Raw genomic sequence first — 60948 nt, forward strand, 5'->3', positions numbered from 1 at the left:
TGACACATGAAATAGGACATTGCAACACAACTTCTCTAACTACATTTTTAAGTAATATTTTTGGTTGAATGTTTTCGCTTTAATAATGAAATTGCTTTTCCTTTAAATTGACTCGATTCTCTGTTTATTAGTTTTAATGAACAGACTTTTTTCTTCTTTTGTGCAGATGTATGTATCTGCCACTTGGTGGCAACCGTCATGTTCTTGAACCTTGGTTTATCTGGTGGAAGGGGCTGGGAGAGGGAAAGGATAGGGAAGAGAAGGTACAGGAGTTTTGGTAGGTGAATGTGATGGAACCATGTTTTTTTTTTTTTTTTTTTTTTTCCTGATGACCTGGTAGAGAAGTACAAGAGTGATAGAGCTTCTCTAAGAATAGACTCACTGATTGTTAAGCAGGAATTTCATCACCTTTGATGTTGATGCTTCTCAGATTTTAAGTGTAATCACCTGCTTCCTTCTATTCTTGAAACTAGTCATTTCTGACTTTTTCCTCATCATCAAAAATGTAGCTTTTGTGTTTAGCTTTTCAAAGCTTCTGAAGCTACAAATCGACCAGTTAGGAAAAAACAAAAAACAAAAAACAAATGTAATGTTCTGGCGGGAGAGGGGTTGGTTGGTTGGTTGTTACCAGGTGTGTTTTATCCCCCATATCTCTGGATTTATCACCTCTCCTTTTGTCAAAGGAGAGGAGGGTTTTGTCACTGTCTCTTCAAAAAGCATTGGAAAAAGAGCTCATTTTGACTTCAGTTTGGTCTGTGCCGATTCATAGTAAAAGTCTCCACGTCACAGGAAATTAGCACTTCCTACAATGTCTGTACTTCTCAAAACCACTAGATTTTTGGTATGATAAACAGTGCATGTTGGTTAGAGCTGCAGCCCTTTGTAGACAACTTGAGTGCACTGAAACTTTTTGGGAATCTGACACACCTTGACTAATAATGGGTCTAATTATCATAATTTGGGACAACTGTTAAACTAAGAGAATTACCACCACCATTATGAGCCCATTCACTCTCTCTCTCTCTCTCACACACACACACACACACACACACACACACACACCCCTCTTTATTTAAGAAACATTAACTGGATTTGAAGCATTTAAATGTAAGGCACACAATTTTTTTCCACAGTCTTCCTCTACTAAAAACTAATTAAGAAAATTACTGGAGAATTGTAAACAATGTTTGTCCCTGTGAAATCCAGAGTGATGTTACTGCTGCTTATATAAGAATGCAGTATTGTGTAGTTTGATAACCTAGATTTTGTGTTTAGATGATGCCAAGTTCAGATTTCAACTCTATCACTGTGCAACATTGGGAAAGCTGCATAATGTTTCTGAATCTCAACTCTTGCACCTAAGAGTGGTGTTATGGTTTTTCATAAGATTGTTTTAACCCAGTTTAGCTGGGTTACTGAATGTGGCTAGAAGGTAGCACTGGGCTGTGAGACCTTTTATACAGTATTTCTCTAGCAGCCATGTGATGCCCAAGCTGATCTCAGGGTTCCGGGAGTAGATTCTAGGAGAAATATTTACATGAATCATTTTTATTTTTTATTTTTTTTCATTTTTAAATGAATTTTATTGAGGCAATAATAGAGTCACACGCAGTTGTAAAAAAGTAATTTAGAGAAAGCCTTAAATGTGTCACCCAGTTCCCCTACTAGTCATTTTGTAAAACTAGTATAATACCACATCCAGGATATTGACATTGATACAATTTTTCAAAAAATTTTTTTGACATTGATACAATTGATCTTACTTAGGTTTCTCCAGCTTTCCTTACACTGGTGTGTGTGTGTGTGTGTGTGTGTGTGTGTGTGTTGGGAGGGACTTAGTTGTATATACTTTTATCACCATTGTAGGTTTGTATATCCAGTGCCACAGTCATGATACTGAACATGCCATTCTCTCAAGTATCCCTCATATTGCCTTGTATAACTATGCTCACCTCCGTCCAGTGGCGCCAATACCTTTGCCCCCTCACTAACACTAGAAGCCAGGAATCAGACTTCCATTTCTAAAACTTTGTTATTTGGAAAGTGTTGTGTAAAGGAAATCATGCAGTATGTGACCTTTGGGGTTTGTTTGTTTTTACTCAATGTAATTCCCTGGAAATCCATCAAAGGCACATGCATCCATAGCTTGTACTTTTTAGTGCTGAGTAGTATTACAGGTTGTGCATGTACCACACAGTTTGCTCTTAACTACACATATATTGAAGGACATCTGAGTTATTTTCAGTTTTTGGCTGTTATGAATAAAGCTGCTATGATTTTTGAGATGCTGTGGTAGTTGCATGTTTTGTTTTATGAGAACCTGCCAAATTTTTCCAGGGTGTCTATATCATTTTACATGTGTTATAAATGTATCAAGGATATATTTTCTGTGGCTCTTTTCCAACATTTCATGTGGTAACCATTTTGATGTTTTCGTTCTGATAGATATATAGTAATAATCTCATGGTAGTTTTAATTTGCATTTCCCAATGGCTAATGATGTTGAACATCTGTATTTTCTTTTTTTTTTTTTAAGATTTTATTTATTTATTCATGAGAGAGAAGGAGAGAGAGAGAGAGAAAGGCAGAGACACAGGCAGAGGGAGAAGCAGGCTCCATTCAGGGAGCCCCACGTGGGACTCGATCCTGGGTCTCCAGGATCAGGCCCTGGGCCAAAGGCAGTGCTAAACCGCTGAGCCACCTGGGCTGCCCCACATCTGTCTTTTCATAAACTTACTTGCCATCTGTATATCTTCTTCAATGAAATATCTGTTCATGTCTTATCATTTTCTAATTGTATTTTTTTTTTTTACTGTTGAGTTTTGAGACTATATATTCTGTGGTTCTTTGTTGAATACGTGGTTTGCAAATACTTTCTCCCAGTCTGTACCTTTTCATCCTCTTATTTCTGCTTGCCCTAGGGCTTATTTTGCCCCCTTTCCATCTAATTTCTTATCAGATATAGGATTTGTAAATATTTTCTCCCATTCGGTAGGTTGTCTTTTCATTTTTTTGATGGTTTCCTTTGCTACGAAGAAGCTTTGTAGTTTGATACAGTCCCACTTGTTTCTTTTTGTTTGTTTGTTTTTGCTTTTTATTTCGGTGTCAAATCCAAAAAAAATCAACACCAAGATCAATGTCAAAGAGTTTACCACTAATGTTTTCTTCTAGGAGTTTTACAGTTTCAGGTCTTATATTCAGGTCATTAATCTAACTTCATTTAGTTTTTGTGTTTGGTATAAGATAGTGGTCCAGTTTTATTCTTTTTCATGTAACTGGCCAGTTTTTCCAGCATCATTTATTGCAGAAACTTTCCATTGCTTATTCTTGGTTTCTTTGTCTTGAATTAATTGACCTTATTTGTGTGAATTTATTTCTGGGCTCTATATTCTGTTCCATTGAACTATGTGTCTCTTTTATGCCAGTACCATACTGTTTTAGTAAGTGATTTTTTAAATTCTTGAATACAGGGGCACCTGGGTAGCTCACTGATTGAGGATCTGCCTTTGCCTCAAATCTTGATCCGGGGATTCTGGGATCAAGTTTTGCATCAGCCTTCCCACAGGAAGCCTGCTTCTCCCCCTGCTTATGTCTCTGCCTCCCTATGACTCTCATGAATAAATAAAATCTTTAAAAACAAATAAAAAAATAAATTGTCGAATACAGTGTAAATTAAATGAATCTATGGATACCCAAAATAATGGTGAAATGTTATAATAAATGTAATATGCAGAATATATATACAATTCACATGCTATTATGTTCAAATCCTAACTGTAATTTAATTCAAATATTTGAAAATCTGATCTTTTTTGATCAATTCAACATATTTTACTGATTTTATTATTTTATTTTTTAATTAAAAATATTTTATTTAAATTCAATTTGCCGACATATAGTATAACACCCAATGCTCATCTCATCAAGTGCCCTCCTTAGTGCCCATCAACCATTTACCCCATCCCCCCACCCACCGCCCCTTCTGTAACCCTTTGTTTGTTTCCCTGAGTTAGGAGTCTCTCATGGTTTGTCTTCCTCTCTAATTTTTCCCTACTCAGTTTCCCTCCTTTCCATTATAATCCCCTTCACTCTTTCTTATATTCCACAAGTGAGTGAAACCATATCATAATTGTCTTTCTCTGAGTGACTTATTTCATTCAGCATAATACCCTCCAGTTCCATCCACGTTGAAGCAAATGGTGGGTATCCCTCCTTTCTAATGGCTGAGTAATATTCCATTGTATATATACACCACATCTTCTTTATCCATTCATCTGTCGAAGGACATTGTGGCTCCTTCCACAGTTTGGCTATTGTCAACATTGCTGCTATAAACATTGGGGTGCAGATGTCCCTCGTTTCACTACGTCTGTATCTTTGAGGTAAATCCCAGGAGTGCAATTGCTGGGTCAGAGGGTAGTTCTATTTTTAACTTCTTGAGAAACCTCCACACTGTTTTCTAGAGTGGCTGTACCAGCTTGCATTCCCACCAACAGTGCAAGAGGGTTCCCCTTTCGCCACATCCTTGCCAACATTTGTTGTTTCCTGTCTTGTTAATTTTAACCATTCTCACTGGTGTAAGGTGGTATCTCCTTATGGTTTTAATTTGTATCCTGATGGCAAGTGATGTGGAACATTTTTTATGTGCTTCTGGGCCATGTGTATGTCTTCTTTGGAGAAATATCTGTTCATGTCTTCTGCCCATTTCATGACTGGGTTTTTTTGTTTCTTGGGTGTTGAGTTTGATAAGTTCTTTATAGATCTTGGATACCAGCCCTTTATCTGATATGTAATTTGCAAATATCTTCTCCCATTCTGTAGGTTGTCTGTTAGTTTTGTTGACTGTTTCCTTTGTTGTGTAGAAGCTTTAATCTTGATGAAGTCCCAATAGTTCATTTTTGCTTTTGTTTCCCTTGCCTTCGTAGATGCGTCTTGCAAGAAGTTGCTTTGGCCAAATTCAAAAAGGGTGTTGCCTGTGTTCTCCTCTAGGATTTTGATGGAATCTGGTCTCACATTTAGATCTTTCAACCATTTTCAGTTTATCTTTGTATATGTTGTAAGAGAATGTTCCAGTTTAATTCTTCTGGATGTGGCTGTCCAATTTTCCCAGCACCATTCATTAAGGAGACAGTCTTATTTCCAGTGTCCTTCTTTCCTGCTTTGTTGAAGATGAATTGACCATAGAGTTGAGGGTCCATTTCTGGGTTCTCTATTCTGTTCCATTGATCTTTGGGTTTGTTTTTGTGCCAGTACCTTACTATCTTGATGATCACAGCTTTTTTTTTTTTTTTAAATGTATGTATGTATGTATGTATGTATTTATTTATTTATTTATGATAGTCACAGAGAGAGAGAGAGAGAGAGAGAGAGAGAGAGAGAGAGACAGGCAGAGGGAGAAGCAGGCTCCATGCACCGGCAGCCCGGTGTGGGATTCGATCCCGGGTCTCCAGGATCATGCCCTGGGCCAAAGGCAGGTGCTAAACCGCTGCGCCACCCAGGGATCCCTGATCACAGCTTTGTAATACAGCTTGAAATCGGGCATTGTGATGCCCCTAGCTTTGTTTTTATTTTTTAACATTTCTCTGGGTATTTGGGGTCTTTTCTGGTTCCATACAAATCCTAAGATTATTTGTTCCAACTCTTTGAAGATAGTCCTGGTATTTTGATAGGGATTGCATTGAATGTGTAAATTGCTCTGGGTAGCATGGATATTTTCACAATATTTATTCTTCTAATCCATAAGCATGAAATGTTTTTCCATCTCGTTGTGTCTTCCTTAATTTCTTTCATAAGTGTTCTGTAGTTTTTAGTGTATAGATCCTTTACCTCTTTGGTTAGGTTTATTCCTAGGTATCTTATGGTTTTGTGTGCAATTGTAAATGGGATTGATTCTTTAATTTCTCTTTCTTCAGTCTCATTGTTAGTAGATAGAAATGCAACTGATTTCTTTGCATTGCTTTTATATCCTGCCACATTGCCAAATTGCTGATATGAGTTCTAGCAATCTTGGGGTGGAGTCTTTTGGGTTTTCTGTGTACAGTAGTATCATGTCATCTGTGAAGACGGAGAGATTGACTACTTCTTTGTCAATTGGAATGCCTTTTATCTCTTTTTGTTGTCTGATTGCTGCGGCCAGGACTTCTAGTACTATGTTGAATAGCAGTGGTGAGTGTGGGCATCTCTGTTGTGTTCTGATCTTATAGATATATTATTCCTTCTCAAGCTATCATTTACTTCCTGAAGCCTTTCCTTGTGAGTTCTTTTTACCTCAGCTTCATTCCTTTCCATCAACTTGTCTTCTGTGTCACTCATTCTTTCTTCACTTCATTAACTGTAGCAATCAGAGTGTCCAGTTTAGACTGCATCTCAATTAAAGTATTTTTAATTTTGGCCTGGTTAGATCTCAGTTCTATAGTTAAGAGAATATCTAGAGTTCTGTATACTTTTTTCAAGAGCTACCAGTAATTTTATAATTGTAACCCTGAATTGTATCTCTGACATGCTACTTAAATCCATATCCACTACATCTGTGGCAGAGAATATTACTTCTGGTTCTTTCTTTTGTCGTGAATTCTTCCTTCTAGTCATTTTGTCTAGGGCAAAATGGTTGTATGAGCAAGCAGAGACAAATATATTAACCACAATCTAAGTAAAATGCACCCTAGACAATTCTGAAGAGGTCAGAGAGCAGAAAAGAAAAGAAAAAGGAAAGAAAAAAAGACCATGAAAGTGAAAAACAAATTAAAAAAATAGTAAAAATGTTAAAAAATGGTGGAGAGGAAGAGGTGGGGGAGAGAGAATATAGTCTCACAGAGTGGACCAAGAGGGTGATCTTCTTGGTTCTGAGTATATTTTGTTCTATATGTTAGAAGGTGCTAAATTCCAAATTTATATGAACCAGAAAAAACTTATATAAACAACAGCAAACACAGAAACAGAAACAAGAGAAAAGAGGAGGGCAGAATGGGAAGGAAGAGAGAATATAATCTCACATAGTGGACCAACACAGTGCTCCACTTGGTTCTGAATGTATTTTGGTCTGTATGTTAGAAGCTACTAAATTCCAAAATTGTAAAACAAAACAAGGCAAAACAAACTAACAAACCCATAACTTATATATCAACAGAAATTAAATTGAATATGTTGAAAGGAATCCAAAAATGAGGAATTATATCTATGATATGTAATTATGAAAGTCAAAAAGGAAAAAACTTAAAAACAAAGAGTTGATAAAATACTGTAGTTAAGGCAGGACAAAAGAAAAAAATATTGGAAAATTTTTGACCTGAAAGATAAATGAATCATACAGAAAAACCCTTGAATTCTGTATGCTATTTTCCCTCAGTCCTGGCGGTTTCCAGTGCTGCTTATTCAGTAAACTTGCTCTTCCCCTGTTCTTCCAGGAGAGGGGCCTGCTGCACTGATTCTCAGGTGTCTATGCCTAGGTGGAGTTGCCCTGCCCCTTGCCAGGTGCCTAGGCTCCCTGTAAAGCTGTTTGTCCTTGAGGCCTTTGCTCCCTAGAGGCTAAGCCTCTCCCAGGTAAAAGAAGAAAAAAAAATGGCAACGACCAGATCCCTGGTTCTGCTCTCCTGGAGGGAATGGAGGATAGCCTGCTTCTCTTTGCTGCCATGTCCTGGGATAGAGAGTGCTCAGCTGCTGGACTACACACCCACTCACCTCTCTCAGATGCCCCGGGGGAGGTGTCACTGGGTTCCAGTCCTTTACCACCATCCCACAGCAGTTTCGGTTTATGGCACCAGTTGAGTTTTCTCCCAGGCATCCCTATTCTTACTGTGTCTCTGGGAATATTGAGACTTCACTAATCCTCCCGTGATTCTGTCCTGTTTCCCCACTGAGTACTTTTTGGTCAGGGAAGACTCTCAGGAGCAGATTTCTAAAGTTCCCAAATGTATGCTGTGCCACTTTCCTGGAGTGGCTTTCCAGGCCCTCCCCTCCATTTATCTCCCATTATATCCCCTCCCTTCCTCTTCTCCACCCTCCTATCTTGTAAGAAGCAATCACTTTTTTCTCTGTAACATTCCAGCTACATCTCTTTACACCTCAGGTTGAATTCATAGGTGTTCAAAATTGTTTGAAAGTTATCTAGGTAAGTTTAGGGCACCAGATGTAACAAGGAAAGAGCCCCTATTCTACCATCTTGCCTCCCTTCCCTCAATAATCTGATCTTAAAATAATTTTTATAGTGATTTAACTTGTGATTGGTAGCTCACAACTAAAAGGATGTCATCAATGGACATGGAAATTAAAAAAAATAGATTGTTTTAAGTTAACATTATTATATTTCTAAGACTAACAACAATATTGTAAAGTCACTAATTTGCACAAACTATTTTTTAAAATACTTTTAACTATTTGTAAACTCACTAGAGGAAAATGTACATGTATAGTCATGTATATTATTGGAACTTGCAATGGAAGTTTTATTTTGTATGGCCACATTGTAGTGAGGAACATGGGAAATTTTGTAACTTGTACAATATCCAGTAGGTAAAATGTGACAGAAGTGGTATTCATACCTTCATTTGCTACATTTCAAAGCTTATGTTTTCCCATTATAGACCAAATGACAAAGATTTAGCTTGCTCCAGTGTATAAAGTGATACTGCCCTCTGGTCAGGACTGGCTTCATGGGCCTGGGAACTATGCAATAATAAAAGGTCTCATGCAGGGTTTAATATGCCGCTATTGCCATGTTGAAATTTTACTGGTATTTGAGTAAGTGACTCTGCATTTTTAGTTTGTAGATCATGTAGCTGGTTCTGCTCCTGGGAGATATTTCAGCTTTTAACACTCTTCATGCTTAAAGATACAATAAAACCTGCCCTAATCAATAAGCAAGATCTCTTTGGACAATTTTGAGACTGATTCATTTCCTCTCATCACCTCTCAGACATCTGTTTTCTCTTTCCTATGAGAATGATACTCATTTACCCTGAATGTGCTGTGTGCACTTGTTGCTGAAGTGCTCTTCACCAATGGTGATGCTTCTGGAGCACTCCAAAGGAAGATATCCTACTGGGAATGAATGCCCTTCATTTGACTTGAGCAAACTTCTTAGCGAACCATAGTACTTGGAACAAGTGACTTCCTCTGGTTTACTGAAGGGATACTTTGACACCTTTTAAAATTAATCTTCAAAATACTAAATCTGTGGATGGGGGCAATAGGGGAGAGAGCAAGAGATAGACAATAATTGTCGATAGACTTTGCCACCTAGAGAGAATGTATTGCTCTCTCCTTGTGTTCCTTTTTTTAAAAAAATTTTTTTAAAAGATTTATTTATTTATTTATTTATTTATTTATTTTTGGTTGGGGGGTGGAGAGGGAGAATCTTGAGCAGACTCCCCACTGAGCTTGGACCTGAACCAAAATCAAGAGTTGGATGCTTAATCAACTGAGCCACCCAGGTGCTCCTCAGGTCCCAAATCTTAAACTCTAAATTATCCTGCCTGCCAACACTCCTATCCTCCAGAATCCTTTGTGAACTTGCCAGCTAACCTGTCTCTCTTCTGGGTTCTTGTGCTACCCCATGCTTTCTCTTACCATGGCCCTCATCACAGTAGATTGATACCTCCAATCTTCACTGTATTGTAAGCTTGTGCAAGAAGAGAGGGCTGTGTGTGTGTTTTAACCTCAGGTACAGAGAGAGTTGAATTAAACATTCCCTTCAATACATAGCTCACTATTATCATACACAGAAGTTTCAACCCTAGTTTTTTTTTTAATTTTTATTGGAGTTCAATTTGCCAATATTTAGCATAACACCCAGTGCTCATCCCGCCAAGTGTCCCCTTCAGTGCCATCACCCAGTTATCCCAATCCCCCACCCACATCCCCTTCCACTACCCCTTGTTCGTTTCCCAGAGTTAGGTGTCTCTCATGTTTTGTCACCCTCACTGATATTTTCACTCATCCTCTCTCCTTTCCCTTTATTTCCTTTCACTAATTTTTATATTCCCCAAATGAATGAGACCATATAATGTTTGGCCTTTTCCAATTGACTTATTTCACTCAGCATAACACCCTCCAGTTCCATCTGCATCGAAGCAAATGGTGGGTATTTGTCGTTTCTAATGGCTGAGGAATATTCCATTGTATATACATAGGCGACATCTTCTTTATCTATGCACCTTTTGATGGACACCGAGGCTCCTTCCACAGTTTGGATATTGTGGACATTGCTGCTATAAACATTGGGGTGCAGGCGTCCTGGTGTTTCACTGCATCTGTGTCTTTGGGGTAAATCCCCAGCAGTGCAATTGCTGGGTCGTAGGGCAGGTCTATTTTTAACTCTTGGAGGAACCTCCACACAGTTTTCCAGAGTGGCTGCACCAGTTCACATTCCCACCAACAGGGCAAGAGGGTTCCCCTTTCTCCGCATCCTCTCCAACATTTGTTGTTTCCTGTCTTGTTAATTTTCCCCATTCTCACTGGTGTGAGGTGGTATCTCATTGTGGTTTTGATTTTGATTTCCCTGATGGCAAGTGATGCGGAGCATTTTCTCATGTGTGTGTTGGCCATGTCTATGTCTTCCTCTGTGAGATTTCTCTTCATGTCTTTTGCCCATTTCATGATTGGATTGTTTGTTTCTTTGCTGGTGAGTTTAATAAGTTCTTTATAGATCTTGGATAGTAGCCCTTTATCTGATAGGTCATTTGCAAATATCTTCTCCCATTCTGTAGGTTGTCTTTTAGTTTTATTGACTGTTTCTTTTGCTGTGCAGAAGCTTTTTATTTTGATGAAGTCCCAATAATTCATTTTTGCTTTTGTTTCTCTTGCCTTCATGTATGTATCTTGCAAGAAGTTGCTGGGGCCAAATTCAAAAAGGGTGTTGCCTGTGTTCTCCTCTGGGATTTTGATGGATTCTTGTCTCACATTTAGATCTTTCATCCATTTTGAGTTTATCTTTGTGTATGGTGCAAGAGAGTGGTCTAGTTTCATTCTTCTGCATGTGGATGTCCAATTTTCCCAGCACCATTTATTGAAGAGACTGTCTTTCTTCCAGTGGATTGTCTTTCCTCCTTTGTCGAATATTAGCTGACCATAAAGTTCAGGGTCCACTTCTGGGTTCTCTATTCTGTTCCATCGATCTATGTGTCTGTTTTTGTGCCAGTACCACACTGTCTTGATGACCACAGCTTTATAGTACAACCTGAAATCTGGCATTGTGATGCCCCCAGCTCTGGTTTTCTTTTTTAATATTCCCCTGGCTATTCGGGGTCTCTTCTGATTCCACACAAATCTTAAGATGATTTGTTCCAACTCTCTGATAGGGATTGCATTAAATGTGTAAATTGCCCTGGGTAACATTGACATTTTACAATATTAATTCTTCCAATCCATGAGCATGGAATGTTTTTCCATCTCTTTGTGTCTACCTCAATTTCTTTCATAAGTGTTCTGTAGTTTTTAGGGTATAGATACTTTATCTCTTTGGTTAGGCTTATTCCTAGGTATCTTATGCTTTTGGATGCAATTATAAATGGGATTGACTCCTTAATTTCTCTTTCTTCAGTCTCATTGTCAGTGTATAGAAATGCCATTGATTTCTGGGCATTTATTTTGTATCCTGCCACACTGTCAAATTGCTGGATGAGTTCTAGGAATCTTGGGGTTGAGTCTTTTGGGTTTTCTGTGTACAGTGTCATGTCATCTGCAAAGAGGGAGAGTTTGACTTCTTGGCCAGTTTGAATACCTTTTATTTCTTTTTGTTGCCTGATTGCTGAGGCTAGGACTTCTAATACTATGTTGAATAGCAGTGGTGAGAGTGGACATCCCTGTCTTGTTCCTGACCTTAGGGGAAAGGCTTCCAGTGTTTCCCCATTGAGAATGATATTTGCTGTGGGCTTTTCATAGATGGCTTTTAAGATGCTGAGGAATGTTCCCTCTATCTCTATCCTCTGAAGAGTTTTGATCAGGAATGGATGCTGTACTTTGTCAAATGCTTTCTCTGCATCTCTTGAGAGGATCATATGGTTCTTGTTTTTTTCTCTTGTTGATATGATCAATCACATTGATTGCTTTACGAGTATTGAACCAGCCTTGCATCCCGGGGATAAATCCCACTTGGTCATGGTGAATAATCTTCTTAATGTATTGTTGGATCCTATTGGCTAGTATCTTGTTGAGAATTTTTGCAACTGTGTTCATCAGGGATATTGGTCTATAATTCTCCTTTTTAGTGGGGTCTTTGTCTGGTTTTGGAATTAAGGTGATGCTGGCCTCATAGAATGAGTTTGGAAGTATTCCATCTCTTTCTGGTTTCCGAACAGCTTTAGTAGAATGGGTATGGTTTCTTCTTTAAACATTTGATAGAATTCCCCTGGGAAGCCATCTGGCCCTGGACTTTTGTGTCTTGGGAGGTTTTTGATGACTGCTTCAATTTCCTCCCTGGTTATCAGCCTGTTCAGGTTTTCTATTTCTTCCTGCTCCAGTTTTGGTAGTTTGTGGTTTTCCAGAAATGCGTCCATTTCTTCTAGATTGCCCAATTTATTGGCATAGAGCTGCTCATAATATGTTTTTAAAATCGTTTGTATTTCCTTGGTATTGGTGGTGATCTCTCCTTTCTCATTCATGATTTTATTAATTTGAGTCTTTTTTCTCTTCTTTTTAATAAGGCTGGCTAATGATTTATCTATCTTATTAATTTTTTCAAAGAACCAACTCCTGGTTTTGTTGATCTGTTCCACAGTCCTTCTGGTCTCTATTTCATTGAGTTCTGCTTGAATCTTTTTTAACTATCTTCTTCTGCTGGGTGAGGGTTTCATTTGCTGTTTCTTCTCCAGCTCCTTTAGGTGCAAGGTTAGCTTTTGTATTTGAGATCTTTCCAGTTTTTGGATGGATGCTTGTATTGCGATGTATTTTCCCCTCAGGACTGCTTCTGCTGTATCCCAAAGATTTTGAACAGTTGTATCTTCATTATCATTAGTTTCTATGATCTTTTTAATTCTTCTCTAATTTCCTGGTTGACCCTTTCATCTTTTAACAGGATGGTCCTTAACCTCCATATGTTTGAAATCCTTCCAAACTTCTTGTGGTTTAGTTCTAGTTTCAAAGCATTATGGTCTGAAAATATGCAGGGGACGATCCCAATCTTTTGTTATCGGTTAAGACCTGATTGGTGACCCAGTATATGGTCTATTCTGGAGAAAGTTCCATGTGCACTTGAGAAGAATGTGTATTCACTTGCGTTTGGATGTAAAGTTCTGTAAATATCTGTGAAATCCATCTGGTCCAGTGTATCATTTAAAGCTCTTGTTTCTTTGGAGATGTTGTGCTTAGAAGATCTATCGATTATAGAAAGCGCTGTGTTCAAATCTCCAAGTAAGTGTATTATTATCTAAGTATGTCTTAACTTTGGTTATTAATTGATTGATACACTTGGCAACTGCCACATTCAGGGCATAAATATTCATGATTGTTAGGTCCTTTTGTTGGATAGATCCTTTAAGTATGATACAGTGTCCCTCTTCATCTCTTACCACAGTCTTTGGAATAAACTTTAATTTATCTGATATGGGGATGGCTACCCCTGCTTTCTTTTGAGGACCATTTGAATGGTAAATGGTTCTCCAACCTTTTATTTTCAGGTTGTAGGTGTCCTTACATCTAAAATGAGTCTCTTGAAGACAGCAAATAGATGGGTTTGAAACCCTGTTCCTTTTGATGGGATCATTAAGCCCATTTACATTCAGAGTTACTATTGAAAGATATGAATTTAGTGTTCTCATGATACCTATTTAGTCCCCGTTTTTGTGGATTGTTTCCTTGGACTTCCTCTTTCTCTTACAGAGTCCCCCATAATATTTCTTGCAGAGCTGGTTTGGTGGTCACATATTCTTTCAGTTTCTGCCTATCTTGGAAGCTCTTTATCTCTCCTTCTATTCTGAATGAGAGCCTTGCAGGATAAAGTATTCTTGGCTGCAGGTTCTTCTCATTTAGGACCCTGAATATATCCTGCCAGCCCTTTCTGGCCTGCCAGGTCTCTGTGAAGAGGTCTGCTGTTAACCTAATGTTTCTCACCATATAAGTTAGGAATCTCTTGTCTCTTGCTGCTTTAAGGATCTTCTCTTTATCTTTGGAATTTGCAACTTTCAAGTTGAATGGTTTTTATTGATTTTAGGGGGGATCTCTCTGTCTCCTGGATCTGAATGCCTGTTTCCCTCCCCAAGTTAGGGAAGTTCTCAGCTATGATTTGTTCAAATACACTTTCTGGTCCTCTGTCCCTTTAGGTGCCCTCTGGAACCCCAATTAAACATAGATTTTTCCTTCTGAGGCTGTCATTTATTTCCCTTAACCTATCCTCATGGTATTTTAATTGTTTTCCTCTTTTTTCCTCAGATTCCTTCCTTGCCATCAACTTGTCTTCAATATCACTCACTGTTTCTTCCACCTCATTAAACCTCGTTAGGACCTCCAGTTTGGATTGCATCTCATTTAATTGATTTTTAATCTTGGCCTGATTAGATCTAAATTCTGCAGTCATGAAGTCTCTTGAATCCTTTACGCTTTTTTTCCAGAGCTGCCAGTAGCTTTATAATTGTGTTTCTGAATTGGCTTTCTGACATCGAACTGTAATCCAAATTCTGTAACTCTGTGGCCGAGAGTACGGTTTCTGATTCTTTCTTTTGTGGTGAGTTCTTCTTTCTAGTCATTTTACTCGGTGCAGAGTGGCTAAAAACAAGTTGTACTGGAAAAAGGAGAAAAAGAGAGAGAGAGCAAAAAGGGGAGGGGGGACGAATGGAAAACAGAAAACAAGGAAGGGTATCCTCTGATTCTATATACTGTAAGTCCCTAGACTTCTCCTGGAACTTTTCAGTGCTGCTTGGTCAAGAACTTGCTCTTCCCCTGTCCTTCTAGCTCATCTTCTGAGGGAGGGGTCTGCTGTGCTGATTCTCAGGTGTGTGCACCTGGGGGAGCTGCCCAGCCCCCTGCCAGGTGTACAGCTCAGTGGGAGCTGTTTATCCTGTGAGGCCCCTGCTCAGTCCCAGGTACAAGGTGACGCCAGGCAGAACAATGACAGTGGCGGGGGTCAGCTCTCCAGCCCTGGAGTCAGCTCCCACAGTAACTACCGCAGCTTCCAGTGTGCAGGGGCCTGGATGCTCCCAGGGCGGGGGGTGCCGATCTGCACAGCTCAGGGGTGCCCCAGGGCAGGAGCGTCCTTGCTACCCTCTGTCCTCCCGGCTCCGCCTGTTCTGGGGGAGCCCCGGATCTTGGGCTGTGGCCCCAAATCCTGTAAATTTGGATTACAGTTCGATGTCAGAAAGCTAATTCAGAAGCACAATTATAAAGCTACTGGCAGCTCTGGAAAAAAAGCGTAAAGGATTCAAGAGACTTCATGACTGCAGAGTTTAGATCTAATCAGGCCAAGATTAAAAATCAATTAAATGAGATGCAATCCAAACTGGAGGGGCCTGTGCCGGGACCTGCGCCTCCCGAGCTGCTCCTGGGGCCGTGCAGCCCCCTCCCCGTGGAGCTGCCGCCTGAGCTGCTCCCGGGCCCAGCCGGGCACGCTGCAGCCCTTTAGGGAGCTCAGCTGCGGGGTGTGGCGCTTCCCCCACCTCCTGTTCGTGCCCCCGGGAGCCTGAGGGCACCCCTGCCCCTCCTGGGCTCTTGCCCCAGCTCCCTGCCAGCGCCTCCCCCCCCCCCCCCGGGAAGGTTGGTGAAGCTCCTGCTTCTCCGAAGGTGGGGGGTGGCCTCTTGTCCTAGGGGCTCTCACCTCCCGACTCAGCCCAGCTCCTCCTGGGGCCCCTCCCCCTTGGATGCTTTTCTATTTCTTTATTTTTTTCCGTCTTCCTACCTTGATAGAAGTGTGAACTCTTCTCTCTGTAGCATTCCAGCTGTTCTCTCTTTAAATCTCAGGCCGAATTTGTAGGTGTTCAGGATGATTTGAAAGTTCTCTAGGTAAGTTGGTGGGGCCAGGTGACTTGGGGACCCTACTCTTCCGCGCTCTTGCCCCCCTCACTTCTCTTTGTGTTCCTATAGCGCTTCATATAAATCTCATGAATTGCTTTTATCACCTGTTAGAGTTCTTTTGGCTTAAATGTGTTTGTCCTTTACTAGGCTTCTTAGTGTTGGAATACAGTCTTGTTCATCTTTTTTATTTTTGGACCCTCAAAATTTAGTCAAATTTTGATGGATTATTTGATGTGATGAAAAGCCAAATTTCCTTCATAGTCCTATTTTGGCAATTGTATGTCTTAATCACATAATCTCAACTATGCATTTTTTAGATGAGGGGAAACTTCCCCAGACTAAAAGTTAATGAATTCCCCAATTGGATACATAAGTGCTTCATTACCTAAAAGCCATGTTTCCAATTAATTTCCACCTCTGGCTTTTATTTTCCCAGTGTGATTCAGCTAATGTTTTAGCTAAAGAGAGAGTGAGCCACTGATTAGACTAGTGTCCTAGCATAAGACAAAGTGAATCATTATTAACATAAATCTTTCTCCAAAAGCATTTGACAAAATCCGCTGCCAATTATTTAGCCAACAGATGTACTTGTCAGGTAGTAGGCTTATAAAGTTTCTTTTTTACTTTTTCTTCATTTGATTTTCTTTTTCCTGGAATATGGCAATATGGTATTTATATACTAAATATGAGCTTCTTTTCAAAGACACAGTGCAACTGAGGATATGCTTTTTGTAGAAAAGAGCATTTTTTTACATTAAGAAAAAGGAAAAATATATATTTCAGGAGTCATAAGATCAAATGAATTACTCAAAACCTTGTTATCACTAACAAAACTTTAAGGCAGACCTAGAAATACCAATATTATACCAATTACTTTAGAGTATTACTTTAGAGTATAAAGCATGATGGAACAATTCCCAACTTATTATTTTTTTAGGTCAGAACAATGGTATGTGGGAGCCAGCTTGCATAGGCTAAAAAGAGACAATTGTGAGCATCTCTTCCCATCTCTGCATTCAGTGACATTATATTGATAGATTGATATCAGCTGTTGTGGGAATATGTTCACCAAGGTAATCTTCAATCACTGTAAACTAAGGCCTTTTATTTCCCTGGAAAGCCGATGATTTGACATCTATCAGCAGAACACTGCTGATTCTTTTTTTTTTTAATTTTTATTTATTTATGATAGTTACAGAGAGAGAGAGAGAGAGAGGCAGAGACACAGGCAGAGGGAGAAGCAGGCTCCATGCACCGGGAGCCCGACGTGGGATTCGATCCCGGGTCTCCAGGATCGCGCCCTGGGCCAAAGGCAGGCGTCAAACCGCTGCGCCACCCAGGGATCCCAACACTGCTGATTCTGATCTTGATTCTATAACAGGAGTATTACAAAAGAAAAAGACTAAAATCACTCATGAACATAGACGTAAATATCTTTAACAGAATATCAACTCAGCAAATGCAACTCAGCAAAAACAAACAAAATGTTAGATTGATGTCATCCAAAATCAATAATGCGGTTTCATAGCCTATCAGAATAAGGAAAAAAAAAACATATTATCTTATCACCAGATGCATAAAAGTCATAAAATTAAATTTAAGTTGGTAAAAATCTCTGCGATATAGAAATAGAGTTAAACTTTCTCAATCTGGCTAAGAGCAGCTACCAAAAACCTAGAACTTACAACATATATGAATGAAATATCAAAAAACATTTCCCTTAGAGAAAGTTGGGAACAAAGCAAAGATGTCTTCTGCTGGTGAATGTCTGGTGAATACTTTTATTCACATAATATTGGGAGGCCTATCTAATTCAAAAAAGCAAGAAAAATAAAAGCAAATCCATAAAGATTTGGAACTGTGAAGTATAATTATTTTTGTTTGGCAGTGACAATTATGTGTATAAAAAGCTCAAAAGACCCTACAAAGAAACTATTTGAACTAATAAGCAAATTTAGTAAGGTGATAGTGTGCAAATCAACGTGAACAAAATGATATATATTTCCATATACTAGAAACAAAAATTGGAAAATATAATTTAAAAGATGTCATGTGTGACAGTACCAAAATATCAAATATCTTATAAAACAAGGTAACGATAAAAGAGTCAAATCTCTATTCTGGTAACTATAAAACCTACTTGAAAAATTAAAGACCTACGTAAAAGAGAAATATATCATGTTTTCAGATTGGATGTTTTAATATTGTTAAAGTATGATTTCTCCTCAAATTGATCTGTAGATTCAATGAAATTCCAAACAAAAATCCCATCAAGTTATTTGTGTTTGTTTTTGTGGAAAATGCAAAGTAGACAGAAACCTCTAAGTCTTCAGCTATGTTTGGCATTTTAGACTTTTCACATATTATTCATTAATACATTAAAATTTAATTAAAAAATACTCCACATGCTCCCAGTCTTCCTGCTCTGCAACAGCTATAGAGTCCAGAAGAAGACAGCCTGAGATGTAAACTTGAGGAATGTTGGCATTTAAGGGATATGCACAGGAGGAAATCTAAGAAACTGAGAATGAGTGAGAAGTGGGGAATCCACCCCAGTGATTGGGTTGTCTGGAAACCAATGAAAAGGAAGAGTCAGCACCAAATGCCCAGAGAAGTCAAGTAAGGGAAGGTCTAGAAATATCTTTTGCTAAAAACAAGAGAATGGAGAAAATGCAGGAGAAATCACTGTGAACTGGATGGTAAATAGGAGATGAGGAAGTGGAGAGAGAGAGAGAAAATTCAAGTCTATATATGAAAGAACAAGAATTTTAGAGGTAGATACATGACTGAGGGGAATTTGAGGAGAATAAGAAAATTCTATTTAAATACTGATAAGAAAAATATTTTTGAGAGTAGTTCCTAAACTTGACTGCACACGAGAATCACCTGGAGAGCTTTTCAGAATTCCGTGAGTATGTGGGGGCAAAAAAGGCACACGGGAAATTTCTATGCTGTGAACCTAAAATTACTCTTTAAAAAAATCTGTTAAAAAATCCAGTGCCCAGCCTGTATTTTAGATGAATGAGATAAATCACTGGGGTTGGGTCCAAAGCATCAGTTTTTTTTTTTTTTTTTAAGCTTCCAGGTGATTTCAATGTGTAGATAAGTCTGAGGGCCATTGCACTATTATAGTGCTTCTCATACCTTAGTGACAAAATTACCTGAGAATTTGTTAAAACAGAGGTCTAGAGTGGGACCCATGAATTTATCTTTTTAAAAGACTCCCAGATTGTGTTAATGTTGCCATTCAAAGACCGCACTTTGAGTAACAGTCTGCTCTAGGGAGGATGATTGAAGATAAGAGAGAGAAAGGAGTAATTAAGTGGGCAAGATGCTTTGGGAGGGTGAAAGCATCTGGAGCACTGGTAGTTTGGTTGCCTTTTTGATGGGAAGAGAGGTACGTGCCTCTTCTTTTGTGACAAGGAGAAAAAAAGAAAGTATGAACATGAATTTAAATAAATTTGTTGATGGATTAGTGGGAAGTTAAGGAAGGTCTGCTTTGATGATTCAAGCATTTTAGGCTAGTACTAGTGGTATAGAATGGTCACATTTCCCTGACAGGTACATAGTCATGCAGTGACCATCTACAGCAATTTCTGATGGGTCAAAATTAAGTTCTGGACAACATCTAGGCTACATTGATGTATGTAATCAGGACATATTAGCTCAAGAAGTATGTACAAGTGTAACCATTTTAACTCTGGCATTTGTTTTTCACATAGAAACCATGAAAGCAGTGCTATACTACCAATGTGTCCAATATCTGCACAAAAATGCTTAGACAAATGACGGTCATTCAATAGCTTTTGGTTATAAACCTATGGAATCCATGCAAGCCCAAACAAATCCAAACCCCAAACTTCTCTAGTCATCTTGTAGTTTGAATACTAATAATTGTCCAAAATTATCCTGTAAAATTTGCTTGTGGAACAGATGCCAACTGATCCAATTACATTGCTAGGAATGATGATTCCTACATGATGGTTGTGAGACAGTTCTGAGAACACATTCAATGATGGAAAGGGCCAGGAAAGTTGGCATCTCACATGCATATTCAAAGGCAATAAATACTGAACTTCTTGGTAGAGGTGGGAAAGTTTCCAGTGCTGGTTCCTGTGAGCTGACATAATTGTTATGATTTTATTAAATCAATGATGCATTCTATAGGACATACCTGAAGAGCTCCAACCATGATGTTTAAAGATAGGGCCATTCGGATGATTACAGTGGTCCTCTAAAATGGACAATAGGCCTTCATGATCTGCTCAAATTGGTCCCTTCAGCAATTCAGAATTCTAGCTGAAATTTATTCTACTGAAAAAGTTCTTAAAGCTCCCCTCAGCAGTATCAGTAGTTTCACCCGGGAACTTAGAAATCCAAATTATTACCAAGACTTACAGAATCAGATACTTTGTGGCTGGGGTGCAGTGGTCTGAGTTATAATAATCCCTCCAGATGATTTTGATGCATGCTAAAGTTTGAGGACCACTATTGTAGTGGATGGCCAGAAGCATAATAGCCAGGAGCACTGGGGTTTCCCAAAAATGGCAGCACTCATCTGTAGTGATTATTTTGGTAGATGACTTAGAAAATATTTTCTGGTATAATCTACTTTTCTCAGAAAGTGATAGGGTGTCATATCCACATGCATAGTTGGTGAGACTAACAGGTAATATATTTTTATACACAATAACATCTTATTTTGAAGTACATGTTTAAATTCCTGTCAGCTTGTTCTAAAACTCTTTTGGATTGGTTCTGTAAGGCAATTAAAAATCTCATTTGCTCCCTATCAGATGTATTCACTGGCTGATAATTTTGTGAGCATATGTGGATCCCAGATATTCACAAACTCAGTAATTGAAAAAAAAAATGAGGCACCCAGTTAATGCTGCTTCTCGGCAGCTTCACATTCAGAAAACAAATACAACAACAAACCACTCCAGTTCATGTAGCTGTTACCTTCAATAACTGATAGAAATAAAATACTCTTTAGGGTATCAATAACAATAATACTTAACTCAAATACATCTAGCTCAGTAGCTTCCTACCAAGTGTGAGCAGGATATCACTACTCTCCCAGTCAGTTCTCATAATGTCATCAACTCACACCAGACAGTATACCCTAGAGGTACTCTGTGTATTTTCAAAATGCAATTTATCCCTGTTAGTTTCCCCATTGAATGCTCTTCTCTGATTCTTGTGCCCTTGCCTTCATTTCTATCTCTAAAATCATCTGAAAGAACCTCAACTATACCATGACCTTTTATGGGAATGTTGATGTTCATACCAAAGACACTGGGTGTTGGTGCTGTCAGAACTCCCAATCCTCAGGGTGCTAGAAGAGCATCATATCATCTATAAAAATAGAGCTGCACTTTGTCCCTGAAACCATTTTACCTGTGTCAAAATGCCCATGTGGTGTCTTCTTAGCTTCTGACCCCCCATGCCCAAAGCATAAAGGAGAAAAAACTAGAAAGAGATACTATAGCTTATACTTAATCTTCTTCTTTCTCTTATAACTGTTTAATTGCATGAGATGCATTTGTTAAGTTGTGAGCGGAAAACAAGTTTATTTTTTCCAACATATCCTACCTAAATAGTTTAGAACCTTGTACTGGAATGGAACATATCCTATCTAAATAGTTTAGACTTGCATTGGAATCTTAATATTTTGTGCTTAGACTTTGGAAGCCTGACCAAAACAAAAGCAGAAATATTCACTTTTAACATCCTCTTAACAACTCTAAGAAAGTGCAAAAAAAAATATGTTTATATCTCTATAAACAGAGTCAAACAAACATGATATCAGTTTGTGAATAGTGTATTAATATTCTTCATATACTAATGTTACATTGTGGATATGTGACTATATGAGCTATCAACATTTGATTAAATGTATCGTAATAGTGCTAATATACTAAGCATTTAGTATGTACCATGCATTGTGCTAAAATTCCCTAATTTTATGTTCCAAACTGTGTTTTAAGCAGGTACTTTTAACATACAGGTAGTTTTACCACATATAAAGTTTAGAGGGGCTGAGTACCTTGCCCCAGTGATGTCAAAGCCTAATCCAATCAGACCTGGATGGAGAGAGAAAAGTAGGTGTGTCTTCCAGGGGCTGTAGACAGATAAGTTTCACAGAAGGAACTGTGGATGAGACAGAGAATTTGTAATTGAAATTGCTCCACAAAATTTGGGAGTGAAAAATCATGTTAATTTTCTTCTTTAAATTAACTTGGTTCCAAGTCTTTCCTCACCAGTGTGGTAAGAGATTCAGCATTATGTGCCTTTTTTTTTTTTTTTTAACCTGAGGATGTGTGGGCCATTCGCCTACTAAAAGTTTGTTAAGACTCCTGGAGAATGTAACAAAGTATGGAAAATTAGGGGTGGGGGAAGGGTGGTATCTGGGTAGCTGAGTCTATTAAGAGGCTGCTTTTGCCTCAGGTCATGATCCTTGGGTCCTGGGATTCAGCCCTGGGTCAGTCTCAGGCTCAGCTCATGCGCTGTCTCTCTCTCTCTCTCTCTCTCTCTCTCCCTAATAAATAAAATCTTAAAAAAAGAAAAGAAAAGAAAACTGAAGAAGTTCATAGGTTAAGAACCTGTAGTCCTCTGGAAGGCAGGAGAATATGGTGTTTTATATGTTAATCTCTTTTACACAGATGTTACCCAATGTACATCTTTAGGAGTACACATGGGTCTATTTACCTCTGCATCACTGAAGGGCAGTCAGTACATGACTCTCAAGATGAGCCACTGCTGACTTGTTCAAATTTTTTATTCCATCTTTCTAGAATGATCTACTCAACATCCATTCTAAGCATGAGCTTTTGTGAATGAAAACCTGCTATTTTCTTCTGCAGCGGAGATCTCTATTACTAGGATAGGATTTATCCATAACATAAAATGGCAAGCCCTTGTGACAAGGGCTGTTCTATTCAGACACTTTTGTAAGGAAGAAAAGTCACCTTTGAATGGAAATAGGCCTCATATTTTATTACATTTCACTGAGTCTTTATCTCTTTTGCTTCCCTTAGGACAGTATCTGTGTAGTTCTGGTGTAGGATGGCCTGTTCTTTGGAACTTGGCTGTCATTGAAACCAGCCATATCTAAAAGGCATCATAAATAGTGATTACTTAATTACACAATGAGATAGAATTGAAAAATAAGATCACATGTGAAAAGCTGTTTCATAGGTAACACTGCCTTAGTATAGGGTGTTAGATACTATGAACTGAGTGGCATATGAGCAACAGAGATGTATATCTCACAGTTCTGAAGGCTGGCGAGTCTAAGAGAAAGGTTCAGTGCTTGGTGAGGAAGTGCATGAATCACTTCCTCATTCATACTTGGCTGTTTTCTTGCAATAATTTTACACTGTGAAAGGACCAGGTAGCTCTCTGGTGCCTCTTGTGAAAGGGTGCCAGTGCCCTTCATGAGAGCTCTACTCTCATGACCTAATCACTTCCCAAAGGCCACCTTCAAATACTGTTGTCACACTGGGTATTAGGTTTCAATATATGAGTTTTGGGGGACACAAACAGTTAATAGCAAACATAAATCAAGAAAAATCACCTCTCAAATAATGTGGAAGATTGTAAAGAAACGTCCACAGCACCTTCCATTAAGGAGTGAAATTTCTTTCAACATCCTTTGAATGTGGATTTAGCTGTGTGTCTTAAATTAACCAATGGGATGCTAACAACCTCATTACAATGAGAGGCTTGGAAAGTGCTTGTGCATAAGAATGTGTTCTCTGGCTACTTTTGAAACTCATCCATCATTTAAAGAAGTTAGACTAGCCATGAATAAGACACAGAGGCCTCTCTTAAAAAGAAAAGTAGATGTGGTTTTTTCCAGTGAAATGGATGGGATCTTATATGTGAAAAGCCACACAATTTTTAGGAGAGTAGGGCAAGTATAGTCTAGAAGAGATTGAGACTGTTTAAAATGAAAAGACACTTCTGTCTCCAACTTTCTGTAGGTAGGCAAAAGGCTGCAAATTCTACTCAGTTAAAAACATAGCCATTTGGGATGGCTGGCTGGGTGGCTCAGTGGTTAAGTGCCTGTATTCAGCCCACGGTGTGATCCTGGAGTTCTGGGATTGAGTCCCACATCAGACTCCCTGGATGGAGCCTGCTTCTCCCTCTGCCTGTGTCTCTGCCTCTCTCTCTGTCTCTCATGAATAAATAAATAAAATTTAAAAACAAACAAAAAACCATGGCCATTTCATTTGGAAAAAAATGTCTCAGAAGACAGAGCCAAAATCCCAGAGGACACAGCCTTGGAGAACAATGAACTAGAAATTAGAAAGCTACTGTCCAAAGGGCAGAATGTTCTGTCTCTACAGTAAGGGGAACTGGCAACTCATGTCCATTTGAATGCTAAAGTTGGTTTTGACCAGTGACTGCTATGAATAAGAATTCCATTTTTTTATTGTGGCTATTTGATCTTGGCTCACTATTGAATGGTAGGTGTATCTTTTTAGTTTTAAGTCTTTGAATCAAGAGGAGCTGATGCATATACCTCATCTAGATTCACAGAAGATGCAGATCATGTGATACTGGACTTAAGTCTGATGCCATAATTGAAAGAGACCTTTGGGAGTCCCAAGAGGATATTTGGCATGTGGAGAGGATGAAATAATTGTGACACTTACTATTGGTCACATTAATTGTGACATTATACAATGTTCAATTGGGAGGAGATTTGAAAAAGGCCATAGTATTTTGCAGTGATGCCCATAAAGAAGTTGAGTCTATTTTTCCATTATTGAATCTGGACTTGGCTATGTGACTTGCTTTGGCCAGTGGGACATTAGTGATTATAACTGAACCATAGGCTTGAAATGAACACTTAAGTTTGTTTTCTTGATGCTTTGTAACATAGTTTATGTGTAGAAGCTTTGGCTAGCCTCCTAGATGATGAAAAATATGTGACTTGTTGCTCCTATCGCCTCTGACAACAGGTAGGCCATCTGGGATGATACAGTTCCCAGCCAATCTGTTAACTGACTGCACATGGAAGAGTATGATCCGGGTCTTAACCTGGAGAACTGTACAGCGGAATCCCAGGATAAATACAATATTACTTTAAGTTCCTAAATTTTGGTGTGGTTTATTCAGAAAAAATTATACAAATAATTTTAGTGAAATAAAACTTCATTTAAATATTCTCAGTGAACGTTGTTTAATTTTGCTGAAAGCTGATGAAACTCATGACCAGAGTTCAAAGTACATGTAGTCCTAGAATAAAAATGAAAAAATAAATGTAATTAGGTTGGTTTAATAGTAGATCTAAGACATGAGAATGATTTTGGGGTCCTGTATTATAATAACATGTTTATAAAACATATTAAAGCAGAATGCTGAAGATCAGACCTATGAGGAACCCCATAGGTTGTGTGTGACTACTTTCAAACACACTAAAATAAAAAATTTGAATATAAAGGCCCTTAGAGAACACCAGCTAATTCTACTTCATTTTATTTATATATTTTTCATCATATATACTCAATATAAAAAAGTGTAAGAATAGAGAAGGGAAAAAGTTATATTTTCAATCCACATAGAATCTACCATTAATAATTTGACTCACATTCTTTCTAGACACACACAATTAGTATTATAATATGGTTATATCCTAATCTTTTCACTGCATAATATATCGTAAGTATTCATGCCATTAAAGCTCATTTATTGGGCAGCCTGGGTGGCTCAGCGGTTTAGCGCCGCCTTCAGCCCAGGGCCTGATCCTGGAGACCTGGGATCGAGTCCCACATCGGGCTCCCTGCAGGGAGCCTGCTTCTCCCTCCGCCTGTGTCTCTGCCTCTCTCTCTGTGTGTCTCCCATGAATAAATAAATAAAATCTTAAAAAAAAAAACTCATTTTTTGTAATATATAGTTTGAGTCTTTAATGTTCTGTTTTAGAACTATGTCCTAAAGTGTTTAATCTCATACTTCAAATTTTAGGTTGTTTTAGCTTTTTAAAATTTATTAGAGTGATATTTGCTACATAGAGTATACATTGCTATTTACTAGGGTAAACCTAATTATATGTCTGCATCTGTATCAGTTTTTCAGAAGAAAGTAATGCATCTGAAATAATATGAACATTAAAAACTTTAATGGATATTTTCAGTTTGTTCCCCCCAAATTGTACCTGTACCTCATGTCTGTCTGATTTCCTAAACTCTCATGAGCATTGTGAGTTTGTCATTGGAAAAATGAAAAGGGATATTCCATTTTTTTTCTTTTTTTCTTCTCTTCATATGTTTTTGAAAATGTTTTCTTATGGTTATGGGTTATTTGTATTCCCTCTTTTGTGGATGTATGAATTACTTTTTTTATATTCATTTTACATTTTGGGAATTTGATATTTTTCTTCTCACTTAAATAACATTTATATTAGTACAAGGATATTATTCCTTGGCCAAATCTGAAGCATATATTTCCTTACTTTTATTGTTTACTATTGAATATTTAATATTATAGTTTTTTTAAGGTACAAGAAGTTTAAAATATTCTAATTTAGTAGCCTATTACTTTGTGATTTACTTTAAAAGTTCTTCTTCATCTAGAGACTAGGGGTGGATGCTGTGTTTTCATTTCTCTTTGCTTAATAATTCAGTATCTCCTTCCTTATACTTCCTTTGGGTTTATTCTGTTCTTTTACTAACTTTCTAGAGATAAATATTTTGCTTATTAATTTTCCACTTTTCTTCTTTTCATCAGTATTTATAGTTATACATTGATGTTTAACTTTACTTGCATTCCAAAAGCTTTGATATATTTTAGTTATTACGCAATTACATATATTTTAAAATTTTATTGTGTACTTTTTATCCCTGAATTATATATCCATTTCCACATATACAAAATATTTAAAAATAATTATCCTTATCAATTTCTAATATAACGTTATTTGCCCTGATACCAAGGTCCAAGTGATACCAATTCCTGATATTCATTGAGACTTGTTTCTTGGATTGATTATTGGAATAGGTCTCGTAAAAACCTTTGTTTGAGAACAACTTATATTATCTACTTGTTTAATGCAATGTTCCACATGCATCCATTAAATCAAGCTTGTTAACTCTTTTGTTCAAATTTTGAATAATTTTACTAAGGTTCTGTCTCCTACAGCAGGAAAAAAATTGAAAGGGGCGCATAAATTTCCCACTATGATAATGAGTTTACCACTTTCTAACTATGTAACATTTTTCTCTGTATTTTTAGGTTGATCTTAGGTATGCACAAGTCAAGAATTACTATTTTCTTTTGTATAGAATTTTTTGAAGATTTTATTTATTTATTCATGAGAGATACAGAGAGGGAGAGAGGCAGAGACACAGGCAGAAGGAGAAGCAGGCTCCATGCAGGGATCCCGACCTGGGACTTGATGCTGGGTCTCCAGGATCACACCCTGGACTGAAGGCGGTGCTAAACCGCTGAGCCACCTGGGCTGCCCCTGAATAGAATTTTTATCATCATGTAGTTACCTTCTCTATCTCTGTCCCTACTAATTTTTTTTTTTACTTAAAATTGATTTTTTTTTGGTATCAACTTAGCTTTACTAGCTTTTATTGTTAGTATTTTTCTGTTATACTTTTACCAATCTTTTCTTTCTTTCGAGTTTTTGTCATTATTTTGGATTTATTTCCTATTAAGAGCCTATAGGTAATTTAAAAATCTAATTTAACAATTTTTTTTAACTTGCAAGTTTTTCTCATTTACATTTATTGTGGTTATTGTAAAGTCCTCTTGATACCTCTTGATACAACTGAATTGATATTTTCTACTATTTTATTTTTTTAAGGTTTATTTATTTGAGAGAGAGAGAGAGAATGCTAGTGGGGGGAGGGGCAGAGGGAGAAAATCTCAAGCAAACTGCTAAGTGCAGGGCCTGATGTAAGGCTCAATCTCACGATCCATGAGATCATCACCTAAGCTGAAACCAAATCAGTTGGATGCTCAACTGATTGAACTACCCAGGGATTCTTTCTACCATTTTAATTTTCTATTTCTATTTGCCTCACTTCCTCTGATTTTTTTTTCTCCTTTTTGTTTATGTGATGTTTGTCTTTTATTCCCATTTTTCCTCTGTATTAGTTTGAAATTTACAGTCTTTTTGTTATTTCAGTTGTTATCTATGACATTTTAACATGCACATTAAACTTAACTCATCTCCTGAACAATACAAAGACCTTAGAATATTTTAATTCTAATAAGTTTCTTATAACTGATAAACTTTTATTAGCTAATATTTTTGTTTTTGCTTTTTTGACTTTACAAATTAGACATTTACTATTATTTTATTTTTTTAGAATGTGTTTACATTCACAAATATGGTTAGCATTTTATTTCAGATATTTATTTCATAATATCATTGATATTATTGAATCTCAAATGATCCTTCTCAGACCATGTTCCTTCTTCCTGAAGGGTTATAAACACTTAATAACAATCTATGTACTGTAAAAGTGTGAGTTTCTTAAAATGCAAATTTGTTTATTATTATCTTTAAGGTATAGTCTTGAAGAAAATAGAATTCATGAGTTAAGATTATTTTTTAATAAGTATTTTGAAGGATTTAACTATCTTGTTTTCTGGCTTCCACTGTTTCTATTGAGAAATCAATTGTCAGTCTCATTACTTGTGTGTGATCTGTCTTTTCCCTTTCTGGTTACTTATGTTCCTTTTCTATTCTGTTTCACTCTGATTTATATAGATGTTAATTTTTATTACATTACTTAGGGTACTTGTCCTTTACCATCACTGAATTCATATTTCTTGGCTCTGAAATTTTTTTTAGCAGTTATCTGTTCTCTATCCTATCATATTGGAACTCTTGATTTTCATATTGTTTTGTCTGTCTCTACTATGTTATGAATCATTTTTTTTCAATTGTAGCTCTTCGTTTACTTTTTCTTCAGCTATTTCCAATCTACTATTTAATCTGTTTATTTTTGTTTCTCCAAATTTTTAATACTATATACAAGACAGTGTTTGACCTAGCCCTGCATATATCTATTACCATTTTCTGTAATTTAATAATATTTACAGATTGAGGGATCCCTGGGTGGCGCAGCGGTTTGGCGCCTGCCTTTGGCCCAGGGCGCGATCCTGGAGACCCAGGATCGAATCCCACCACATCGGGCTCCCGGTGCATGGAGCCTGCTTCTCCATCTGCCTATGTCTCTGCCTCTCTCTCTTTCTCTTTCTGTGACTATCATAAATAAATAAAAATTTAAAAAAAATTAAAAAAAATATTTACAGAATGAAAGTAATTCTTATGTTCATTTTTTCCCCTAAAACCCAATTATAATCAAGAGTAATATTTTCCTTTTCACAATGTCTACATATCCATAGTTTCCAAATTAATGATGATTATTTTTTAAGTGAAATGTGCAAAAAAAAACTTATAACATTTTAAATTGTAGGAAATAACAGTAGGTTACAATGAACAAACCATTTTTTTTTTCAGCAATTTAGTCTTGTTTTTCATCAAGGAAAAAGATTTCAACTTTAGTGATCACATTTACAGGACACTCTAGTTTTTACATCCTTTGCAATGTGAACACTGAATCTGTGATATCTTGGGGGCTTAGAACTAGACCCAAAAAGCACAATTTGCAGTCAATGTAGATGATTTTAGGAAAAATATCAGCAAAGGTTCAATGGCAATCTCAGAAAATGCCATTTTATGCTAACTAGAATAAAAACAGACTCACAATGAGGAAACTTGCTCCAAGCATCAGTGCTTTTATCTTAACATCAAGATCAAGTGGAAACTGGATTCCAAATTTATCAGCATTGGTAGATAGTTCCCTAGTAAATCCAGCCCATGTATTTGAAATCTTACCAATAACTATTTCTTCATCCAGAGACAATAACTAAAAGAAAAAAATAATAACCTTAGAGAAAAATCTCTGAAATAAAAATAGGTATTCCTATATCAATTTTAGTAATTAAATATGACACATATGAGTTATAATCATGCTGATTATATCCTGCAATAAATTGTGCAATATGGGCACATAATAGCTTGGAAAAACACCTATAGACAATATCTACTTGAAAGGAGATTTTCAAATTGATGGTATACAACTGATTATTCAGTTCACCCTTGAATAACACAGGGGTTAGGAGTGCTGACAGCCCTGGGCAGTTGAAAATCTGTGTAAAGCTGTTGATTCCCCCCAAACTTAACCACTAATAGCACGCTGTTGACCAGAATGTCTTACTGATAACATAGTCAGTTAATAGATATATGTTATATGTGTTCTGTACTATATTCTTACAATAAAGTAAGCTAGAGAAAAGAAAATGTTATTAAGAAAATCACAAGGAAGAGAAAATATCTTTATAGTGCTGTATATATACTTATTGGAAAAAAATCTGCATGTAAGTTGATCTGTGTAGTTCAAACTTGTTCAAAGGTCAACTGTATATTACATATATGGTATTTTATATATGATAACATATAAATTATAATATATATGCTTAATAAATATAATTTGCTTAAATTTGACCTGAAAATCAACTTAATTACAAATGAAAACCACTAGCTTTTCAGCTCTTTTACACAGTAAACTCTTTCTTAAGAAATTTTCATTTTCTCCCTACTCATCTAAATTCCCTTACTAACTAATATTTAGTTATTTACTTCTCTTACTAACATATTTATTTCTCAACATAGGAGATACCCATGTAGGTAGAAGACACAAACCTGTGATAAATCCTACCACTTGTCTGGTAATAAATGCCATGAGGGTAAAGTTAGGTGATATAATGGAATACAGTAGGGAGATAATAGACCAAAAGAAACAGGTGGAATGATTTTAGAGGAAACCTCTTGGGCAAAGCACTATTTAAGCTGGGACTTAGAGGATCAGTAGGAATTAGTGGCCACAGGAGTAGGGAGAGTGACAGCATCCTAGAGAGAGTCAGCAACATGTGAAAAGACCCTGAGTTGGGAGGAACATAGCTGGAACAAAGTGAGGGAAGGAGCTAGTGGCATAAAATGAGTGAGAAGAGAGAGGTATGCAGTGATGTATTATACATAGCCTTGGAAATAGTGTTAAGGAATTTGGGGAAAGTACTTTTGCGTAACTTTGTCAAAATTTCTCCAGTGTTTTTATACCTGACACCACCATTTCCCCTCATCCTTAGGAAAAGATCCTATATTTTACATTGCGGAGATAATAGAAGCTCTTGGACAGGAATTTGCTAAAATCTCAGAAGCTAACCCTAGAAAGTCATTGTACTTAATAACATAAACAGTCAATCAACACATATTTTGTACGTTATATGAACCATATACTATATTTTTACAATAAAGGAAGTGAGAGAAAAGAACATGTTAACAAAGTCATAAGAGAAAATATATTTACATTAGTGTATGTATATTTATTGAAAAAATACACATATTAGTGTATGTGTATATACTGTTGTATCCATGCCAACACTTCCTACTTCCTTCCTGTTAATGACGAATGGACTATTTCTGCACTCATATGAAGGTTATTTCCTACATGTGCGTTAGTCCCATACCAAGCAAGAGACAGGATTCATCAAATATTTGACATCTGCAGTTTCTTTACATTTTCCCTCCCATTTGGCCCCTTTCGTTTAAAATCAAAACATACTAAGAACATACCTTTCATAAAAATATCTTTTAATACCTGTGGCCCCATTCAGCCAGGAAGAGGGGTAGGGTAAAGCAATGAGGCAAGTCATACAAGTGTAAAGTTAGTTTCTATCTTCACTTAAATTTTTTTAATAAATTCTGTTCATAATGGATTTGCATTAGTTTTGATTTAAAAAGATTACATTCAAGTATCATTTATCTTAATTATTAAGTTTTTTTGTGCTTTCTTAAATTTTGTTCCTGTGATGAATGGCTTATTTCCTTTACCATAGTTTGCCTGTAACAAGTTACTGCTTTATCTCTTTCCTTATTACCAAAATATTGCAAGGGTTGCCCACATTCATACATAAGATGACTTTTTCACAGAACTTTGTGAAAAAAAGTTCTTTGTTCCTCATTTGTTCTTTGTGAAAAAAAGTTCCCTTTGTTCCTCATTCTTAGAGCTTACTCAAAAATGCCAGCTGTGAAATGACTTTGCTTCAAACTTATAATAGGAAATATTTTATACACCTCAGAGAAAGTTCTGAAGATTTTTGAATAAAGTAGGATTTATTATGATGTGAGATATAAAACAATACACAGAAAGCAATTTATTTTTTGATATCATTAATAATGAACCAAGATAGCTTTGGCGACCAGAGTTTTATGCATAGGCCACTCTCTTCCATTGGTTTCCAGCTTCAAATACAGAAGAGTAGTCTTGTGTGCTGGTTTTATTCAAGTTTTTCAAACTAACTATATTATTGTCATAATTCATTTGCTTAAATATGTTTTACTTAATTGTACATGCAGGTGCCAATCAGAATCAGTATCACAAAACTGAATTAATATAGCTTTAGCGAAGGAAAAAAATCAGGTAATCATTTCAGGTATTAAAAAAAAAGCAAACACGTTCTTAATAAAAGATTGAGAAACAGTACTTTTTCCAAATCAAATATCTTAACAAACTGAGACAATAGTTTCTGCTGCTGAGGAATCCATATTTAACTAAGTGTAGTGGGTCGTATAGTTTTATTAACTATATTTAGTACTTTTAGTAGTTAACCTTCCAAATTATTATCTGAATATTGGCCATAATTTGAGAAATATGTCAGTAAGCACATAAAAATATAACAAAATTGGGGACACCTGAGTGGCTCAATTGGTTAAGTGTCTGCCTTTGGCTTGGGTTATGATCTCAGGGTCCTGGAATCAAGCCCTGAGTCAGGGTCCCTGCTCAGTGGGGAGTCTGCGTCTCCCTCTCTGTCTACCTCTCTCCCTCCTGCTTGTACGTGCATGTGCTCTCTCTCTCTCAAATAAATAAACAAAATATTTAAAAAATAATCTAACAAGATTGTATCATAAGTTTCAGGATTTTATAAAAATTAACATTAATATGTTATTTATAATTAATGCCCAAGTATGTCATTGTTCATTGCAATAAAGTTTCATTTTCTCTTTCAATATTCCTTCAAATATTAAATAGCAAATTTGTTATTTGGTGACCATATACTTGAAATATAGCTTAAAAAGATGTCTTATAAGTGGCATAAACATGTAGGACTCAATGTTGCAAGGAAACTATATTAGATATTCAATTTAAAAAGTAGTCAAATACTTATAACATCATGATAACATGTTTTTATTTTATCTTAATCAAATTTAATAATGTATTGCAAAATAACCAAATAACAAATTTGAGCATGATTATCTTTTTTTAGCATGATTATCTTAAAACATAACTACTCACATTAAAATTTAGATCCGTGAGACAGCTGGAAACCACACATGGTCCTCTGATTTTCATTATATCCTCCTTATTTGCATTTTTAATTTTAAACATTGGCCAAAATGGGTGAAAGTATTGGTACACATATCCAATTTTTTCACCAGGAGGAGCCTCAACTTTTAGCTACAAAAGATAGACAAATGCAGTATTGATCAAATGAGATCTGTTTGATTTGTGAGCAACAAATTAGTTGTTACCTATTAGCTTTTTGTACATATATGAATGGAACTTTCTGTGTTTAAGGCATGCCCTATATTTAGGAGTGGACATGGAAATGAAAACACACAGGATTTAGGTACTGAAACCCGTGAGGTGAGACCTGATGCTGCTGCTCACTAACTACAGGAAATGTGGGCATATCACTAAACCTCTGAAATTCGTTGTATATTTGCAAGTGGGGGATAATAATATTTTTAGGTGCTTATGAAGATTACTTTTTAAATTGCTATGCCCATAAAACATGCCTTAAACTATAGTCATACCAACAATTATTTTATTTTTTATTTTTATTTTTTTTAAAGATTTTATTTATTTATTTATGAGAAATACAGAGAGAGAGAGAGAAACAGAGACAGGCAGAGGGAGAAGCAGGCTCCATGCAGGGAGCTTGATGTGGGACTCGATCCCGGGTCTCTAGGATCACGCCCTGGGTGAAGGCAGGTGCTAAACCGCTGAGCCACCCAGGGGTCCCGCCAACAATTATTTTATTACCAATATGCCAGGAAGTTTTGTCCCTCTATGCAAATGTAAATATGATTTCACTGAAATACTTTTGATTTAAAACCTAGTTCAGATATTGATTGTTTAAATTACAGTCTACCATAAACATGATGGATTATTATCCAGCCGTTTGTAAGAATGGAAGAAGCCCAAGACATACTGATGTAATCTTCAAGTTGTATTGTATATGTTAAAAAATGGTAGAAGTGGGCACCTGGGTGGCTCTCAGTTGGTTAAGCGTGGTTTCAACTCAAGCCATGATCTCAGAGTTGTGAGATTAAGCCCTGAGTCAGGCTCTAAGCCCAGTTTAAGATTCTCTCTCTCCTCTCCCTTTGCCCCTCCCCGTCCAAAAAAATTGTAAAAGATTATCTGCCAATTGTGTTTATAAGACACATGTATTTCATACATATGTATGCATTACACAACTACTCAGAATAATTCTGGGAGAAGATTTAAACTCATGAAAGTAGTTCCATCTGCAGAGGAATATTAGGAGGCCTAAGAAACAAGAGTTTGAGGGGCACTGTTTCTCCTAAATGTATTTTTCTTTCTTTCTCACTCTTTTTTCCTTTCTTTTTCCCTTCTTACCTTCCTTTCTTCTTTCCATCATATCTGATTTATTTATTTATTTATTTATTTATTTATTTATTTATTTATTTATTTATATTGTTCATTTAAAATATAAATGAAGACTACGAAATTAAGAAGGTGGCAGTTGTAATGCAGTTTGTGAATCTTCCCCAAACTCTCATGAAAAAGGACAGAACAAATATTCCATGCTCATGGATTGGCAGAATTAATATTGTGAAAATGTCAATGTTACCCAGGGCAATTTACACGTTCAATGCAATCCCTATCAAAATACCATGGACTTTCTTCAGAGACTTAGAACAAATTATTTTAAGATTTGTGTGGAATCAGAAAAGACCCCGAATAGCCAGGGGAATTTTAAAAAGGAAAACCATATCTGAGGGCATCACAATGCCAGATTTCAGGTTGTACTACAAAGCTGTGGTCATCAAGACAGTGTGGTACTGGCACAAAAACAGACACATAGACCAATGGAACAGAATAGAGAACCCAGAAATGGACCCTGAACTTTATGGTCAACTAATATTCGACAAAGGAGGAAAGACGATCCACTGGAAGAAAGACAGTCTCTTCAATAAATGGTGCTGGGAAAATTGGACATCCACATGCAGAAGAATGAAACTGGACCACTCTCTTGCACCATACACAAAGATAAACTCAAAATGGATGAAAGATTTAAATGTGAGACAAGACTCCATCAAAATCCTAGAAGAGAACACAGGCAACACCCTTTTTGAACTTGGCCACAGTAACTTCTTGCAAGATACATCCACGAAAGCAAAAGAAACAAAAGCAAAAATGAACTATTGGGACTTCATCAAGATTAGAAGCTTTTGCACAGCAAAGGATACAGTCAACAAAACTCAAAGACAACCTACAGAATGGGAGAAGATATTTGCAAATAACATATCAGATAAAGGGCTAGTTTCCAAAATCTATAAAGAATTTATTAAACTCAACACCAAAGAAACAATCCAATCATGAAATGGGCAAAAGACATGAAGAGAAATCTCACAGAGGAAGACATAGACATGGCCAACATGCACATGAGAAAATGCTCTGCATCACTTGCCATCAGGGAAATACAAATCAAAACCACAATGAGATACCACCTCACACCAGTGAGAATGGGGAAAATTAACAAGGCAGGAAACAACAAATGTTGGAGAGGATGCGGAGAAAAGGGAACCCTCTTACACTGTTGGTGGGAATGTGAACTGGTGCAGCCACTCTGGAAAACTGTGTGGAGGTTCCTCAAAGAGTTAAAAATAGACCTGCCCTACGACCCAGCAATTGCACTGTTAGGGATTTACCCCGAAGATTCAGATGCAATGAAACGCCGGGGCACCTGCACCCCGATGTTTCTAGCAGCCATGTCCACAATAGCCAAACTGTGGAGGGAGCCTCGGTACCCATCGAAAGATGAATGGATAAAGAAGATGTGGTTTATGTATACAATGGAATATTTCTCAGCCATTAGAAACGACAAATATCCACCATTTGCTTCGACGTGGATGGAACTGGAGGGTATTATGCTGAGTGAAGTAAGTCAATCGGAGAAGGACAAACAGTGTATGTTCTCATTCATTTGGGGAATATGAATAATAGTGAAGGGGAATATAAGGGAAGGGAGAAGAAATGTGTGGGAGATATCAGAAAGGGAGACAGAACATAAAGACTTCTAACTCTGGGAAATGAACTAGGGGTGGTGGAAGGGGAGGAGGGCGGGGGGTGGGGGTGAATGGGTGACGGGCACGGAGGGGGACACTTGGCGGGATGAGCACTGGGTGTTATTCTGTATGTTGGTAAATTGAACACCAATAAAAATTAATTTATTAAAAAAAGGACAGAACAAGTATTATAGCTAAATAAAACAAAACCACTATCAAATTTATTATCAAAAGTAGATGGAAAAATTATAGCTCCATTTTTTCAAACTACAAGCAGGTGTAATGAAATAAATGACAACAACAAATTCCTGAGATCCAGGGAATCCAGATATCACTAACAAGAAAGAAAAGAAAGGGATCCTACTCAGTGAAAGCTCAAAGGACCAGTCTGAGAAACACAGCTTAAAATGGGATGGGACTTCACAGCCTCTAGGTTGTTGGCACTCCATCAGACAGCTATGAAGAACTTGCAGACAAGTGCAAATATAAAACACAATATTTCAGAATAGAAAACTTCTAAAACTCCAAAGATCTTGTGATCTTCATTACCTGAAAAATATTTACAGTGTTGTGTATTCTTACTCTGCAGGTATGTGGTACAAATTATAATTTCCTCTCTAACATATTTCATTCCAGAATATTCTTTGTTGCCAAGCCCAATATTTTAATATACTGCACAATTCTGAGGCTTTTTTGAAGGAACTCAAATACATTCTAAATCATGTAGAAATAATATTTACTGACCTTTTGTAGGTAGCAGTTTTTCCAGCAACAGCTACATCTTAGAGCTTTATGCACAGTTATGACATCACGGCCTATGTTATCATAAATTGTAATGGTAAAAGATCTTGAAGGTCCACAGAGGTATCTGAGGAAACAATTACTTCTGTCTTCTGCAAAATAAATTCTCTGTCCTTGGTTGTTCATGACTTCATATTTCTTACTAGTTTCAAAACAACTGAGAACTAAAGAATGAAACAAAGTGGTCATCTATTAATGGTGTGAGACATATAAATTGCCTATCAAATTATCTTCAAATTTGGACTGTACATTTGATAATAAACTGCTTGGGTTTAAGACATTCATCTTCACTGTTATCCTAGTTTCTCATGGAAAAAAAATAGATGGTTAGTTACTCTCTAGTTCCTTTTACTGCTAAAATTCTATGCATAGCTTTTTTGGAATCAGTTTTGAATTTCTGAGGTATTAACCCAATTTACTATTAATGTTTTGAATTTTGTTAAATTTTAATCCTCTTCTTCATCTTTCTCTTCCTCAGGACATGAAAAAGACATTAGATATTTAATCTGGATAGTAAAAACCAAGATAAAATATTTTACTGATGCTAAATTGAGGGAGACAATAAGCACACATATATTATCCACATTAGATAATGATCAGATTCATCTCTTTTACAAGCAAATGGAAATATATTTTATCTTAATAATTTTATTTCTGTGATCATATAAACAAACTAGTCCTAATTTTTTTAAAAAAAGGTGTTTTCTACACCCTATATTCATTACTGCACTACTTAGAAAAGAAAAAGTAAAATGGAAGCAAAGTAAATACCCAAAAAGTAGCAAAATGTAGTATCCCCTTTGAGGATTATTGTGTTGCTATTTAAAACATTCAGTTTAAGATAAATAAAAATAACAAAAATGACAAAAACATTAAGAGAATAAATATAAAAAATTGTGTGGACAATGATTAAAAGTGATTTTTAAAAATTCATCAAAAGAATATTTTAAAGTTTTCAAAGGAAATGTATTGGTAGTTGTGCATGGATGATATTTTTCTCCTACTTTTTAAAATTTTAGGTGTTCTTGAATGAGTATGTTTAATGAATATGTTACTGTAATATACATTTACCATTTTGTTTTAATGTTAACCTTTGAAACAGCTACAGAATTTCCTCATTTTTAATGATTTTTTTGGCATATAAACATGTTTTTGTATTATATAAATGTTTTGTTATTATATAAACATATATGTTTATATATGTTTTTGTATTATATAAACATATTTGAAAGATAGTCATTTTTTAAGACTTATTTATTTGAGAGAGACAATGTGTCTCTCAAATATGTTTTTGTATTATATAAACATATGTTTTTGTATTATATAAACATATTTGAAAGATATTCATTTTTTAAGACTTATTTATTTGAGAGAGAGACAATGTGTGTGTGTGCAGGACAAGAGGAGCAGAGGGAAAGAGAGAATCTCAAGCAGACACCCCACTGAGCACAGAGGTCAACTCATGGCTTTATCTCATGAACTCAAGATCATGAACTGACCCGAAATCCAGAGTTGGCCTCTTAACCGACTGAACCACCCTGATACCCTGAAAGATATTCATTTTTATTTAATATTCAAAGATAAACCATGATTCAAGATTTATGAAAAAATATTTTGTCTTTTAAACTTAATTCATTTTTATGACTAGAAATCACATATACATGACACAGATTTAAAAATGCAAAAGAAGGGGCACCTGGGTGGCTCAGCGGTTGAGCGTCTGCCTTTGGCTCAGGTCCTGATCCCAGGGTCCTGGGATTGAGTCCCACATCAGGTTCCCCGCAGGGAGCCAGCTTCTCCCTCTGCCTAAGTATCTGCCTTTCTCTCTGTGTCTCTCATGAGTAAATAAATAAAATCTTTAAAAAAATGCAAAAGAAGGTATAAAATTAAAAATAATTCTTTCTTCCTGGCCTACTCTATTTTTCTCTTCTCCAATTTTATATGTATCCTTCTAGATACATATCTCTAGATATCTCAAACATATGCAAAGCCTAAATGTATTATATACAAACCTAAAGAAACCCACTTTTATATGTACTACTCTGTAATTGCTTTTTATACTTAGCAATATATCATGGAGTTCCTGACAATTCTACAGAGCTGTCTCATTCTATTAAATAAATGCACCATGTTAAATTATGTGAAAGTAATACTTGGAGCAGTAGTTCTTAAATTTTTAGCCTGCATCAGAACCATCTGGAGGACTTGATAAAACACGGATAGTTGAACTCCACCTCTGGATTTTGTGATTTAGTGGGTCTGTGATGAAGCCTGGGATTTGATTTCCAACATGTTTCCAGGTGATGTTCATGCTGGCAGTCTGGCAACCATACGTTGAGAATAACTGGTTTGGAGAATTAGTTCCCTATAACATGGATAGTTAGATTTTTCTCAATATTTTTGCTATTTTCCTTCTTCCATGACTTTTATGACTTCATGCTGTGTGTTTATTTAAGTATATTCACTTATATTTCAGGGAAAGCCCAGGTCTGATTATTCTTTGATTTTCTCAAAATTGCTAGCATATGTCTTGTCCATTATAGGTACTCAGTGGGGATTCTGGTTATTCATAAAATAAATAATTCAGTGTAGGGCAGCAGGAAAAACCTGAAGAAAACATTCATTTATAATATGCTTAAAGTTAAAAGCTTTCATGAATTAAATCAAACCACGAATGTCTATTTTAGTCTCAGATCTTCTAATGCATATATACAATGTCACAATAGGGATAACTATTTTTTAACTAAACTCTGATTTCATTTCATTTGCATGTATTATAGCTTCATATACATGAAAGAAATACTTGTACTAAACTGAGGAGATAGAGGTAAACAGTTGTATTCTAAAGAATGGGAGTGAAATTGGACTGCCCAGAAACTTACTTGCATTCTTCTACTAGCAGAATTCCTGAAGGATATGGAACCACTGCTTCTCTGAAATACCTGTATATGAGGAATTTAGGATGGGAAAACCCTTTCAGGAAATAGACCTACTGTTTAGCAAAACAAAAATGCAGATTAACATTTTCAAGAGTGATCCGGAGCCATTATCTTTGTCTTTTTCCATGAGAAGATTACTATTGCATTTATCCTGTCATCAACTGTGAGTCACATATTCTACGTGTCTATATATTCTGTTCATATTTCAAGATTTATTTTTACCCAGACACATGAAGCACTTTAATTTATAAGGAGTGACTGAACTATAGCACAAGAAATATTCAAGAGTGAATATATCAGTGTGTTTGGCACATACCTTCCAGAAGATCAAAACGTTGACACACTAGTAACTGATTTATCTAACAGAGTAGAAAATAAAGATAGGTGGTATGAAGTAGTTAAACTAAACTTAAAGCACCTACCAATACACATATATATTGATGCCTATATTTAGGATATTTGAAATAATTGATCCATTATCAACATCTCTTATTTTTTTCCTGTCAAATGTCATATACTAGTCTTAAGTGTGAAGTGTTTTTTAAGCTATCCATACACAGTATACTCTAAAAATATTTTTATGTAATATTAAACAATTACAAGTACAGTTAGACATTTAGCCAAAGAAAAACAATAGGTTAAATATAATTATATAGATGTCTTAAATAGAAATCTAAGCCTTTCATGGGCAAACAGATAAAGTTCTTTGAGGCTCTCTTTTGGAAAGTAAAGAGTGAGGGAAAAACAGTCTTCCATTCCATGTGAAAGATAGTGAAGACTAGAAGAACTTACGTGCTGCAAGTGGTTTTCTGTGACCAAATTGATAAGGTTGCCAGATTTAGTAAAACAAAACAAAACAAAGCAAAAAGCCCAGAATGCTGAGTTAAATTTGAATTTCAGTTAAATAATGAATAATTATTCCTATAAATATATGTCAAATAATGCATGAAACATGCTTAATCTAAAAAGTATTTGTTTACTTGAAATTCATATGTAACTAAGTGTCTTGTATTTTATTTGGTAATCCTATGAATAGACAAATGAAAAAAGAAAAGAGAGGGATTAGAACCCTCTGCCACTGGTGGATCACAGAGACTAAAAATAAAAACAATATATATGCACCCTTATGCATATTGCAGCATTATTTATAATAGCCAAGATATGAAAGCAACCCAAGTGTCTATCAATAGACAAATGGGTAAAGAAAATGTGATATATATCTGTATATACAATGAAATATTATGCAGCCATAAAAAAGATAGAATTGTGCCATTTGAGACAACATGGATGGACCTACAGGGTCTCTACTAAGTGAAATAAGTCAGACTGAGGAAGACAAATACCATATGATTTGACTCATAAGTGGAATCTAAAAAAACCCCAAACAAATGAATAAACAAATGAAAAGCAGAATCAGACCTATAGATACAGAGAACTGTATTGGTTGCCTGACAGGAGTAGGGTGTGGGAAGTTGGGCAAAATGCATAAAAGGAGGGCAGCCCGGTGGCTCAGCAGTTTAGCATCACCCTTCGGCCCAGGGCATGATCCTGGAGACCTGGGATTGAGTCCTGCATTGGGCTCCCTACGTGGAGCCTGCTTCTCCCTCTGCCTGTGTCTCTGCCTCTCTCTCTCTCTCTCTCTCTCTGTCTGTCTCTCATGAATAGATAAAGTCTTTTAAAAAATGCATAAAAGGGCATGGGAGATACAGACTTCCAGTTATGTAATGAATAGGTGACAGGAATAAAAGGCACAGCATAAGGAATATAGTCAATGACATAATGATAGCAGTGGTTGTAATAGGACAAATGATAGCTACACTTGGGTGAACATAGCACAATGTACAACTTCGTCAAATCACTAAGTTATACATCTGAAATCCATGTAACATTGTATATCAACTATACTAAAAAAAAAACAAAACAAAAAAATGATGAACTGAAGAATCTCTTCATTGGTTATTTACACAGACCAACATCATAGTGAGAAAATACAATGACTAATCCAAATGCTGCTGCAAAGAACTATCTAGATTTCCTCAAAGCTAGTTTTGTAAATGTTCTGAGAAACCTTATTGATAAAAGTGCCTTTTTAGCATGTAGCTATCAAAGACAAACGTGACTACCATAAAGACAAATGAGCTTAAAACAATGGAAGCAGGAGCAGGTATTACATGTGCATGAAGAGTTTAAATATTTATTGTATTGAATACAATGGGTATGGAGTCAAAGGCATCTTCTAAGTTGAGGCTATTGGCCTCAAAGCTTTTGGTTCCTTTCTAGTTTTACTGTTGGTTTTCTAGCTTTTTCCTGAACACTGGGAGAGGTGTGTGAGTGTGTGAAAGAGTGAGAAATACCACACTACCAGAGTTTAATTGCATTTCTCTGCAAACACTCTGAATCAACAAAGAGTTTCTGGGGCTGCCTGTGACAGGGAGGGTGAGGGGCAGAGGGAGAGGAAGAAGCAGACTCCCCACTGAGCAGGAAGCCTGACATGGGGCTCCATCCCAGGACCCTGGGATCATGACCTGAGCAAGAGTAGATGATTAACTGACTGAGCCACCCAGGTGCCCCCAATTTCCTAACTTAAAAATGGACTTCCGGGATCCCTGGGTGGTGCAGCGGTTTGGCGCCTGCCTTTGGCCCAGGGCGCGATCCTGGAGACCCAGGATGGAATCCCACGTCAGGCTCCCGGTGCATGGAGCCTGCTTCCCCCTCTGCCTGTGTCTCTTCCTCTCTCTCTCTCTCTCTCTCTCTGTGACTATCATAAATAAAAATTAAAAAATTAAAAAAAAGGACTTCCCAGGAAATACATTTGTAAACCACAATGTTACATTATTTACAATCAAAAATTAAAATTAAATGTAAAAATCTTAATGTTATAGGGATAGTATTTTAATCTACAGTTAGAATTTTTTCGTATAACACAAACTGTATTTTGAGACTATCAAATTCATATTATTACCACTTGAATAAGTTAAGAAACATATTACCATACCTGAGTCAAATATTCCAGTCCAGGTGGACAGTTGGGTATTGTCCCTGGCGCTCTCATCCCATGTATGGTGGGTGGAAGATTAGGAAAAGCCATCAATCAAGCAATCAAGATTACATAAATTCTCAAGAATGTGACAGATTGAAGAGATTTCTTTTTGTATCTGTAAAATCTAACATGAAAGAAACATTAACCTGGCTAGAGACAGGAATTCACTTCAATTTCAGGTCTATTTTTCTTTATTTAATGGTATAAACCTGGGATCCCTGGGTGGCACAGCGGTTTGGCGCCTGCCTTTGGCCTAGGGCGCGATCCTGGAGACCCAGGATCGAATCCCATGTCGGGCTCCCGGTGCATGGAGCCTGCTTCTCCTTCTGCTTATGTCTCTGCCTCTTTCTCTTTCTCTCTCTCTCTCTGTCTGTGACTATCATAAATAAATAAAAATTTAAAAAAAAATTTAAAAAATGGTATAAACCATCATCCATACCTATTTTTAAATTGTTTTCAACTGAAATATTGAAGGTTTTATTTATGGAGACTGACTCTCACTAAAACCAAAAAGGAAACACAGAAATAAAGAAGTCTCAGTTAATACCAGTATCATAAACCGTGTAAATTGTTATACACATTCCTACATGACCCTTCATCTATTTAAATACATTTACATCTTTAGGTTCAGAACCATTTGACAATGACTAGATGGATTCTTTCCCTCCAATGTTGAGGATGTGTTATTGTGGACATGACAACATTTTGTTCTGGCTAAAGAGCAGATAAAAAATTTTAAAATTGAGATTTGGGGAACTACCTGTCTCTATTGCCTTGATTCTAACAAACTCAGAACAAATATATATAGAATCAAAATTTTCTTTTTGGCCCTGAGTAAATTTTCATTATTCTCTGTATCTTCCTCAGGTTGTGTTAGCATTAAACTTAGGAAATAAAGGCACAAATCCATGCTTCCAACTCAAAATTTAGGAGGATGATTCTGCATGCTTATAAACACATTTACGATATTACGGAACTTATTACATTGTTTTGAGGCAAATATTGTAAGATTTACTGTCATTCAGATACATTAAAATAAAAAAACACGAAATGATAACATAAATGTAAGAGATGAGCATCAATCATAATTAGACAAGGATGTGTTTTGGAAAAATATTTGCTAGGGAATACAAGAGTGAGTTTTAAATAGATTGCATTCCATATGATCATATTATGACATGAGAGCTGAGATAAAGAGAAATGAAGAAAGGATGGTAGCAGAAGAGAGAAAAACGCAAACTGAAGAGATTTTTTTTCTTTTTAGTTTAGCTGTTTATTTGAATTTTTATGATTAAATTTTAAAGGAATTGAAAAATATTTTCCAAACTGGCTAATGCATTTTACATTACCTCTGGCAATGTATGAGAGTTCTAATTTCTCAACATTCTTGTCAACACTTTTTATTGTCAGTCTTTTTAATTATGGATACCTTAATGGATGTGAAGACATATCTTATAGTAGTTTTGATTTACATTTCCCTAATGGCTAGTTTTAATGAATAGCTTTTTTATGTGTTATTGACCATATATATATATATATATTGGAGAACACTGTCTTTAAATCCTTTGCCCATTTTGATCTATTATTCGTCTTTTTTACTGATGAATTATGAGAGATTTTATATGTTCTGGATTAAGCCCCATTATAAGATGTGTAAATATTTTTCTTCCATTATGGGTATTGTCTTTCTACTTTCTTGATGATGCCCATGGAAACACAAAAGTCTAAATTTTTGATTATAAGATGTGTAAATATTTTTCTTCCATTATGGGTATTGTCTTTCTACTTTCTTGATGATGCCCATGGAAACACAAAAGTCTAAATTTTTGATGTAGTCCAATTTATCTATTTTTGTTACCTTTGTGCTGTGTCACGTCTAAGAAACCATTCCTTCATCCAAGGTCACAATGACTTATTCTTCTGATTTTCCTAATAGTGTTAATGTTCAGGTATTATATTTGGGCCTTTGATCCCTTTTAATTTTTGCATATACTGTGAGGTAGGGCCCAACTTTACTCTTTTGCATGTGGATATACAGTGGATATTCCAGTACCATTTGTTGAAGAGATTGTGTTTTTTTTTTTTTATTGAGTTATTTTGGCACCCTTGTTGAAAATCAATTGGCTTTACATATAAAGGTGTATTTCTGGACTCATTCTATTTCATCGTTGTATAGGTCTATCTTTCCTAAGCCCACAGCATCTTTAGTTTGTAGAAGTTTAGAAAGAAGGGATCCCTGGGTGGCTCAGTGGTTTGGCACCTGCCTTTGGCCCAGGGCACGATCCTGGAGTCCCAAGTCGGGGTCCCGGCGTGGGGCTTGCTTCTCCCTCTGTCTGTGTCTCTGCCTCTCTCTCTCTTTCTCTATATCTATCATAAATAAATAAATAAATAAATCTTTAAAAAAAAAGTTTAGAAAGAGAGAAGAGTCCTCCAACGTTATTTTTTTTTTCAAGATTGTTTTGAATATTTTGGTTTTCACGTTATGTTTCCAAATAAATTTTAGGGTCACTTCAGTTTCTACAAAAATACTACCTGTGATTCTGATAGATATTAATTGAATCTGTAGATCACATTAGGTAGTATTGCCATCTTAACAAATATCAAGACTTCAAATTCACAAGGATCTACAAAATTTATTTAGATTTTCTTTAATGTCTTTCAACAATATTTTCTGATTTTCAGAATTTTGTGCATCTTGTAAAATTTATTATACTTTATTCTTTTTGATGGTATTATAATTATTTTCTTATTCTGCCTTCATGAATGGAAGAGTTGGTTGTTACAGCAAACTATTGTCTCATTTTAAGAAATTGCCACATCCAGCCATCCCAACCTTCAGCAAGTACCACCCTGATTAGTTAGCGGTTGTCAGCATTGAGGCAAGACCATACACCAGCAAAAAGATCATGATTCACTAGAAAGGTCAGAAAATTGGCATTTTTTAGCAATAAAGTATTTTTAAATTAATATATGTACATTGTTTTTTAGACATAATGCTATTACACACCTAACAGAGTATAGTGTAAAGAAAGCTTTTATATGCACTGGGAAATCAAAAACTTATTTGCCTTACTTTATTGTGATATTAGTTTTATTGTAGTGTTCTAGAGCGGAACCTGTAATATCTCCAAGATATGCCTATACAGATTATCCTTTCACCACTGAGTATTAATGGCTCCCTTATCAAAAATTAGTTCATCTTATCTGGATTTACTTCCGGGCTCTCAATTATGTTCCGTTTGTCTAGGTGTCTGTTTTTATGCCATCACCATGCTGTTTTTTTGAGGTACAGTTGACAAAAATGTAAGATATTTAAGGTATACAATGTGAGGATTTGATATATGTATACATTGTGAAAAGATTCCTTCCTTTCAATTAGTTAATACACTTGTCACCTGTATATTTACTTGCTTTTTCAATGAGAACATTTAAGTTCTATTCTCTTATCAAATTTAAATTATATAATACAATGTTATCAACTATAGTTACACATTATACATTAGATTCTCAGAAATTATTCGTCTTATAACAGGAAGTTGATACCCTTTTACCAAACTATCTTTATTTTCCCTACTCCCCAGGCCCTGGCAACCACCATTTTGCTACCCTATGTCTTATGAATGTAACTTTTTTTTTTTTTTTAAGATCCTGCACACAGGTATACCATGCAATATTTGCCTGTCTATGTCTGGCTTATTTCACTTAGTATAACTACCCTCTAGGTTTATGCATGTTGTTAAAAATGTCAGGATTCTCTTCATTTTTAAGACTGAATAGAATTCTTTTGTGTATACCATATTTTCTTGACCCAATCATTCATTGACAGAGAGGTTGCTTCTATACCTTGGCTGCTGTGAATAATGCTGGAATTAATGTGGGAGTCTTCAAGGTCATGGTTTCATTTCCTTTGGATATATACCGAAAAGGAAGATTGCTGGACCATATGGTAGTCCTATTTTTAATTTCTTGAGAAACTACTATACTGTTTTGCATACTATTTGCATACATTTAGCTTCTCACAAAGAATACATAAATGTTCTTTCCTCCACATCCTCTCCAGCACTTGTTATCTTTTATTTCAGAATAGCTGTTCTAACAGGTGTGAGATGGTATCTCATTTTGGTTTTGATTTGCATTTCCCTGATGATTAGTCATGTTGAGCACCTTTTCATGTACTTGTTGGCCATTTGTATTTCTTCTTTGGAAAAAAAATATCTATTCAATTCCTCTGTTCTTTTTAAAATGGGATTTTCTTTCCTGTTATAGAGTTGTATGAGTTTGTTATATATTTTGGTTGTTAACTTTTATCAGATGTGTGGTTTCCAAATATTTTCTATTTTCTACCATTCAGTAGGTTGCCTTTTCATTTTACTGATGGTTTCCTATGCCGTGCAGAAGCTTTTTAGTTCCATGTAATCCCACTTGTTGATTTTTCCTTTGATTGCCTTTGCTTTTGGTGTCAAATCAAAAAAATCATTTCCAAGACCAATGCTAAGAAGCTTAACCCTTTGTTTTCTTTCAGGATTTTTAAGGTTTTAGGTTTTACATTCAAGTCTTTCATTGATTTTGAGTTGATTTTATGTATGACGTTAGATAATGGTCCAGTTTCATGCCTTTGCATGTGACTACCAGTTTTTCCTGGCACCATTTATTGAAAAGACTATCATGTCCCATTATACATTCTTCTTTCTTGAAAATTAATTGACCAAATATGCATATATGGGTTTATTTCTGGGCTCTTTATACTTTTCCATCTATGTGTCTGCCTTTATTCCAATATCATATTGTTTTGATTAGTGTGGTTTTGTGTATAGTTTAAAACCAGTATGCCTCTCTTTTTTGTTTTTCTCTCTTAGGGTTGCTTTGGCTATCAGGAGTCTTTTTGTGGTTCAGTTTGGATTTTAGGATTTTGAAAACTTTGTGGAAAGTTGTTTTTGATGTTTTATAGGCGTTGCATTGCATCTCTAGATGGCCTTTGGTATTCTGGACATTTAACAGTATTAATTCATCTGACCCAAGAATATGGGATATATTTCCATTTATTTTGTCTTCTTCAATCTCTTTCATCAATCTCTTACAGTGTTCAGTGTAAAGGTTTTTCACCTACTCAGTTAAATTTATTCTTGAATATTTTATTTTTCTTGATGCCATTGTAAATGAAATTGCACTCTTAATTTCTCTTTCAGATAGTTCCTTGTTAGTGTATAGAAACAGAACTAATTTTATTTATTTATGTATATATATTTATTTATTCATGAGAGACATGGAGAGAGGGAGACATAGGTAGAAGGAGAAGCAGGCTCCCATGGGAAGCCTGATGTGGAACTTGATCCCAGGACCCTGGGATTGTGATCTGAGTGAAAGCCAGAGCTCAACCGCTGAGCCACCCAGGTGCCCCCAGAACTAGTTTTTATATGTTGATTTTATATTCTGCAGCTTTACTGAATTAGTTGATTAGTTCTAACAGTTTTTTATAGGAGTCTTTAAAATCTTTTATGTATAAGATCATGTCATTTACAGAGATAATTTTACTTGTTGTTGCTGTTTCCAGTATGAATGCCTTTTACCTATTTTTCCTGCCTTAGTTAGAGGAAGGAAACTATAGTTTCCTTCCTACTGTAGTTACTAGTTCAAATACTATGTTGAATAGGACTGGTGAAACTGGGCTCTCTTGTCTTATTCCTGATCTTAGAGGAAAAGCTTTCAACTGTTCATTGTTGAGTATGATGTCTTAGCTGTGGTCTCGTCAGAAATGGCTTTTAAAACATCCAGATACATTCCTTCTATACCCAATTACTTGAGAGTTTTTATCATGAAAGTATATCAGATTTTGTCAAATACTTTTTCTACATCTATTGACATGATCATATGATTTTTCATTTTTATTTTACTAAAGGGTCATATCACATTTATTGATTTGCTCATGTTGAAACACCCTTGCATCTCTGGGATGAATTTCATTTGATCGTGGTGTATGATTATTTTAATATATTGTTTAATTTGGTTTGCTAATATCTTGTTAAGGATTTTTGCATCTGTATTCATCTCGGATATTGACCTATAATTTTCTTTGTAGTGTCCTTGGCCTGGTTTTGGTATCAAGGTAATGCTTGTCTTATAAAATGAGTTTGGGAGTGTTCCCTGCTCTTCAAATTTTTGGAAGTTTGAGAAGGATTTTCATTAAGTTTTTAAATGTTTGGCAGAATTTACCAGTGAAACCATCTGATTCTGAGCTTTTCTTTTTTGAAATTTGTTTGATTACTGACTCAAACTCCTTACAAGGAATTGGCTAATTCAAATTTTCTATTTCATCATGATTCAGTCTTGGTAGGTTGCATGTTTCTAGGAATTTATCCATTTTAGGTTATCTAACTGATGGCATATCATCATTCATGGTAGTCTCATAATTCTCTGGTATCAATTATAATGTCTCCTTCATTTCTAATTTGATGTATTTATCTTCACTTTTTTTCTTAGTCTAGCTAAAGGTTTGTTGATTTTGTTTATCCTTTCAAAATATCAGCCCAGTTTTGCTGATATTTCTTTTTTCTGGTTTCTATTTTACTTATTTCTCATTGATCTTTTTTTTTTTCCTCATTGATCTTTGTTATTTCTTTCCTTCTTCTAACTTTGGGCTTAGTTTCTTTTTTTATTAATTTATGTGTATGGTGAGGATGTTTGAGATTTTCCTTTTTTTAATGTAGCTACTTATTGCTATAACCTCCCTCTTAGAACTGCTTTGCTGCATCTCATAAATTTTAGTATGTTGTATTTACAATTTCATTTAATTTATTTTTTATTTTTTAAAAAAGATTTTATTTATTTATTCATGAGAGACACAGAGAGGCAGAGACACAGGCAGGGGGAGAGGCAGCCTCCATGCAGGGAGCCCGATGTGGGACTACATCTGGGACTCCAGGATCACGCCCTGGGCTGAAGGCAGGCGTTAAATGGCTGAGCCACCCAGGCATCCCCAATTTCATTTATTTTAAAATATTATTGAACTCTCTTAGTTTTTTGACCCTTTGATTATAATGGAATGTTTTGCTTAATTTTCATATATTTGTAAAATTTCTAGTTTTCCTCCTGTTATTGATTTCTATTTTCATACTATTGTCATCAGAAAAGATATTTGGTATAGGTTCAGTCTTCCTAAATTTGCTAAGAATTTGATCCATCTTGGAGAATGTTCCATATATACTTGCAAAGAATGTGTATTCTGCTGCTGTTAGATAGAATGTTCTCTATATGTTCGTTAGAGTCGTTTGATTATAGTTCAAGTTCAGTGTTTCCTTTTTGATTTTATATTTGGATGACCTATTCAATGGTAAAAATGGAGTATTGAAGTCTCCTGTTAGTATTGTATTTCTCCCCTCAGAGTTGTTTGTATTTGTTTGATGTATATATAGCTGCTCTGATGTTGGGTTCTTATATATATATATTTATGATTGTTTTTACCTTCTTCATTAATAGAACCTTTTGTCATATAATTACTGTCTCTTGTTTATCATTTTTGACTTAAAATCTATTTTGTTAATATGAGTATTGCTATCTCTGCTTTCCATTTTCATGGAATATCTTTTTCTAGTCCTTCACTTTGAGTCCAGGCTTGTCCTTAAAGTTGAAGTCAATTATTTTTAGGCAGCATATAGTTGAGTTTTATTTTTGTCCATTTAGCCACTGGATGCTTTTTGATTGGACACCTTAATCATTTACATTTATACTAATTATTGATGAGCAAGGAATTTCTAATGCCATCTTACTGTTTTCTGGCTATTTTATATTTCTCTTGCTATCTTCCTTTGTAATTGATGATTTTCCATAGTGCTATGCTTTCATTCCCTTTTCTTTATCTTTTCTCTATCTACTATAGGTTTTTGCTTTGTTGTTACCAGGAGGCTTACATAAAACATCTTATAGCTACACCAGTCCATTTAGAACTGATGACCACTTAAATTGCATACAAAAACTCCAAACTTTTCTCTCCCTCACATTTTATGTTTTTGAAGTCACAATTTACCTCTGTTTATATTGTGTATTCATTAGCAAATTATAGTAATTTTTAATCTTTTTGTCTTTACTTTTATACTAAAGTGATTAGCACACTGTCATATTACAGTATGAGAATATTGTGAATTTGATTATATACTTACCTTAACCAATGTGTTTGATATTTTCATAAGTTTTCATATTACTAATTAGTGTTCTTTCATTTCAGTTTGAAGAACTCCTTTCAGCATTTCTTGAAAGACAGGCCTACTGGTGATGAACTCCCTTAGCTTTTATTTATTTGAGAAGGTCTTTATTTCTACTTCATTTTTGAAGGACAACTTTTCCAGGTAAAGTATTTTAGGTTGGCAGTTTTTTCTTTCTGCATTTTGAATATATCATCCACTCTCTCCTGGCTTGCAAAGTTTCTTCAGAAAAAGCTGCTGATAGCTTTATATGGGGGTTCCCGTGTATATGAAGGGTTTTTTTTGTGTGTGTGATTTTTATTATTATCTTAATTTTTGACAGTTTTATTGTAATGTGTCTTGCAGAAAATACTTGGAATTAAAATTTTAGGGAAATCGATGAGCTTTATGAACCTGATGTCCAAATCTATCCTCGGGTTTGGGAAGTTCTTGGCCATTATTACTTTAAATAAGTATTATGCCCTCTTCTTCCTTTCTTATACTTCTGTCAGCACTGTTGGAGATTCTGAGGTTTTCTCAGGCCTTTTCTATGGTTGTACCCACTCCACATTTCTTTTTCCTTCTTGGTAGTAATCCTTAAGGTTGTATGCCTTCTCTTGGTGCTGCAAAGCTAGGCCACACGCTGATAGTCTCTTGTTCGCTTTCCCTAGGTCAGTGCTGATTGCACAAGTTTGCCTGATTTTTTTCGAGTTCCATATAGTTGGGCCTGCTTTCTTTGTGCTCACTAGCTATCTGACAAAGCTTTTGCCACTTTGGGGAGTATGAACAGGGAGATGGTGATGAGGAAGGAATGTGTGTTGTGTGAGGCACACGGAGTGTTGTGAGTGCCTGTGGGCCGGTTGGGAGGATCTGCAGGAGAGATAGGCTGGGCTATAGATGGAGTTTGTGACGGAGCTGGTGGGATCCACGTCCTTTGATGCCCTCCCAGAGCCCTTCATCCATTCTCCAAGATACTCCTTGTTCTACTCAGTATTCAGGATAGAGTGAGAAAAAAGTGGGTCTCTTTTGCATATCTGGGGAAGCTGGCCTCTCACCTACATGCTCAACGTTCTCCTGTGCAGAAATCATGAACCAAAAAAGGTGTCTCTTGGCAATGAGCTCTGCTGCCCTGGGGGAAGGTGATGCGGGTAAAGTGAAGCTGTTTCTCTTACCCTCTTCAATGTGTCTACTCTCTGATAATGTTTTGCTCCAGAGGTGTGCTAGACTATCTCTGCTGCACTGCTGAACTTCACAAAGGCACTCTCATGTAGAGATGACTGTCAAAATCAGTCTTCTTTGGGGAAGAATTTAGTAGAATACTCCAGTTTTGTCACTTAATGGTGTTACTCTGCAGTTTTACAGAAAAAAAAAATGAGCCTCGAAGTGTTTTGTTGTCATTTAGATTTATAAATAGAGGAGCTAGAAAGAGAACCCAGGTATGCTGAAAAGAGGGATTGGATCAAGGCATGGAATAGGTAGTCTCCAGCTGGAGACAATGACTGCTTCCTCCTTTGGCTACTGAAAGCTCAGTGGGATCCCAGAGATTTGTCCTAAATCCAGGAACCCAGGCATCCTCTCCTAAAAGGCAGCCAGCTTATCACTTATATCAGAATAGAAGTAATAAAGCCTCTGCAAATTTATAGATCTTTTTGCCTAAACAGTATAGTTTCCTAATAAAAGTTATAAAATCTCCATCAGAAAGGCCACAAAGAGGACCATAGACATAAAAAAGGGCAGAAGTCATTTATGGTGACTCAGAGTTGGAACACATCAGTCTCTGGAAGCTCCATGTGAAATGGTTACCTGGGAGGTGAATTAGGAGTGGCTGATCCTCTATCTGGCTCACATCCACAGCCTCTCAAAGTTGTTGTGACGAAGAGTTAGGATACCCAAGCAGCCACGACAAAGAAACATTCCATTCAGAACTTTGAAGTTAAATTAGTTCTATGAATACTTCCATGTGTACTAGGATATAAAACTGATGATTCTCTTGCAGTATGGCTCCTACACTCCCAATATTAGTTTACTTTTTTGCACCTTGTGCAAAGGGGTGTTCTTGAGAAGCCCCCCTTCATAAGCCTTCATCTAGATTAGCACATTGAAAACCTCTTCATTTTCTGGATCAGGAAGGTTCAAATGAGTCATCCCAGAACTCTACCCTGTTGGCTCTAGTAACCTTGTGTCATGAGTTGCAAGAAAATAGAAATAAATAAACTATTAAAATAAATATAGAGACAGCATGTCTCACTTAAATTCTAGTATTTCCAGAGTTTTGAAAGAGACATGTTAAGCTTTACAAACCTCTTTATCCAAAGTTGCCCTCTTAATTTTTCTTTCAGTCATTGAAAACAAGTTCTGTTTCCTACTCATGCAAAATTAAAAGGTATATAGAAACCTCAAAAACCAGAATTGTTAAAGGGTTATATTCATACCATGAGCTGTATCTTAAACATCTTAAAAACAGAGTCTCAATTTCCTTACCTATAAAATATACTTTCAGGTTTCATCTAGTTATACAGTTTTCCAGTTCCTGCACATATATTTTCAAATACTTCTTTTTTGAACACTAAAGGAAATTCAAGTATGTTTGGTATGTAGAAATCAAGCTGAATTAAAATTGAGTTCACAATTTAAGATAAAACTGTTAGAAAACTAAAATTTGGAAAACAAAAATTGGAAAACAAAACTATGGAGTGTGTAAGTTATTTAGTAAATATACACACATATAATTATTATTGTTTGAATCATATATCAAAACCTACACTTTGTCACAAATATTCAGTGTAGTTTAGGAGAGCACTTATTTCCTCAGTGTGGAGAACACTAGCTATACCCAATGCTGGGATGAATAACATTACTCTTAAAAAAAATGGTCTCTCAGATAACTTTCTGCAATATCTGAAAGTCATAAAAAATGCTTATAGTGTAACATCATCTGAGTTGCAAATCAATGATGCATTAACAATAAACATAATAGCAATGATTGTAAACAATGTTTAATCCTAACAAAAACCTTATAAAGAAGGAATTTTAACTTAATTATAGAAATAAAGAAGTCAAAGTTTAGAGAAGTCTCATTAAGATTTTTATCCAAAATCACACAGCTAGAAAATTCAGGAGCTGAAATCAAATCCTGATCATATTTTGATTTGATAAGCAAATTGCTATAGTTTTTACCTATTTCTTACCTGCTCATATGATTGACTTTAATTATCTATCAATTACTCTTAATTCCTTAAGGCTACATGAAGTCAATTATTTAAGAAATTTCTACTGATTAAGTAGTTCGACTAATTCTCTAAATATCAACTTTCATAAAACCGAAGAGGCATATAGGTGAACCTAGCAAATTTCTTCGGTTAAAAATTACATCAGTTCCACCCATCACAGATAGAGATTTGTAAACTAGCCAATAAAACAGAAGAGTGCCAAAACCAAGCATGAAAAAAAAAAAGAGAGAAATAGACTACTCACTAAATTGGGTTTACAGAGCTTTGTTACTTTAAGACTGAGACTTGAGTCTTGAGTCTGTCACCTGAGCTGGGAGCATTGTCTGATCTTTTGGCAAAATTCCAAAAGACTATGTTCCATAATTTGACCATGAGAGAAGACCTAAGTCATTTTATGTCTTAGACACTATATACATTAACAAAGAGTGATAAGAATAAAGTCTTTCTCTTAAGGATGTAATAACATATATTAACCTTTCAGCAAGATAAGAAAATGTAATAAAATCATTTATCAGTTTAAATCTGTTCCTTTTTGCTGGAAACATCCAGTTTTGCTTACTTCAAATCTTATTTCCCTCCTACATTCATAAAAAGCATCATAAACACAGGTTACGAATATGTCAGATATGGTAAAATTAGAGTCAGTATCCTGCATATACTCATACCTACAGCCACTTTTATAACAGCTGGCTGAGCAATTTTTTTCAGTGTTATCCTGTTAACATAGACACAAATTTAAATAAACAAAATTCATTTATAAAATACAAGCCCACTATTGTTTCAATTGGCCTTGTTCTTCCTTAAATTATTTATTACTATTATGCAACCAATATTTATTGAGAATTCAACATCACATAGCTTAAAACACTTCATAATTATACTTTTTCAAAAGGAATACCACTTTTTGAAGGAAAATCTCGGAGAATCTCATACGTACAAATACAAATCATATTTGGAGGCAAGAAAAAGTATTTTTAATTTTTATTTATTTTAATTGGAGATGTACTGAGGAAAGGGAAAATGGGCAAAAAGGACATTTAGGATACTTTCTTGCCCTGAATGAGCAGTGAAGATTTATCTGATAAGGACAAGTTGATTGGTTAGTCATTTTGAGAAAATAAAAACTCCATGTTCATGAAATAATATATTTATTTATTTATTTTTTTCGAAATAATATATTTAAAACACATTCTAATAATGGCAACTAAACAATGGTAGAAATGTTAAATAAATGTTGAACATCTTATAATCCTATATAAGTCTTATATATCTGTTAATTATATGTGTGTAGTTATCTATATACACAGAGAGAAGTAAATTTACTATTTACATTTTCAAATTTCTTTCCCCATGAAATATTACATTTCATTTGCTAAGGCTATGGTTCTCAAGTCTGGTTCCCAGATGAAGACCATCAATATCACATTAGAAAGTGTTAGAATGCAAATCTCAGGTAGTACCTGAGCTCCACCAGTCAGAAATTCTGAGAATGGGCCCAGCAATTTGTATTTCATCAAACTTTCTAGTTAATTTTTATGCATGCTAATGTTTGACAATCACTGTGTTACAAGATCCTTAGCTGATAAGTGAGGCAGAATGGGTATGCTTGTTCCAACGTGAACTAGAAATTATATTTTTAAGTATTTTTTTAAAGCAAAGCAATTGAATCAGAAAAACTGAACTATGTAAGTATGATAAACAGTCTCAGACATCAAACCAAAAATAGTATCTCACTTTAAAAGGTAACATAATAATAGGTAACACCATTGTGATGCTTACTCTCAATGTGCCAGCCATGGTTCTAGGAACTTTCCATATAATAACCTATTGAATCATCATAACAATCCACTGGTGTGTATTGAGAGTATTTTGAGGTGTAGCCACAAGTGAATGAACTGATTCCCCCTATTAATATGCTCACTGGGACATAGAAGTCACTGAGACATGGAAAGGTTATATGATTTGTCCAAAATACAGAACTGATAGAAGAAAACAAGTCACAGAGTAAACAAGTAGCAGACATGGGATACTAACTCTAATTGCAAATTGCCATATTCTCACTTTTTTTTTAAGTGGGCTCCATGCTATGCATGGAGCCCAATGTGGGGCTTGAACTCATGACCCTGAGATCAAGACCTGAGCTGAGATCAAGAATCAGGTGCTTGGGATCCCTGGGTGGCGCAGCGGTTTGGCGCCTGCCTTTGGCCCAGGGCGCGATCCTGGAGACCCGGGATCGAGTCCCACGTCGGGCTCCCGGTGCATGGAGCCTGCTTCTCCCTCTGCCTGTGTCTCTGCCTCTCTCTCTCTCTCTGTGACTATCATAAATAAATAAATAAATAAATAAATAAATAAATAAATAAATAAATAAATAAATAAATAAATAAATAAAACTTAAAAAAAAGAATCAGGTGCTGTACCAACTGAGCCACTTGGGTGCCCCATTTCTCACCTTTAATCATGAGAAAATGCTGATGTTTGTAATAAGTTGTGTTAGGTACCTAAATTTTATTTATAAACTATTTGCTTCTGAAAAGTAGTGCATAGGTGAGACAACCCTATTTGTAGATCAGTACAAATGGGGGCATTTGGAACTAATCAGTTCAGCTTGCAGGTGAGGATTTGACCAGAAAGTAGTTTAATTTGAGAAATTTTTGGCTGGACTGTATTGCCAATTCCCCCGTTCCCCTGCATTACATTACTCCTTGATGCCTTATATCTGTAGCCCCTTGAATTTATCTTACTTGCTTGGAACTAGCAGGCATTTGAATAATGAGAGGTTCGGTTGATTGATTAGTCAATATGAATCCTAAAACAAAGCTCCTCTCAAAGTCACAAGCTCAAATGATGGAATGTTTGCTCTTTATTCATCATCTGGCATGAAGGCTACTTTGTTTGGGTGTAACCTCTGTCCAGAGGAGTTTCTCTGTGGAAATTTCATTCTCTTCACCCTGGATGCCTAAGTGGGGTTTGGCATGAGTAATAATGAGCAAGAAAACAAATGGGAATCAGCAGAAGCTGCTTGAACATTCAAGTCTCCAGGGTATGTATTTTCTATTTTGAGTCACAGGTTGAAGAATGAGTCAGTGAACACAGCTGATGCAAATCACAAGCATTTTTGTTCGTTTGTTTTTGGTGATGGATAAGTGAGTATTAATTAATATTTGTTTTCTTCTTTAGTTTCTTTATTCTGCAGCTTTATTGAGATATAATTGACAAATAACATTGTGTAAGTTAATGATGTGCAATGTGATCTCTATCTATCTGATTAAAATAATATGGGTACTTAAACATCCATCACCTCACAGTTACCATTTAGTGTGTGTGTGTGGTGTGTGTGTGTGTGTGATAACATTTAAGATCTACTCTGGACAATTTTCAAGTATACAGGACAGAATTGTTAACTAGAGTTACCATGATGTGTTGGATCTTCCTCCCACCCCCCATTCTTTTTTAAGTATTTACACTGAGACTTCCTCTTCTCCACCCACCAAACCCAGAGGGGGCTGAAACTCCTGGTAATTACAGAAGGACAAGGGCAGCAATTTAATTAAAGCTTGCTGTGACTGCTCTTATCATAGCCATCAGGAAATATACACCCAGGCCTGGGTTTTTCCCTTTGGTAGAACAAACTAGATAACATGTCCCTGTTTATTGGAACAGTCCCAAACAGTCATGCGGTACATGATTTGTTAACTACACTGATTCTGACCTGAGTCAGCAGGGGAAACAAGAGGCTTGAGATGCTTAGAAACTTGTGGGCCTGCAAGTCAAGGCACTTTGCATACTTCAGATACTTTATTTCTCCTTTAATTTCTGAAACAATTTTCTCCCAAGACTTTCCTCTAGTAGGATACCAATAAGTCCACAGGTGACTATACCTCTAAATACTCAGATTTCCTTGACCATAATGCCACTGTTACATAATGCGGTGAGTGCCCCACTGCCAGGGTCGGGGGGGGGGCAGGGGGAGTGAAGCTTATATAGATTCAGTGTGAATGAGACCTGACCCCAGTATGGCTAGATTCTCACTACATTCTAACACCCCTGCTGCAAACATTCTTGGGCTATGCCTCCTTTCTCTCCTTGTTCTGCTTCACTCTCTGGCTAATGATTATCCATTTTCGTGCATAATGAACTTAATATTAACTTAGGTTAATTAGTTTAATAATAATTTACTAGTAAGTAAAATAGCTATCCCTAGTTTTATACAATGTCATATTTTATAATCCACATAGTACCACTTGCATTAATACTATCTCTAAAACATTACTAATTTAAAAAAGAACAAAACATTACTTAATTAGGTTCCTCTTACACGAGGTGTGAGTATTAAATAAAACTATTCTACAAGTCATATAAAGCCATCATTGATCAGGTCCACACAACAAATACTTCAGCCTCAAAACTTCTACTTTCCATCATTTTTTTCTAATAAAAAGATGTAATATTCAATAATTTAAAAATATACATTGTGTATCCTAAAATATTTTATATAAAATAATGTTGAAGTAACCTATTTAAATGACAAAATTTGACGAACTTCTAGAGTTTTATTTTTACTACAATGTATCTTTCTTACTATGATTTAGCTTACTTACTTCCAAAATAAAACCAAGAAAAAACCTAAGATTAATAATTGATAACTGGTAAACTACTAGAGACTAATTCATTTTAATAAGCCATTAAATGTCCTGCTGTGGCATGCCCTTCTCCATTGCCTGCTCTATGGTCCATGGTTCAAAGGCAGATATTTAAAGGGACCAAATCAAAATAATATATAAGAGAAAATACACTGTCAAGGAAATTTGAAGGGAATTAGTAATATAAAAATATTGAGCATTTTTTCACATATATATGGATCAGAAGAGAAGGCCAAGAAACAGGTAAAAAAAATCTGTGAAAGGTGATTCTGGTATAGGTAAGCATTGCACACCTAGGAAAAGATAAGAATTTATTGATATTGGAGTGCTTATTTATGTAAAATAGGTGTCTCTCACACTATACCAAAAAAAAAAAAAAAAAACCCCATCAATTCCAAGTGGATTAATGACCTATGAAACACAAACCTGCAAAACAAAAACAAACACCTCAAACATTCAGATCCTGAAAAAGAATAGATAAATATGGGTATTTAAGTTTCTGCACATGGGCACCTGGGTGCTCAGTCTGTTAAGCCTCTGCCTTCAGCTCAGGTCATGATCTCAGGGTCCTGGGGTCCAGCCCTACTGGCTCTCTGCTCAATAGGGAGTCTGCTTCTCCCTCTCCGACTGCCCCTCCCCCCTGCTCTTTCTCTCTTTCTCTCTCTCAAATAAATAAATAAATAAATAAAATTTTTAACAAAAAAATAAATTTCTGCACAAAAAAAGACATCACAAACAATATGAAAGAAAAGCCACAATCTGGGAGAAAATATTTGCAATGCATATAATTTATAAAAGATTGGTATCCTGAAAAAGAACTGCAAATGAATGGGTAAAGAGATAAGCAAACCACAAGAAAAAGAAAGATTCAAGTTTGTAAAAAGGTAATTCATATTAGAGGAAATAGGAACAACCAACAAAGAAATGAAAATATGTTCAACCTCACTAGAAATCTCAGAAATGCAAATTAGAACAATGAGATTCCTTTAAAAATATCAGTTGATCATAACTGACCATATCAAGATGTGGTGGGTATATAAAGCAATAGCAATGCTCATATGCTACTGTTGAAACTATAAATTAGTATAACTGATTTGGAGAGCAATGTTACAATATCTCATGATAATGAAAATGCTCATACTTTTAGAACTACCAATTCCAATAATAGAAATAGCTTCAGAGAACCTCTTCTATATGCATATAAGGAATCATGCACAGAAATATCTAGAATATTGACTATAGAGAAAGATTAGTGTATTAGGATTCTCCAGAAAACTAGAATGAGGGAGGGGAAAGGCAAAAGGGAGGGTCGGAGTGGAGAAAAAGGAGAGATTTTAAGGGAATTGGCTCACATGATTGTAGAGGCTGGCAAGTCCAAAGTCTGTAGGGTAGGCCAACAGATTGGAGACCAGGGAAGAGAGGATGCTGCAGTCTGAGTGTGAAAGCACTATTTGGCAGACTTCTCTTTTCTTTGAGGGAGGTCAATCATTTTTAATTAAGGTTTTCAACTGGTTGGATGTGGCCCACCAATATTATGGTGGGTCACTGGCTTTAGTAAGTCTCCTTTAAATGTTAATCTTGTCTATTTTTTAGACAAGAATCATGTAGGATAATATGTGACCAAATATCTGGGCACCTAGGCCTACCCACATTAACATATTAACTAGCATAGTTAGCAACAACGAAAATGCCCATCCAGAACAGAATAGGTAAATACCTGGTACTATGGTCATAAAGAAAGGGTACTATATATAACCATAAAAATGTGCAAACTAGAGATACAA

The 60948-nt window shown here is 35.9% G+C and overlaps 1 protein-coding gene across 1 annotated transcript; it reads right to left on the reverse strand.

The window, feature by feature from the left end:
* Nucleotides 1-25155: 25155 nt before the first annotated feature.
* LOC129506967 (phospholipid scramblase 2-like) lies at nucleotides 25156-60583 on the reverse strand. Its single transcript, XM_055321048.1, has 7 exons — nucleotides 60517-60583; nucleotides 43076-43244; nucleotides 40397-40439; nucleotides 37085-37305; nucleotides 33321-33482; nucleotides 29673-29834; nucleotides 25156-25185 (listed from the first exon to the last, which is right to left on the reverse strand). The coding sequence occupies exons 2-7, from the start codon at nucleotides 43166-43168 to the stop codon at nucleotides 25156-25158; spliced, it is 711 nt and encodes a 236-aa protein (XP_055177023.1). The 5' UTR covers nucleotides 43169-43244; nucleotides 60517-60583.
* Nucleotides 60584-60948: the final 365 nt, after the last annotated feature.

This window comes from Nyctereutes procyonoides, unplaced genomic scaffold (assembly GCF_905146905.1).
Source record: "Nyctereutes procyonoides isolate TBG_1078 unplaced genomic scaffold, NYPRO_anot_genome, whole genome shotgun sequence".
NCBI lineage: Eukaryota > Metazoa > Chordata > Mammalia > Carnivora > Canidae > Nyctereutes > Nyctereutes procyonoides.

Coding starts and splice junctions, on each gene's coding strand:
- LOC129506967 (XM_055321048.1), bottom strand. CDS start 43,168: ATGGCTTTTCCTAATCTTCCACCCACCATACATGGGATGAGAGCGCCA. Junction 40,440..43,075: donor GACTGGAATATTTGACTCAG/GTATGGTAATAT, acceptor CTACTCTGTTAG/ATAAATCAGTTACTAGTGTG. Junction 25,186..29,672: donor TTGGAGCAAGTTTCCTCATT/GTGAGTCTGTTT, acceptor TTTTTATTCTAG/GACTACATGTACTTTGAACT.